Here is a 72,089-nt window from a genome sequence, read left to right on the forward strand (position 1 = left end):
ATTATAATATCGAGTTCTCCAAAATAATTTAAACTAAGAATATCAAATAGACAATGTTCTTGATCTTATGCAGGACTTAGAGCTACTACATTTAATGATATTACTCATTGCTTTTATAGATTTGGTAATACACTTCTAATCATTTAACTGAATTCTGATATTATCGAACTCCATAATTCTGAAGATTTTCGAAGTTGTGCCCAAAAAAAAATAAATAAATGATCCTCATACCATAACTACACGATCCTCTTAGCAAAATTTATCAGATCAATACCACACGTGGATGAACAAAGTTATGCCCAAATGCACAAAGTTATGCCCAAAACCATCAACTAATAATATAAATTAAATCTTTTCTTTAATCTGTGTTCATTTCTCCTTGTACATCTTCAATCATTTCTCCTCATCCATTGAAAACCTGTCGTATTTTTCTTATAGTGTGAATTTCAAGCTTTCTTAAATCTCTGCAATTCATTTGATAGTCCAATTCCAAAACCGATTAGAAGGGCAGTAAAAGGCCACCACTGGCGCTCTCTTGCTCATTCATAATCAATTATTTCTGCAGTTTTGTTCATGGAAGATTACCATATGAGAATCTTAAACCAGATTCAATACTGAGGATCTTACAGTTAAGCATGCCCCAAACTTAAATTGTAAGTATATATGGCTCATACTACTATGATTCTGAACAGGTGAAACAATTTTATATGGTCTATTTCTCTAAAATCCATAGAATTCTTTGAGATTTGAAAGCTTACCACTCAACACTTTATGTTGTGACAGATATTTACAAATGGTGACAAAGTTCATGCAGCAAAACTGTTGAGCAGACTTGGGTTGGAAGATTTTTTTAAAGGTGTGATATGCTTTGGAATACTAAATTCTCATACCACGTGGGAGACACCCATTCTTTGCAAGCCCTCAAAAGAAGCTATAAAGCGTGCTCTCCTCCTCGCAAATGCTGATCCCAAAAGAACAGTATATCTCTATGGACCTAATGATTATTTTTCCTCTAGTTTCTATTGTCATTTTAGTATCTCTAGTCAGCAATATATTGGAATATATTGGATTAGATTTTTTATTGTCAACGTTTTATAGATCAAATTTTATGATTTAAAAGAGAAGAATTCTATTTTATTGTTATCTGTTCTGATAATGGATCATAAAATTTGATTGAAAATGTTGACATAAAAAAACCTATATGATCTAATCCAAAAAATAACATTCATTATAAACTTTTACAGTAAGTTATTAAATTTGTTGTTTTACTGCAGATTTTCTTTGAAAACTTTAAGTTTTTAAATTTGTTGTTTTACTGCAGATTTTCTTTGATGACAGTCCTTAAAACACAGCGGCAGGAAAACATAGGACTTCCACACTTTTGTGCAGGATTGCTTGTCATGAACCTGATAAATTATGAAAAAAATTGATTTGTTCTTTTATTCAGCTATTTAAATTTTTTGTGGTTTTCTAATGTCTACATGTTGGAACTCCAATAAGGACAGATGGAGCAGAGTTTGTACTTGAAAGCATTACAAAGCCTTGCCTGAGATCTGGGAAGAAAATGAGAGCTCTGGAAATGTTGGGCACTAAGGAAGAGTAGTTGCTATAGAAATTGTTGTCAATGCATAAAATATCTCATTGTAGAGAAATTTTGTCCTACTGTTAGAGGAACATATTACTCATTTCTTTCATCTTGAGTATAAAATGTTTGGTGATGGCATACTCAAATGTTTGGGGATGGCAACCCTTCCATGTAGCATCATTTTTACATTTCATCCATATATTATACATTTCATCCTTCATAAAGAAGAAGAGTAGATCAAATGTCTTTTGCCCTGTCCACTTTATGTTCTCCCTAAAGTATCTTACTACATGGTGTCCAAATGATTCGTCCTTTGCTAAAACATAATTGCTAAAAAGTTTTGATATGGTTGAGCTGTGCTTTTACTAAAACGTTTGTAATATTGTTACTCCACTAGAGAAGAAGAGCAGCAGTTACAGACTCCTTGCTCATGACTAATTTAAAAAAAATATAATTAAAAATCATTATTAAATTTCATCCATCTTTTCATTTACTAATTTTAAAAAAAATTAAAAATATAAATAAAAATCATTACTAAATTTCTTATGTACATATAACTGTCCATTAAAATAACATTTGTTTTTTTTATCTTAATTATACTAATAAATATCTCAACATCTCTGACAGAAACAAGTCATCATCTATTGAAATCAATTAAATTGCTAAAGCTACAAGTAACCTGGATCATCACCTAATGTAAGAAAATAGTTGAACCCCATCAACTTTCAAAAGGCAAATATTTAGCCAATCATTTCAGAACAACCTACTTCCAAATCACATCAAAATCCAAGGAAATAAATTCTCCAAAACTGAAAGCTTGTAGCTCAGAACCGAATAATATCTAGAAACAAACTTCGAATTAAGACAAACTACTCCACACCAATAAAAGAAGAGCAAAGAGTACATTTTAAAAGCATTCTATGAAATTCTATTTACTTTTACATTGAATTTGTATATGAAATTCAAAAAGAGAAGTTTGGAAATATTTATAAATTTTATGATTAAGTCTAAATAAACCGATCGAAAAATGTTGTATCAACTTTGTTTCAAATGCTTTAAAAATTGTTTGGCACAATGTTTCTACACCAACAAGAAGTTTGATAAGAAATTTCATAAAAATGGTAAATATGTTTTAAGATTGGGACTCACAATGTAATGAGGAAATGAAATACCAACCATTAAAAATTAATTTAAGATTGTACAATACCAATTTCCATACAAACTAAGCAGTATACATTTAAGTACTTTCCACAACATGGACTTTAGCTTGTGATTAAGCTATTCAAAGTTCAGAATAAGTAAACAGATCTTCATTTCTAACTTCCAAATAAATCTAAATCTAGATTCTACCTCTCATGATGGAAATACTTAAATAATTTTTCTTCAACTTCTTTTACCATTTGGCTACCATATGGTAAAACCAATTACAATCAACTAATTGATCATTGCATTCATCAGTCTGTTGTGATCAATCCCCCTAAAACTCTGCTCACATTATTCTCAAGGAACTTAATAACCATGTAGTCTATAAAGGTGGAACAGGGCTGGATTACGGTTAAGGGTAAGAAAGATAACTATTTCTTTGAGGGTCATTTTTGTCTCTGTTCTATTGAAGTAATTTTTAAAATGAGTTTTATGGGGCTGTTTAGCTAGTGTGGTCTGTTATGGCTTAATGGCTTGTTAAGTCTAAACTGATCTTTTCTCTTGTAAAGGGTTTTAGGTCCCTTCAAAATTTGTTTTTGCTCTAATCAAAAACAACTTTTCATTCATCATAATAATATAAATCATTGATGAATATACATCAGGTAATTTTACAATTTCATAAATATATAAACTTTTCTTCTCTCTTGAAAACCATTATCAATAGATGAATAATATCTTTGTTCTATCAAACACTTGATAAAGTTTTTTGGTCTGTCAAAACCCTAATAAAATTTCTACCATAGAAAATTTGCTGTTATTTTTATTCCAGCCAAGAATAATGTAGTCAAAGAAGACCCAGAAGGTGAAGAACATTACAACCAATTGCAGAGATATTAGATTTGGCTGATCCAAAAAGAGAGTGATGGATTTGATCAGTACCAGGTTAAATTATATTTCATGCTTAGTTGATTCTCTTGTCTTATACAAAAGTAAAGGTTTCTCTAAATCATGGAATTATACAAAAGTAAAGGTTTCTCTAAATCATGGAATTAGAGTTTTTCAGGACATTCATTCCAAACAATGATTACTTCTGTATTAATTGACAACCCTTTTTGCACAACCAGATAGCAGGCTAAGATTCGCAACTCTAGTATATCATTGCCTTCTATATAAAATATTTGCTAAGTCTTTGGGTTTGATTTTCTCTGTTTGGGTTTGTGCTCTTAATGTATGTAAGTAGTGAGATCTCCCACTCTCTAGAGGGCTATGATTTTCTATTATCTAAGAGTATTGGTTTTCAAAATCCTTTTTTACGTCATTATATATAAACCCAACTATTAAATGAATCAATTTTATCGGATTAAAATGTTATTTATGCATATGAGAATCCAAACGTGGAGAATGTCAACAATCATACCCACATTCGATCTTGCCCTGTTTCTTTTCCACCTTATCCAATACTAAGCTTGGTTGACATTCTACACTTTTCCGATTTCATCTACATAAATAACATTTTAATTGAAAAAAAAATAGGATTTTGAAAACCAATACTCTTACCTAATAGAAAATCATAACCATGAGCACACAATCCCAAGAAAAGAAACCAAACAAAAAGATCTAATAAATATTTTATAATGAAAAAGAATGATATACCTGTGTTGCGAATCTTAACCTGACTCTGCTGCCTATGAAAAGAAACGGTCATCAATTAATCTAGAAGTAAGCATTGTTTGAAATCTCTATCTTGAAAACACTAATTTCGTAAAGGAGCAACCATTACTTTTGTATAAGACAAGAGAAGATCTATACATTAACCTCTTACTGATCAAAACCATCACTCTTTCTGGGTCAGCCAAATCTGATAATGTATAGTTCATGATTAGCTGTAATGACATTCGCCTTCTGGGTCTTTTTTCACTGAATTCGGGAAAGCTGTTGATATTCCTGGCTTGAATGAAAAAAAAAAAACTTTCAGAGATAAAATCCCTAATCAAAATCTCTAAATTCTGCATCGTTTCTTTCAGTCTCACTTCAAACATTTCTGCACGTTCAAACATTTCGTTCTCTAGGAAAAGGCTGGTCATTTGTGCACGTTCATTGAGAGCCTGCAACACAAGAGAAAACCAACGGGCCTTTGTAGTCAGAAATAAATACAAACAAAATCAGTTCACCCTGCTTCTGCCTGATTGTAAAATAGAGCCTTACTCGTTGATGTCTTACCCTGTGCAACAGCTGAAAATATATTTCTATATCAAAAGAATAATTTAACAAAAAAATCAAATAATTATATTTTAGGTTTTTTTCAGTCTGATTATCCTAGTAATTTAAATATAATATTTATAATAATAGAGAAAACTATGTCACTAACACAATCACATATCTTTAGTTTTCTCTTCTTTCTTGCTTCCTCTCCAGCATCATAATGAATTTCTCATCCACCAATCTGAAAGTTTAGATCACATATTTCTACTTTCTTTGCTCTTCTTTCTTGCTTCTTCTCTAGTGTCCATAATAAATTTCTGATTTCTGACCGTTAAAGTTGAAAAGAAGGAAACAGAGATCATTATTAAACACCTTATATGGCTTCTGCTAGGTAGCCATTTAGAATTCAGAATCACAACAATATCTTAATAAACTTCATCTATCAAGATGCAGGAAAAATAATTATAAGGTTTTAGCTTAGAAACATCTAGTAGATAATTAGTAGATAATTTCTATCTGTATAAGCATTAGCATGAGTTAGTGTATGGGTTTTATAATACAACCATTTTTGAAAAAAATTAATAAATGTATTAGAAGCAAGAGACATATAATACTTACTTCTATAGGCTTCCATTTTGTAGACACACTTCCACTCTTGTGCTCTCTCAACCTTATTGCTCATGTTCTCCACTACCCTCAAGGAACAAAACAACCTAGGTATCCAAAATCGAAAGGCCTATTCACTCACTTATATACTTTACTCGATCCGTTGATGGCTTTTTCATTGTTATAGCCCTCTCTGGTCCTATCTCACATGCCTACACCTCCTAGGCCACTGACTATGAGATAGAGGAGGAAAAATTGAAGATAATTGACAGAGAAAATCAATGAATGGAGCAAAATAAGTAGTTGAATGGCTAATCTAAAATTACTCAAAGTAGATAGTTGGTAGGTAGACAAAAGAAATTGTTTGAAATAAGCCCTTCAATAGTTAAGAAGAGTAGGTAAGAGAAATATTTTTTAATTTTTTAGGTGATTCAATAATCTTCCACTAGACTTATACCTAGTGCCAAATATGTGATCCAATAATTAAGATGGGTAAGTAACAGAAATATTGTTTTATTTTTAAGGCAAATCAATAGTTTCAACTTTCAAAGATTTGCTTATCTGGTGATCTAATGGTTACATAGGATAGTTAAAAATTTTAAAGAAATATTTTTTATAATTTTCCACTAAATTTAGGCCTTGTGAGAAATAAGTGATCCAATAGTTAAGAAGGGTAGGTAAGAGAAATATTGTTCTATTTTAATGGCCAATAAATACTTTCAATTTTTAAATTTTTGTCTACCTCATATCCAATGGTTGCATAGGGTAGTTAACATTTCCAAGGAGTTCATAATGTAATTTTTCACTAAAGTTATGCCTTGGGCAAAAAAAGTGATTAGATGGTTATGGTAGGTACATAAAAATATTTTTGTTTTTTGGTTTTTTAGAGAATGGGAGAATTTGGATTTCCAAAAGATTATTTGTATAATCTTCCACTACATAAATAATATTTTTAAGAAGAATCAATAGTTTCAACTTTCAAAGATTTTCTTATCTCATGATCGAATGGTTACATAGGATAGTTAAAAAATTTAAGGAGCTATTTTTATAATTTTTCACTAAATTTATGCCTTGTGGGAAATAAGTGATCCAATATTTTAGAAGGGTACATAAGAGAAATATTGTTCTACTTTAAAGGCCAATCAATACTTTCAAGTTTTGAAATATTGTCTACCACATATCCAATGGTTACATAGGGTAGTTAACATTTCCAGGGACTTGATAATGTAATTTTTCACTAAAGTCATGCCCATCAAATCATTAGTATATGTTCCTCCATCCATTGAATTCTTTTATTGGCATATCCCTACAACGTAAAATTTCTACACACACTGTTTAATCCTTACTCATAAGGTTAAACTTCCTAGGCCATTCAAGCCACTGAAGACCATGAGAAAGATGAGGACACACTAGAGAAAATATTGATAGATAAAGAAGATAAATTCTTTAAAATAAGTGATCCAATGGTTATGAGGGGTAGGTAAGAGAATAATTGTTTTACTTTTAAAGTGAGTCAATAGTTTCAATTTTCAAAGACTTGTCTATTTCATAATTTAATGATTGCATAGAGTTGTTAATATTTTCAAGGAGTTTTTTTTATCTCATTTTCCATTAAACTCATGTCCCTAGGAAAATACATGATAGATAGCTATGTTGATTAGGTGAGATAATATTATTTATTTTTTACTTTGTTTAAAGAAAGATTGAGAAATTTGGATTTTCAAATATATATATATTTTTTTATATTAGATATTGAGAGTCCAAAAAATAGACCGAGAGTCCAAAATGAGGAGCCAGAGAGAATCTTATATACAATTATTTCTTTAACCAAAAGAAGTAGACACAACAGAGTAATCACTATTGGAGAACCTCATCCTAGTCCTCCAGCCACGTGGTCCAACCTTGTTCTCCTTACATCCAAACCACCTTCTTTCTTGCTAGGATCTAGGAGCACATCTCTATCCTATTGAAGGGAGGAGGCCTGCTGTCCTGTAGATCCTTTATCAGATTCTTCCTTGCCTTATCAAAGGAGGTCTGGTTCTCGGCAAGCCTAGCCCATTCATACCCATCTTGCATCTCGTAAACAAACATGGTCGCTCTGCCATCTTTCAGGAATCACAGTAGCTTGTTTCTCTTGAGGTTCATCAAAAAACAGACCTGCACAACAATTTTGTAATGTGTGAGTTTTTTAAAAAACTCAGTACATTCCCTTGTAATACCTTGGAACTTCTCCTAATTTCTAAGTTTCCAAATAACCCAGAGGATGTAAGAAGATAAAATTTGCCAAACTAGATTAGTATCCTTCCTCAGTCCATGAATAAAACTAGTAACTATATCAAGAGTGAAAACAGATTCTGTAATAGAAATTCCAAACAAAAACCAAATTTCTCTAGCAAAGGGGCAGTCAAAGAAGATGTGACGCATGGTCTTAGGTTTTTTGTAGACAGAACACCTGTCATATGCAGCGGATTTATTCCTAATAGGTAATTTGTCCAAAATAAATTGCCATATGAAGCATTTGATCTTAGGGGGAATGGGGGACCGCCAGAGCTTCTCAAAAGTTTTCTGCCAAGTGTGGGGGGTGTGATTAACATACCATAGAGTGTTGATATGTTCGATCACCAAGGTATTACTATTGAGCAGGGTATAGATATATTTGGCTTTGATCTTAGGGAGGGTGGAGCCATCCTTCCATAGGAATGTAAGGTACCTATGGGCGTCTACTTGGGTGTTTTTAGGGAGATCAAAGGGAGCGCATGCATTTTTAATCATATTGTATGTCTTCTTATGTGATGCAGGGAGATCATATTTAGTGCTAAGAGCCTCCCAGCTGATAAGGTTATCATGTTCTAGAATATCCATCATGTACTTGATTCCTTTATTATGCTAGTGCTTAGCAGAGCAACCTTGGGTTAAAGCAAGGGGTTTGGAGTTATGAAACACGTTCCACCATATTGACCTTTCACCATGTAGGGTATTGTCACAGTTGATGCTCGAGTTGTTGATGAGACCATGCACATGCTCCTAGGCTTTCTAGATGGATTTAAACACCTAGGTGCCTTGGACAGACACAGGAAAACCGCCTGCAATTAAGTCACTGAACGGGAGGGCTTTCCAAGTTTTGGCATTTTTGGGAACACCATTTTGTATGTTGTTCCTGATGAGGATTTTCCAGGGTTCTTGTCCTTCTAGTGAGTGAAATATCCATTTGGCTGCAAGGGAGATGCCTTGCAGCCTAAGATCCTTGAGGCCCAGCCCACCAAGTTTATTATCCAAGTGGCACCATGACCACTTGACCGCGTGAGCTTTCCTTTTACCCTTCCCATCAGACCATAGGAACCATCTGATGGCCTTTTGGATTTCAAAGACTTGGTAGTTGCTGAACATCCACACCGAGGAGTAGTATATGTTGTATGAAGATAGGATTTTTTGGTAGACTTGAATCCTGCTAGCAAGGGAGAGGACCCTATTGTCCCACTTGTTGAGTTTCCTATCTATTTTTCCCTTGACCTAGCCTCACATGTCCTTAAGAGAGGGAGATATAGAAAATGAGATGCCAAGATAACAGACTAATTTATTAGATCCTCCCTACACATAGCCAAACTAGTGAAGCCAGTCCGGAGGATTATCTTTCCATCCAAATAAAGTGGATTTGGTGCTAGATATCCGGGCTCCGGAAGCTCTATTGAAAATGTCAAGTTTTTGATTAAGGGAATCAATATTGTGCTTTGAGAGCTTCAGGAAGAGCGAGGTATCATCAACAAACTGGATGTCGATCAGTTCAGAGTCGACCAGCATAGTAATGCCTTGGACATGGGAGGAGAGGGTGTCATCTCTAAGGAGATAATACAGGGCATCGGAAGTAGTGACAAACGGAGAAGGGGCAAGGGGCCATCCCTACCTAATTGATCTAGATAGGGGACTAGGCTGGGAGAGGGTCCCATTGACTTCAACTAGGGCAGATGCATCCTTGAGGAGGACTCAAACATAATCATAGAATTCGCTAGGAAAGCCAAAGGCTGAGAGAATCATGAGGATGAAGTCCCATTCCACCCTGTCATATGCTTTCTCAAAGTCAACAAGGAACATGGTGGCATCTTGGTTTCGGGTTCTGGCCCATTCCATGGATTCCCAACTCATTACAAGATTCTCCAAGATGTATTTGCCTCTAATGAAGCCTATTTGGGTGGAGCAGATGAATTTGGGGAGGATCTTCTCAAGGCTAGAGGCTAAGGCTTTGGCCAGGATTTTGTAGGAGACATTGAGGAGGGTAATTGGCCTCCAATTTTTAATTAGGGCTTTTTCCCCTTCTTTTGGAATAAGCTTAATAATACCATTATTTATGAACTCCCGCATGGTGCCAATGGCAAGGGCTTCATTATAGATGTCATATAGGTTGTTGGAGATCCAATCAATGTTAGTTTTGTAGAATTCAGTAGGAAGTCCATTAGGGCCTGGGGCCTTGCTATCCTTGAGAGCCTTAATGGCATCCTTGATTTCTTGCAGGGTTAGCTTAGCTTTGAGGAGGTTGGCTTCGTCCTCAGAGATTCTATTAGAAATAATGGTCCTACATTTGGTACGGGCATCTGTCGAGGCCTCATTATCCTTAGAGGTAAACAAAGTCTTGTAAAAAACTTCAAAGGCTTCTTTGATGTCATTGATATCTAGGAGTTCCTTATCATCTATAGTTATTCTATCTATTTTTTCCCTGGTTTGTTTTTGCTTAAGCAGATTAAAGAATATTTTGGAGCCCTTATCACCAAACTGGAGCCAGTGGTTGCGAGCTCTGATCAAAGCACCTCTGATTTTAACCTGCTCATGTTTCTTGAGGATATCTCTAGCCTCGGAGACCTGCTGCAGGTGAATTTCATGTTCAATGGAGTGAAGCCGAAGAGTAAGTGTTTTTTCTATGAATCAAAAGTCCTTGGCTTTTTTGGCCAATGGTTTGGAGAAGATTCTGCCAGGAGGAAATGTTCCTCTGCCATCTTAGCATGTGGGATTGGGGGAGATGTGGTTGCAATTTGAAGAGTCTAATTAGTTTGATGGCATTTAGGACATCCTCATCTTGCAGCAAGGAGGTGTTAAGTAAGAATTTCTTATTGCGAGGGTGGCTAGGCGTGATGGATTTCCTGATGTTGATAATGGCTAAAATGGGGAAGTGGTTAGACAGGGTAGTTGGTAAGACTGCAACCGCATTCCCAAACTGGTTGGGGGAAAAGGAGAAAAGTCCTTATTGGCATAGAATCTATCTAACTTGGAGTAGATCCTATTAGTGTTTTGCTGAAAGTTGCACCAGGTGTGCCATAGGTTAGGGGTGTCAGGTTTAGTGCCTTCCAAGGGGTCAAATAGTTGTAGATGTTGTTTAAACCTGTCCTAGTGAGGCCTTTCTGAGTTTTTCCATTCAAACGAAAGTCCCCCAGCCTTGTCATTCTGGGATTCAGTCATATTAAAATCCCCCGCCATGACATAGGGGATATTTGGGATGGAAGTTAGCCAATTCCAGAGGGATATTCTTTCCTTATAATCATTAGATGCATAAATGGAGCATATGCCAAAGCAAGAACCCTTAACATCTAAGGTAACCCAAGCTACTCTATTACAGGGGGAGGTCCCTTTATCCTTGAGGTACATTGTCCATTTAGGGGCGATAAGAAGACCAACTCCTCATTTTCCTCTCGGGTGGTTGGTACAAACTTTGATTGCATCTCACCAAATGAAGTCAAGTGTAGAGTTGAGGGAGAACCCAACAGATTTAAGTTCTTGTAACATCAGAAAATCTAAGTTTTTGTGATAATCCAGAAATCTTTTAATAACAAATTTCCTGTCAGGTGACTCAAGGCCTCGAATTTTCCATGATATGTATTTCATCAAAGTGGAGGATTTAAGGGGGGCTAGTAGGGAGACCGTTGTTGATCACAAGATTTCTTCTTGTTTTTGGAGCCCACAGGCCTACCTTTCTTTTTATTTAGGGATGACCCTTTCATAAGGTCCTCATCATCTTCACTAGTTTCGGGAAGCTTAGCTCTACTATCTACATTTCCTCCTATGTCGGACGTAGACAACTGGGAGCCTGGAAAGCCAGGGAGCATAGTGCTAGCTCTAATTTCCTCTAGACCCTTATTGGCATAAATAACTTCTATAATATGATTGTCTCTAGTTCTTTGAGCATAGATGTAGTCGAGGGAAGGATGGTGTTAGTGTCAGAAATAAGCCCTACAAGTGAAGAGGAGACCGATTGAATGGGGGTTGCAGAATTGAGTATCATTGCAGGGCTATTACTAATCCTAGCACCATCATCGCCACGATTGGGGTTTTCCAAATTTTTAACCATATTTCTAACCACAGAGTTAACAGGGGATGGATTAGAGTCCTGGGGTTTATGAGCAGAGGCCAATTGGTTGTTGGAGGAGAGGTTAAGATTTAGGGCATTGAGAGGAGTAACTTTACGTCTTTGTTTCCTCGAGGTAACAAGTTGAAAACAATCAGAGGGCGATTCTATAAGATTTTGAGAAGGGTCGGAAATAGGGATGAGGAGTTCGGGGGCCAAAAGTGCAAGACTGGGCTTGAGAGGGTTAACCTTATTAGGAGTGGGATCAAGATCTGTGGACATCTCGCTAGCAAAGTGAGGAGGGGGAGATTTTAGATCATTAACATTTTTAGGGTTTATAGTAGTTTCACCTGAATTATGTTTTTGCTTCCTACGATTGATAATTGGGCAATTTTTACGAATATGTCCTTCTTTCTTGCAGAGAAAACATGCATTCAATCCTCCAAGCATTTTAATCGGGTAGACAAATGTGTCTCCATTAATATCTAGGTTTAAAGATGGTGGAATATCGATTCTAGGCTTAATTGAGACAAGCATTCTTGCGTCTAGGTTGGGCACCAACCGAGCAGTTTCATCTATCTGAATCATTTTGCCAAATGGTTCCATTAATTGGGGATGGAAATGCCACAAAAAAGGGGGGACATCCTTGAGGATGACCCATCTGTGAGAGGATAATGCGAGGACTTCCTCATTAACTACTTCTGGAGACCAAGCTAGGGCTCAAAAAGAGGTATTCCCAACCGTCCAGTACTGGCATTTAAGTGCTTCCAATTGGGCTTCATGTGAATTAAAGAAAATGAGAAAAAGAACTTTTTGTATTTGTCTACAAAACGTGATTTTAAGCCCTAATTTAAGATCCCATAGATTGTGAAACCAGTCATCTACAAATTTCCTAGGTGGGCATTTTTAAGCATCAACATAGGCAAAAAATATGGCAGTGTCACATAACCTACGCTTTTTCGAAGCAATTTCATTCAACATTTCAATATTTGGAGAAATGCAAAAGGGGTCCAAGGTATTGCAAGGGGACTTACCATCCTTACTGGGTCCTTCATCTACAGGAGCCTTAAGGAAGTGCACCGACGAGCAGACTCCATTTGTAGGTAGGGCGACGATCTCAATGAAAGGCTTTGTTAGGGCTGGTATTGTCCGTGGCGTGGGTTTAGGTTTACTAACATTAACTAGGTTTACTAACATTAACTCCATCTGACTCTGGCTCCATGGGAAACTAGGGTTAGGATCGTGTGGGGTGGGCGGATGGGTGGAGTTAATCGCAAGAAATGTTCGCAAAGAAGAGTAAATGAAACACAGAACAAAACAGAGCAAGTGGGCGAGAAATGCAAACTGAGTGGAGGAGATTAACTCCTCCACGTAGATGCCAAGGTACTCTTGTCAGTGCCTGCATGCCTCAACCCTGCTTTCTCCTTCAGTGCACGGTCGAAAGCACCGAAAAATCACAGAGCTCCCAAATATTTTTATCTCAAGGAGTTTTTTTTAATCTCATTTTCCATTAAACTCATGTCCCTAGGAAAATACATGATAGATAGCTATGTTGATTAGGTGAGATAATATTATTTATTTTTTACTTTATTTAAAGAAAGATTGAGAAATTTGGATTTTCAAAATATTATTTCTATAATTTTCCACTAAACATATGCCTTGTCGAAAATAAATGATCTCATGATTATGTAGAGTAATTAAGAAAAATATTATTTACCTTTTGATTTCATTTTCAAGAAATATACATAAATTATGTTTTCTTCTATTATTTTATAATATTATTATCTTGCTTCAAATAATTGTATTAATGATTATGTGGAAAAGCTAAAAAAAAAATATTTTATTTTAAAGAACAAAAAAACAATGATCAAAACAAACAATTTAAAAAATCTTAAAATATGATATTGGACTTGAAATATCTTATTTAATAGTTTAGAATGTGAAAAAAATGATACAAATAATTAAATAAGTAACATGACTATTTAAATAATTTTAGGTTTACAAGTTACCTTAAGTTTATTCTAACTTATTGATTTAAAAAAAAAATTGGCCTAATTTATTAATTATTATTTTAAAAGTTCAAATAATTATAAAACAACTAGATAGAATTACAATTAGAATGAAAGTTAATGTCAGGGTTCAAATAAATTTAAAACAACTAGATAGCATTACAATTAGAGTGAAAGTTAATGCTAGGGTAAATCAATTATATTATAAATCTAGACTTAATTAAATTTTTTTAAATGAGTGTGGCTAGCGGTGGGTGTGACCTATTTGGTGAGGGTAAAAAGAAGAATAGTAAGGATGATTTGGTGACACAAATAATTCTCAAATGGGTGGCAGCAAGATGGTCTATCAAGGGAAGTGTGTTGATATTGGAGTTGCCTAAAGGTACATTTTATTTGTCATTCTCTCTCAAGGAGGATAGTTTTATTTTCCTCTATTCTTTCCCCTAGTTTTTTGGCAATCAATAGCTTCTTCTTTGCAAGTGGTGTCCTAGGTTTAAGCCAAAATCACACCTCGATGGTGCTATTTCAACTTGGGTTCATCTCCCATGATTGTCTCTAGAGTTTTAGAATGATGAAATCTTTGTTGGGTTGGCTAACTCTTTTGGGCAGTTCATTTCTCCTTATTCTATTACTAAACAAAGGTCGAGATTGGTTTATGTGTGCTTTTGTGTAGGCATTACTCTTGACATGACTCTGTCCATATACATTGACATCAATTCTCCTCTTGGTGCTTGATCTTAACCATTAGTATACAAGGACTCTATGATATCTTGTCAATTTTTATCGTTGGTCGGCCATCTTTTTAATAAGTACCCTGTTGGGAGCTCCAAACCTTCCATCAAGGCAAAGGATAAGAGTCATATGGAATCTTCTTCTGCATTGGAGACCTCTAAACCATCCCAAAAGATCTCTAAGGGAAACCCTCCATAGGCTCATTCGACCCATGATTTGGTTTCGACAAAGTCAGGTGTTGTGGCTATATTACCTATGGATTCAGATGTGGTGTCGACCCCTCCTTATTGTGGCTAGCCTTTCCCCTCCTGAAGGCTTGCTAGAAGTTAGTTTTCTCTCCCCAACCTTGCTGGTGATATTTTGGAACAAGGTTCCCCCTTAATCTTCCAAGTGGCTCCTCCTTCCTCCAAAGTGCAAGATATGGTTCCTTTTGTTCATCTGAGCACCCCCCAAGTGCCTGCTACTATCAAGATGTTTCTTTAATTTGTGTCCCCAATTACAGTCTCTGCTATCGAAGTGGTTGCACTTTTGAAGTCAACTTGTGGGTTTTGGGAAAACTCTCTGGAATATTTTTGGACCCCTACTATGGAGAAATTTTCCTCTTCTAGGATGGTTGGAGTTGGTAGTTGTCCACTGACTTCTAGTAGGAAAATGACTGATGTGGGGAAGGGATACATAGGCTGACAAAAATTTTGCTAAGGAAATATGGTAGGAAAATGTAGATCCTTATGTGGATAATGGTTGGAAATGAAATTCAAAGTATTATTGGTCCTGCATTGCCTCCAAATGAAGATCTTCTCCTAGAATACTAGGTGACTCAATGGTCCTCATAAAAAATTCCTAGTGAAGGACTTGGTGAAGAAATTGCAAATGAATATCTTGCTTCTTCAAGAAACTAAAATGAGTATAGATACCTTTCTTAAGGTTAGTTATTTTCTTTAGGCTTTCTCAAATGCCTATGCTTTGAATGTGAAGGGTGCTTGTGGAGGTCTTTCTATCTTATGGAAACCCTATTTTCTTGCTAGGTATCTAAGGTTTCAAGATAAATGTTTCCAAACTATACATTTTGAGAACAATATAACTAGGGGGAAATGGACCCTCACAAACATTTATGCTACTAACAATGTTGCCGCGAGAAGAGATCTTTGGGACTATCTCATCTCTTGTAGGTTGTGCTTCCAAGATTCTAACTGGATCATGATAGGTGACTTTAACTCCCCATTATTTTCCTTGGAGAAATTTGGAGGTGTCAATAATTTTTTTGAGAGCATGCAAGACCTTCATGAATTTTTGTGTAGCGCAAGTTTGTGTGATTTGGATCTTGAAGATAAAAATTACATGTGGTCCAATCTCTTCTCAGAGATAACCTTCTTCAAGTGTATTTGGATTGATATGTGGTTTTTTCTTCCTGCAATATAATTGAGAACTCTTGTCTCTCTTCCTAGATCCTTTTTGGCTTAGACCATCGCGCTATCTTGGTTCAACTATTATTAGTCTCCTACAAACTGAATCACCTTAAAAATAATTTATACTGATGAAGTAAGCCTTCTTTTGGTAATATTTTTTAGTAAAAAAATGATTTAAAGAATCGGATCAATACGATTTAGATAGAGATGGAGGTAATAGGGGCCTATTCAGATAGACTGGATAAAGAGAAATCCCTTCTAGCTGATCTTAATAACCTAGTTATTAAAGAAGAAATCTACTAGAAATAGAGGTTAAGAGTGTAATGGATCAATGAAGGTAATAGGAACACTAAATTTTTTCATCAATTAGCCAATAGATATAAAATGAATAGTATACACAAATTGTATGGAGCGAAAGGTACCCTATTTTCCAAGTTTGAGGATATTAATAGGGAGGTGGTCTCTCATTTTTGTTCCTTACACAAATCTCAACCTTCCTTGGATCTTGCTATTGTTAATAATTGAAAAAGACTGATTCAGGATATTCAAAATATTATTGATTACAAAAACCTATGCTTCATGGAGAGAAAAGTCTCAGATGAGGAAGTCAAGGAGGTGGTTTTTTCATAACACTTTTGTTAGCTGTATCAATCCTATTTCGTGGAAGCTGATTTGATGTAGTCAAAAGGGATTTGTGCCATGTTTTCAAATCTGTAATGTTGTTCTTATTGTATATTAAATTATCCATTCTATGGAAAATAATTGTAAGGAAGGCATGCCTTTAAAGTTGGATATATATAAGGCCTACAATATTGTTTTGTGGCCTTCCCTTTCCCTGGTCTTAAGGAAAATTGGTTTTCAAGGTAAAATTTTGAAATTAATTAAGGCCTATTTAAAACTCCCTCATATATTGGTTATGGTAAATGGAACTCTTCATGGCTTTTTCTCCTTGTCTAGTGATCTTAGATAGGTTGATCCTCTCTCTCCATATCTATTCATTATTATGGCTATAATATTCACAAGCATGTTCTTCAGGGAAATCATAAAATAATTAAGCCTTCTTTAGGTCCCTCCATTATCGCTTAGTAGAAATTTGTGGATACTTCTCTTCTACTTGGTGAGGATTCAATGGTTGAGGCTAGAGGGTGGTTTTCCATTCTATTGGATTATGCTAGTGCCTCAAGACAAAAAAAATAACCTAGATAAGAGTGCTTTGTTCTTCATGAATTTCCCAGGTGACATTCAATTATATATTTCAAGGATTTTAAATTTCCATCATCCTAGCCTCCCTTCTTCTTACCTATTTTTACCTCTAACTATTGGGAAGGTGCAAGAGTCAATTTCAACTAGACTCCTAGAAATGATTCGGAGAAAGTTAGCTATATGGAAAGGTTATCTTCTAGGTAATGTAGGTAAGCTTCATCTTCTCAAATCTTCCCTCCAAATCGCTTGTATTTATATCCTATCACTTTTCCATATCCTAGTGTCTTGGGAAAAAGTTGGATCAAATTCAAAGATAATTCCTCTAGTCAGGATTCAAGCAGAAAAAAAAAATTGTCACTTCTTGACTAGGAAAAATTATGTTACAATAGATATTTTGTGGTCTCAATATTTGAGACTCCAACTCTTTGGTTATCATGCTCATGGCCAAGCTTTATTGGAGACTTGATTCTAAAAAAATTGATTGGTTGACTATGATAAATTATAAGTATCTTAAGAGAAGGGATAATTATGTTTTCTTGTCCTCTGAGGTCCTTCCAAGGGGATCCCATGTCTAGAACAACCTATTAAGAATTAAAGACATCATTTTCAAAGGTATTCAATTTAAAATTGGTAATGGTTGAAAGGTTAGATTCTAGAAAGATCATTGTGTGTCCTATATCCCTTCGAAATTCTATCCCGTTTATTCTACCATTGGAGATATCCTTTTGGAAAGGTTTTGAGTTTTTGTGTGTGACTACAAAATTCTTGGATCTTCCTCACCAAATAGAATTTGAATCTGTTTGACTTTGATCATCATCTAAAAATTAAAACTTAGGAACTACTCAAGATTATTAATAATTTCAGATTCCTCAGGTTGGATTTTTGAGGACATGTTTAACTGGGCCTCCTCCAAAGAAAGTAAGTATTTGATCTATTCTAGGTTTGACTTGGCTACTCCATTCCCTCCCTCTCAATTTATTTGGTTTATCATTTGGAGAATGATAAAAATTACAAAGACTTGTCTTTTTTTAGTGGATGACTTGCCATGGTAAGATTCTCACTATTGATAATCTTAAAATATATGGTTTTCAATGTGTCAACATATGTATTATGTCTAAGAGTGAAGAAGAAAACATCAACCACATTATCCTTCATTGTAAGTACTTTTGGAAATTGAGACAAAGAATTTCCCCTATTCCTTTTTGAATGGTTCTTGAATAGACACAAAGGATTGTGTTTTAGGTTGGTCTCCCCATTCAGATCATCTTCTTATCAAAGATCTTTGGTGGTAAGACTTTTTCTATTCTAGATTCTTTTTGTGGGAAGAAATTAACAATAAAATATTTAGGGACAAGAAGAATAGTTTGGAGGCTTTGGTAACTATTACTATGATTAACTGGTAACACCATCATTTGAGCGATAGAGAACATATAAACTTCATAGTAAAATATACACAAATCATAAACATTATGTTCAAAATCACACTCTGTAATATTTACATATTAAAGTAATGCAAATCATTCTTCCATAGTGACATTTATCTTTCTTGCATAAATCGTGTTTCTTTCATATTGAAACTTCCACTACACCAACCTTGTATAAATACCTCAACCTTAATCAATATAACTGCCAAACCACAAAACAAACTAAGAACCTACATTTATGGACCATCTACAACACAAGACAGGTTGACATTAATGACAACACCACAAAGAAATTCAAGTTTTTGACAAATTGTTTTGTAACATTTTCTCATTCTCTCCCCCTTTTCCATCATGGAAAAAAGGTATCAAAAAGATACCTTCACACAGATCCCCATAACAATAGTAATGCAATTTACGATAAATGGAAAAAGGTCTCAATTACCCTTTTGTAGGAAAATCCCATACTTTTCTTTGAGTTCTGAGAGTAAAGAATTCTGGGAACTAATAGTATATGGGTAAAGTGATCCATTTTACTTTCAATAATTTCCTTGACTATTGAGAAATTCCTAACAAAAAACATGTCTATGTTTCTGCACAAACGACAAGTCCAACTACAATTAATTAATTTGTCTTCTTACTAGATCATCTGTATCCTTGAATATATTAAAATATTATACAAATCTATTCCTCTCAGACTCAATAGAGTCAATTTTTGCTTTGTGGTTTTTTGTGGTAGTAGGCCACCTAATGCAATATTTGTAGACACTAGAAACTACATCCAAACATTTCCTCATTTCCTTTATACATTCAACCAATTTCTTCTATGCAACAATATATTTTATGCTCATAGATCTCTGCACTTCATCTTCAAGATCTAGTTGTCCCTTTTTAGTAGCTTTCAGGGCTAATTGTTCAAACAAAATATTCAGGATAAAATTTTGAATAGAACTAAGAACAAGATTTTTTTGGAGAAAGCATCATGTAATCAAAGCATCTTAAATCCTTTCTTTGGTATAAGATTTTCATGAGGACCATACATCTCCTATTATCTTTATGCCATTGGGTTCCTCAAGAATTTCTTAAACTTTAACAACTTCAAAGGGATATTCATCAGAAGAACCAAAGGCTTCCTTCAGCTTTGAACTTCTTCTGTATCAATTGTCTCCTTCTGCTTCACATTTTTTTCAGCAATATCAACATCATCAATGCCAATGCTTCCAGTCTTTTCCTTTTTTATCTAACTTCTTCTTCTTTGTAACTAGAGGGGGGATCTCAGTAGATTTTCTACATCTCTTCTTAACGAAGGACGGTCCTTCTAGAGAAATATGTCAAATCACATCAAATCTAGTGAGTTCTTTATAATTAAAAATCTTATCTTCAATGAGATCTACCTAAAATATAAGAAGCTTATTTGCATATATCATACACTCTTCGGCACTAATTTCATATCCAAATCCCGTTACCCGAAACTTTGGGGGCAACATTACTTCCAAGAAACAATGTTCTATATCAACCAACAATGTAATGCTATCCCCGTACATCTCAATACATCTTTCTGGAATCCTAAATCTTGAAATTAAGTTGTTTTGGAGTTCATAGAAATACTAGAATTGCATGCCCTATCTTTGCAATTCCAGTTATCAAAATATATTTTGATTTTATTTCATATGGGTAAATTCTCATTGCAAACAAAATTCTCATCCATTGGTAATGAATTTAAAAATTAGAATACCAAGCATACAATCAATGACCTAAAACAAAAAGCATAACCATCATCCTTTTTCATTATGATATTGTTCAATACTTGTTTCCTTTCTTAGGCATATGATAAGAAACATATATTGTAATAGTAGATGTAGAACCTTCTCTATTCTTAAAGTAAATCTTATAGGTAATACCCATAGCAACATATCTTACCAAAGGGTCTGTAATGGTGTCAATCCATAGATCTCTTCAATCCAAAGTAAAACTTGTCAATCCTTAACTTCTTTGTTTCTTATTGTTTTCATCATAGGTATGATTCCATTTGAACAAAGACTAGTAACAACCTTTAGGGCTTCCTTTGTAGTCTGATATGGTCTATCTATACTAAATATTGGCATCGTAAATTTTTCTCAACACAACCTTGACCAGTTCTTCATTAACTATCATCGAAAATTCACTCCAAATGTTCAAACACTTTTTCCCTAACTCAATGACCAACTAAAAAAAATCTCTTTAAATAAAACGTTCAAAATTCTCTCTTTTTTACATTATCATACTCTTCAATTTGTACATCGAAAAACTTGAGGATATCTTCAAGACATATTAGTTCATTAAGTAGTGATGAAAATACACTAACCAAAACATCTATTCTTAGCTCTTTCATAGATTTCTTGAATTCAGGTTGGGATTCATCTTCATGACTAACAAGCCTGCTAGAATTCGTGAGATAAAATTTTAAAGATACCTTAGCTCTGTTGACAGTAGTTTCGCTCAAATACTTCTTTTTCTCTTCAAATTCAATAACAAAATGAACATCAAAATCTTATTTACTCTACTAAATAACCAAGGGTTTTTCTGCTATAAACATCATATCACCAAAAATTTGTTAAACATCTTTGTCTAGAGAACAATCACTTTTCCAAGATTTCCAATCTATCGCATAGTAATATTTTCTAACACAATCTTCACCAAGAGTTCGAGTTCAACATTTTTATCTAATATATAAAGATTTTGTGACAACAACATAAGCATATTTAGTGGGGAAAAAGGATCTTCATTGTAGCTCACCCTAATCCTAAGCTTTCAGACTATTTTCCAGAGGGGATCTCTGCACTTAAGCTAGATATGGCAATATTTTCCATCAAGTCCACTTCTTTCTCTAAATATTTTTCACTTCATTCCTTACATCTTCTATATTAATCTTCTTTACAGGTTCATTCCTTTTTATTGAATTATCTTTCTTCATATTCCTACTTCTACATGTTTTAGCAATATTCCCAAACTTGTTGCAATTAAAGCACTTTATATTTCTCTATTCTAAATTTCATGTTGTCATTCTAGATCTGCATTGATTAGCCTTGTGTCAAAAAATATTGCATATTTGATAATAACCGTAAAATAATCTTACTTTTCCAACCATGATTTGACTTTTGCAATCACTAGCCTTATGACAAAGTCTCTTGCAAGTAAAAAGCTAAACATTTTCATTCATTTCATTTCTACATTCTAGAGCCTTATGTTCAAACTTATTATAGGAAAAATAAAATCCATTGAATGAAGGGTACCTTTAAGCATTAGGTTGTCTTACAAGAGGTTTTCTTGCAAAACTTCTTTTATTCCTGGGCTTCCTTGGTTTATTTCTTCGATGTGTTATTCAGAATCGGTTTTCTTTGTCTTGCCTTTATATTCAGTCCTTTGATTTGAACATTCACCAACTTCAAAACCTAATCCACTTTTTTCTTTCAAATATTTCTGCATAGCCATCAGTTCATCAAGTTTCTTAGTAGTTTCCTTGAATTTATCTTCTTATCTTAGAGTTAGAACTTCCTATTCTAGTCTTGCACATTCCTTGGTGTTATGTTTGATTAAGTCATTCAGACATTCCTTAGTTTTCTTACTTTCCTCAACTTGTAACTTTAGATTGAAAATTGTTTCATTTTCTTTTTTCAATTCCTTACTGATCTCTTTATACTTTTCACTAAAATTATTGATTTATTCCCTTAGTTTTCTAAAGCATTTTGCTTATTTTATATTTTTTCAAATCCTTGTTTTCTATTTCCACATTCTCAAGATCTTCAACAACTTTTTTCTATTATCCATCCATAAAAATTTCTTTGGCACTTAATTTAGGAGTCATTTGTTCAACCAACAAAGTCTCCCGTAAGTGTTTAAGCTAAAACAAGGGACCAAGATTTGATACAAATTGTTGAGTAGCCTAAATGCTGAGAGGGGTGGTGAATCAATATTTCCTTTTTAAACTTTAGAATTAACTCAGTTATTACTTTATAGATTTACTCCAATAAGCATGTAGCAAAAAGAATTTAATGATTAAATAAGCAACAAAAGTAGAGTTACAATCCACAACAACATGCACAATAGAACACCAAAGTTTTTGCATGGAAATGCATTAGGGAAAAACCATGGAGAGGGTGACTCTCAATATAACATAACTAGTTATAAAATATTACGAAATGCTCACTGCCTGAGGCTCACTACCCGAAATATGAAGGCTCACTACTGGAGGGCTTACTGCCCAAAAGAGAACAAGTAGACAAAATGAACTGTTATAGTTGCATCTTACATATTCATTAAGTATAGTTCCAAATAGGCTCAATAGATAGACTTCACACACTTCATTAGCTCTTCAGTCATTCACATCTACTTCAATCACATATCACATCATATAACTTGTGGTCACTATATCACACACCTATGTCTATATATCATCATCAAAAGAGTATATCACATACATATACTGATTTATATCTTAAGTTGGCAATACATGCCTAACAAAATAAAATAATTATTTACATGCTACCACAATATAATTCATACATTATATCCACATAGGTCAGCCAAGCTATAACAAAAGTTAATGCCAACTAGAATACACATGTTGGCCATAATGCTTAATAATGTCCCAAACCACAAGACCAAAAACAATCAACTAATGAAATGTGGATGCCTAGACAAACTATTATGTTCCAAAGGAATAGAGCAACTAATAAGCCAAACTATTGAACCATGTAACTCACCATCAAAAGATCCATAACACATACAAATTTATACAAACTTGAATATAGGTACATTTGATATTCATGAGTATACTATCCCAATCACAAACCCATATCTGTAATTATGAAGCAACGCAAAGAAATACATGATGAACAAAGTCATAGAATTACTAGATCAACAATAGTATAATTAAATAAAAGTATGTTGAAATAAATGACAACTAGTATCCTATACACAAAATTCTCCTTCATCAAAAATATAATAATCAATGACAAAAATCCTACAGTTTGATATTTGTTTGTAGAAGTCAAGAAGTCCAACTTAGCTCCATATGTATGGCTTCCATAGAAAATAATCCCGTGTCCTTTTAAACCATTTGTAGTGTTTTGTCAGAGATTAATCCTAGAAAATACATGTGTCGCTTCTCCCATTTCCACATAATTAGAGTTTCCATCTCATAATGGAATGCCCTAAAATGGAAATGCAACCCCAAAAGAGGAATAAAAATAATTTCATGCAACCGAATAATGAAGGAAAAATGAAGGTCAATAAAAATAACTAGCAAGGGATAAAAAGTTGCCACATCATTTACCATCCAACGCACTCTCATCCTCCCATATGAAAATGTTGAGCTTGAAATGATATCTGCTCTACAATTTTGTGGAGGTACTCTCTACTTTTTAGAAAAGTAAATTGTGGATGTCTCACTTAAAGACCACATCATATGGCTGGTCAAATCACGAGAAAATTCATAAATCCAAGTTTATATTGTTTATATTGATGATGATGCAGTCAATACCCTCAAATTTATCATCGGACAATTTATATTCCTCTATATTTCCACCTCTATAAATGTGATTAGTTTTGGGCTCTTTATACTTGTATGAAAGTTGTAATGCTCATTCCAATAAGGCTCGAAATTTCCAATTTTATATGGAGTGTAATAAAAAATAATTTAAAACTAGAGAGAACTCACCTTGAATTTTAAATTTCATATTCCTAATTGCTTAAATAAATTAAGATCATGAATGATTACTAAGAATTGAACCTCATTGTTTTTTCTATTTGGAAATGGTTTTGAATAGATTGAAACTGTTAAAGCATTTTAATCTCTAATAGTGCAATGTATGGTGGAAAGGATTTGATTGCCTCTTGAAGACCCATAAAAATATAACTTTAACCAGCCCTACTAAGGTGAAGAGCATACTACTTACTTCTTGGTCAATTGGGAATTAAAACTCTTATGCCCTACCAACGGGGGAACCTTTAGTCCCTACCAATTGAACCTCATGTTGGCATCCCAATCTATAAAATATACATTCTTTACATTGAATCGAGAGAGTGTTCTGTTAATTACCTTAATAGTTTTCACTTAAAATTTATTTTGTATAGTGATAAAGCTCATTTCCTTGTCTTGAAAAAGCCTTCTAGTCCTTTCCTTCCATAATTCCCATAAAAGGATGGAAGGAAAGTAAATCAAAGAACTTCCAAAGGATGTAGATCTTTTCATGAGAAGCCATAATTGAAACAAACTAAGTATATCATTTGGAAGAGCACCAAACCATCCCAACTTGGAAAAATGCCAATGTCAGCATTCCCAAGAAAAATAAACCCTAGAAGTAGATGATGCATTGATTCTTCTTGAGCTTTACACTTAGAAGGGTCATGAACACCCATCCTTCTAACCTTATATGATTTGAGGTTATTTTTTGTAGAGCTAACAATGAAAAGGTGCCCACCTTTGAGAGATACAAAGATGTAAGGAAATATCAATCTCATCCCACTCCACATCCCTAAAGCTAGATGGAGATAACCATCCTTGATATTATACTATCTTATTTTAGAAAATTTTTAAATTAAAACATCCACCCCATGTCTCAAAATAATAAATTTATTAATGGGAGTTGCAATTAGAAAGGTCATTTTCTCTAGAGGTAGGCACAATGATAATAATTATTTCCACCTTCAACCTCATGTCCATCTTTGAATGAAAAATAATATAATCCTTCACAAAATCTCTATAGAGGTTCTTGAGAGTTCCAACACCTATTCAATTTCTATGAAGTTACCAAAATTTAGATAACTAAACCACATGTCTTCTCATAACAAGGCTTTTCTTCCACGATGTATATTCTACAAAAGATAATATAAATTTACTAATTCGTAGGTTTGTATATAATTCCATGTCTGAGACATTCAGAGAATTGGAGGTCAAAATAATGTTGGAAGGATTGTCCGAATCAAGATATTTACTTTGTAATATATTTTTCCATTTCATAAATGAGTCTCTTTGTACATGTGCCAAACAGGATTCACCTCATGAGCTTTATTCTATAAAATTTGATTTATAATCTGTAAACAACCTTCATCTATTGATTTATAATTTTTGTTTCAGTTTATCAATTCAATATTCGCCTTACCATTTATCCCATCGCATAAGAATTTCCATATCTACTTGCAAAGGCTTTTCCTAAAACCAATAGGAAAATTCATAGAAGACAAAAAAAAAAATAGATGGAAATGGTTAAGGGGATGAACTTAATAATTGTGATTCTTCTTATCCAAGAGAGCTACTTTCCAATTTGTAATTTAGAGCTCATCTTTAATTTGAAGGGATCCTAAAGTTTCTCATATATAACACCTTTGGCCAATCAAAGTCCCACATAGTTGTATTGTAGTTTTATTTTCTTAAATTTCATGATTATAATTATTTATTATTCCTTTTAGGGAAGGCTATGGAAAAAAAAACTTCATATTTAGCCTTATTCACTTCCTACCTCAAGGTTCAAAACCAGAGTCCCAAAATAGTGATCAATTGGAAGACCTTTCTCTTTGTAGCATAAAATAGCATAGTGTTATTTGCAAACTACTAATGGGAGATGACCTAGAGCTCACTAATTACTTTAACACCTTTGATGTTCGCAAAGTTGACCTTATATTAAATGCCCCACCCAAGATTTCTATGATAATGAAGAGCATTGTTTTCTTTTTTTTTTGGCAAAAGGGAAAAAGATTTGAAATTATATATTAATATTAATATGGAAATTACATATAGAGTAGGATAATAGAAAAACAATAGAGAAAAGAGTCCAAAAATGTCTTGAGAGAAAAAAAACATAGAGAAACATAGCCCCATTAAACACAATAGAGGAAAATGAACCACTCCCCACCAATCGATAGGACAAAACTGATTTGAAGAGCCAACGACAAATAAAGACAAAAATAGAATACTAGATATATTAATGGAGTGAAGGATTAGGAAAATTTTCATCCACCTCCTCCTTATCTAGATCATAAGACAACATTTACTTACACCACAAATACAATTTGAAGAAAAATATTCAAGCGTTGACCACTTCTATTAATTAAACCATATTCCAAATATCTTATCACCACTGTCATTCACACCAAATGAATTCAATGCAATTGAATAGAAGATCCTTGTACTTCTCACATAAGTTATAGTCTACATAACGGTTTTAAAGATGTAACTTAATTACTAAATATCAATAATCTCAATTATACAAAATTAGTTTGAAGCGAAATTTTTTGAGGTGGTTAATATCACATTCTCTCAATTAAACCTAAAGAATGTATCTTTCATAGATTGGTATGTCAAGATGAATTTGAATTGGTAGGGAGTAAAGGTTCTCCCGTAGGTAGTCAATGGGGATATTACTTACCAATTGGCTAGGAAGCAAGTAGTATGATCTTCATCTTTGTAGGATTGGTTAAAGTTAAACTTTGATGGGTCTTAAAGAGGCAATCCAATCCAAACCAATTCAAAATGGAGCAAAAAAAAAAATGGATGAATTCTAAACAATCATTTATAATATGAATTTATGCAAGGAATTAAGAATAAGAAAATTTAAAATTGTAGGTGAGTCATCTCTAGTTGTTAATTCTCTTTTCGTAGGATCCACACAAAATTGGAAATTGTGAGCATTGTTATAAAGTGCACTACGACTTTAATGCAATTTTGAAGAGCATAAAAATTATTGCATATATAGAGATGGCAATATAGAGGTTGATAAATTTGACAATGACATGGTTGAGGGTATTGAGTGCATTATCATAGGTGCAAATTTGAATCTATAAATTTTCTGTTGATTTAACAAGCCATATTGAGTGATCTTTTTGTCAAATATCCACAATTTACATCTCTAAAAAGGAGAGAATACCTCCAAAAATTTGTAGAGTTGATGTTATTTCAGGCTCAACATTTGCATATGAGAGAATGCCAGTGAGTTGGGCTGCATTTTCATTTTAGGTCATTCCAGTATGAGATGGAAACTCTAATTGGGCTAAAATATGGGAGAAGTGACAGATATATTTTTGAGATGGGATTATTTTCTTTGAAAGTAATATGTATTTAGCTGGGGTGAGACTTCTTGACTTTTGTAAATAAATATCAAATAAATACTAACATATCCTTCTGGTGTCACTTATACAACTAGGTGAGCTAAAGGTCCAAACTTTGCTTCTATTATGGGATTTTTTCAATGTAGACTTTCTATTGAATGATATTGATGTTGAGGTTTTTTGCCAGCTTGGAGTTGACATTCCTTGGATGGGGGAGCTTGCTAAGTTGTTACATCGAGGAGTGGTGGTGGCTTAGAAACCTTATATTTTTATTTTGGATGTGCCTAGGTTTGAGTGAAATCAATTGTAGATGATCATGGAAACAGACAACCTCCAACAAGTGGTGGGACTTGACACTAAGAGTAATTTATACTAGATGGGGAGATTTTCTCATGTAGTGTCCATGAATGGATTTTAATCATAAGAGGTGGAATATTTTACCAAGGTCACCTTTTTATATTTTTTGTTTTCCTCCCTTGCCTTTTGTGGGTCGGATGTTCATGCAGAGGCAAGTTTATGCTCAATTGAACCTTGGATATAGCCCTTGCAGCCCTATTTCATCATCAAATTTTAGGGCTCTTCTTTTTCTTTTGGCCTAGCATTAGCATGGTTATTGTTTTTTGAAGGTTTTACGATGGTTTTTTCTTTTCTCTATCTTCTCAAGTATGTTTTCTCTCTATAGGATCTAGGTGGAATTTGTTAGGGAATTAAGAAAACATTTTTATAAATTTTTTCAATTTGAACTATTGTTAAGTTCATATCATAGTAAAGTAGGTAAATTTTATTTATTAGAAAAAGCTTTAAAATGTATCGAGAAAATTATACTACTTATGCTTTGATCCAACAAATATTTTGATAAGAAATAAAATAATATTAACTTTATCTTTATAATTTATGTCACAATGTAGTCCCTTGGAAATAACATGTATGTCTATATAGTTTATATAACAATTTTCTCCAACAAATTATTTAAAATTAAACCTAATAATATTAATTAATCATAATTTAATTACACTTAAATACTTATTTTCGTTATTTAATCATTTGGTGGCTTTTTTTACATTCTAACTATTAATTAATTTATTTTTCATTCTTATAGGACAATTCAATTCTAATATAATATTTAAAGAATATTTTATTTTTATTTATTTTGTATTCTTTTTTAAAATAAAATAATATATCTCTTAATTACTCTACATAATCATCACTTAGTTTATTTGCAACAACATAATTTTATTATAAAATTATAGAAGTAGATGTTTGGAAATATAAATTATTGATTTTCCTCTCAAATAAAATTGAAAATCCTAATTACCTTATGTAACCATTTGGTCTTATGATGTGAACTCTTTGAAAATTAAAATTATAAATTGGCCTTAAAAATAGAACAATATTTATCTTACCTACCCTTTTTAAGTACTGGAAAATTATAGAAACATCTTCTTGAAAATTATAACTATTCTATGTAACCATTGGATACAAGATAAGCAAATCTTTGAAAGTTGAAACTATTAATTTTCCTTAAAATTAAATAAAATAATATTTCTCTTATCAGTCCTTCTTAATTATTGGATCTCTTATTTGAGATAGGACACACATTTAGTGGAGAATTATAGTAACAACTCGAAAATCTTAAATAAACTATGTAACAATTGAATCATGAGATAAATTTTTTACAATTGAATCATGAGATAAATTTAAAAAAAAAAATTAAAACTATTGATTTCCCTAAAAATTAAAAAATATCTCCCTTACCTACCCTTCTTAACTATTCAAACCATTCATTTTTTCTACCTACCCACTATCTCCTTTGAATAATTTTCATTTATCAATTCACCTATTATTGTGCTCCATCTATTGATTTTGTCCAATGTGTCCTCTATCCATAGCCTTCACTGTTTGGATGAACTAGGAGGTACATGCTTGTTGGTTATGACTAGAGTGTGTTGATTTTTTAAGACTATAACAATGAAAATCCTTGAATAGATCAAGTAAAGTATATCGGTGAGTGAATAAGCCTTAGGAGAGTGAATAAGCCTTTCCATTTTGGATTTGTTTTGTTTGCCCTCTTTTCCACATTACAATGATTTTTTTTTAATCTTTTTTATTTGTTTTGTTTCTATAGTGCATAGTCTGGTTTGTTCCTGACTGAGAGCACAAGTAGTAGAGGTGAGCACATGTAGTAGAGGTGTGTTTACAAGAAGAAATCTAATAGAGGTAAGTATTATATTTCTTTTGTTAATGTGTATGTAGGAATTGGATTTCATATTCTAGATGGTGCATGTCTGAAGAATCAATTAATGTGTATGTAGGAATTGGATTTCATATTCTAGATGGTGCATGTCTGAAGAATCAAACTTCCTTAAATAGATTCATTAATGGGGATTCATTGGCACAACTTACAGCCTGGTTTTCTTATCTGTCTACTCCTGATAGAAGATGTTTATTGTAGATTCAATGGTATAACTTCCAACCTGGTTATCTGTGTCTACTCCTGATAGAGGATGTTTATTGTGTAGGAAGAAGTGCACAAAACTGGTGGTATTCAAGCACCTTGGCTACGGGAAGGAATCCAAGAGAGCAGTACTAAATCTGGGGTTATTCCACATCAATTTCAGTTGAAGAAAATTGTAGGTGCCATATTTGATACGGACCAAGCCCTTTCCTTTGGAAGAAATCCCAAACTAGTGAGAGCCTAGAAGCATGGAAGAGATACTAATGCTATTCACTCTAGACATGTTCTATCGTTAACAAAAAAATTTAAGACGTCATTTATGAACTTTCCACCCTATAGCAGTGTTTACCTCCTCTGCATAGGCTTCCTAAACTTTCTATTATATAGCAATGATCCCCTCCTTCAAGTCGATTTATGTGAAATAACCCTGAATAACCCTAGATTTAGTACTTATTACTGCTTTCTGTGGATTCCTTTCCGTCGCGAGGTGGGTCGAATACCAGCGGCTAATAATTTCCACTGCATCGTGATGGAGGAGGTTTATTGAGGAACATAAAGCAGCGCTTAATAACATTTCAAGCATATTGAGTGTTTCCTGAATGGGGGATTCAATGAAACGCTTAGAGCATGGCTTTTCTACTCATCGTCCTCTTTGTTCCATGCGGGCTTCCTCCTAAACATGTTTGGGGAGGCTCAAACATCTATTTTACAATCAGGAAGAAGTAAGACGTCAACAGGTTAGAGAAAATCGGTGTGCTCAAATGAAGGTTAGATCTTGTTTCTATTTATTTCCGACCGCAAAGGCTCGTTAATACGTTATGATTCGGGGTTAAACCTCTTTATTTCTGTTGTGTTGCAGACTTTCAATTAACGTGCAGAAATGACCAACCTTCTTGCAGAGAAGGAAATGCTTAGAAGTGAAGACTAAAGAATGAAAGAAGCCATTGAGAAATCAGGGATTTTAATTGAGGATTTCATCTACGAAAGTTACTATTTTCTCAGGCCAGCAATATCCTCCCTGACCAACAGCTTTTCTGAATGCAGTGAAAGAGCGCCCATAAGGCGAAGGCGTTACAACCATTTGAAAGAGAAAGAGTGATGGTTTTGATCAGTAGCAGGTTAAAATATATTTCATTCTTCGCTGATTCTCATATCTTGTACAAAAGTAAAGGTTTCTCCTTTACGGAATTAGGGTTTTATCAGGACACTTATTACAAACAATGGTTACTTCTAAATTTATTGATGACCGTTTCTTTTCACAGCCTGGATGGAAGAGGTGGAAGCGATGGAATCGTCTCCAGGTGCTGTAATTTCATATTCTGGAGACCATTGAATCTCTTATTCTGTGATCTCAGTTTTCCAGCTAGGATGGTGCTGGCTTCGAATCAAGAGAGAAGAAGCCCAAAAGACATCGGAATTATTTCTTTTGCATTCTGGTGGAGAAGGTTTATTGTGAATGTTTTTCACAGTGAGAACAATAATATTACTTTTAGTGCCGAGAATAGCCTACATAAATGCGTAGGCTTATTTTACTATGATGAATGAAAAAATACCATTGAAATCTGAAAAAGAATTAGTTTTATTCTAAATACAATTTCAGACTTTTATTCTAAATACTCTTGCAGTTGCAGCATTATTGGATATTTCATCAGTGGGGGATCGATTAGCACAATAAATTCCAGTCTGGTTGAAAAAATATTGTTAGTCTAAGTGAGAAATTATTTCCACCCGTGATATAGTAGGCTTGTTGTAGGGGAAGAAGACGTAAAAAGCTTGGAATTATTTCCTCATTTCCTCAGCATCGTGATGGAGGAGGAAACATGAATCATTGTTTGTAAGAGTGTCTACTGAAGCAGGTTTTTAAGAGAGGATAACAATTATATTACTTCTTGTATTAAGATTAGCCTTTGTATGTATGTAATAACTATAACATGGAATTTTGGTAAGATATTGTTAGTCTAAGTGAGAAATTATTTCCACCCGTGATATAGTAGGCTTGTTGTAGGGGAAGAAGACGTATAAAACTTGGAATTATTTCCTCATTTCCTCAGCATCGTAATGGAGGAGGAAACATGAATCATTCTTTGTAAGAGTGTCTACTGAAGGAGGTTTTTAAGAGAGGATAACTATGATATTACTTCTAGTATTAAGATTAGCCTTTGTATGTCTGTAATAACTATAACATGGAATTTTGGTACTGAATTAATTATATTCTAGAAAGAGTTTCAATCTATTGTTTGGATAATAAAATGTGTTATTAGTTCCTGCTAGGGAACTATAGCGAAGGCTTTGCTTTTATCTCGTGATCAAACTTTTTTCTTTCAGCCAATCAGAAATCAATATTATCTATTAATAATTTATATTGTAAGGATGTAGATTTAAACATGCTCACAGATTAACTGTGCTTAAACATGGACGCCTGTTATTGGTCTCTATTCACCGATGCAGAATGTCAGAGAGGAGACTGTGATTTCCCATACGAGAGACCGCTTTGTCAGCAGTTGTCAGCAATTGCAGTGTCTGTCAGCAGTTGCAGGTGTCTAAAAATAATAATGGCCCCCATATTAATGGCTACGCCTCTGTATTTTCTAAGAAGATGTCCCACTCCAATGCCTAATATTAATACTTATTGCATGGAAATACATTCCAAGCACTGAAACATGAAATAAGATAAATGGCGATTCAGAAGGCAGCCAATTCTCCAGGTTCTATTACTACAAGAAGCTCAGGAGGGACGATACTAACAACTCATTGCAACTGGGGCAAGATCAATCTACGCTACTTCAGTATGACAAAATCTTTCAATTATACAAAAGAGACAAAAGCATAACCGTTTTTCCACTCTGGCAGGAACTTGGCTGCTCTGCAGCACTTGTTTTGTTATAGTCAGTGACTTATATTTTTGTGTTCATTGAATAAATACCATTATCATTGTTTCAGAAATTGTATTAGGATATTGACAATAGAACAAGAATATTATTTATTGATAAAGGTTTTTAAGATATGTGAAAAAATATATAATGTTTTTTAGTATTTAAAATTAACTAATATATATTGATCAATAATTTTTTTTATATATGATTTTCTTTTATATATTGAAGAAAGAAAACAAAAATGAAATGAATATCAGCTGGAACAATTGCTGGTATATCTGAAAAGAATGACTCAGAAGAACAAGAAGTTCTTCAAGAACAGTTAAAACAACTATCCAACAATGGCACTAATAAATGAAATTACATTACAAACCAACAATGCTGCAAGTAAGGTGTATAGGAACAAAAACTTGGAGAGTGTTTGCAGAATTGATGACTTTGAAAGCTCTTCCAAGACCCTTGTAACTGAATGATCCAATGTGAATTTGCTGAATGAGAGGGCAAGTAGGATATCAACATAAAAAGTGGCCAAGTCAAAAGTGCAGCCCTGATGATCAGTGGTTGAGAGCTTGAAAGAACCTTATACAAAAGAAACCAAATAAAACAATCCATAGTGTAGAAATCTTGAGCAATCCACTCTCAATGAGTGATCTTCAAAGTTTCAGTGTCCTCCATCTTTATAAATAAATGAATGCAGTTGTAGAGTCAGATTATGAATCTTCTCAGTAAATCAAATGCAACACATGATTTGGAGTTCTAATTGAGGAGTTGGAGACTCCGCTTGTTCCACTTAGCTCAAGAAATGGTGCAACACCACTTCTTATTAAGACGAAGTGAGATGGAGATAGGTGGAAGGATTTTCTTGTAAATGGTTAGAAGGGGGAAAATGAATGCTACAAGAATTAGGCCACTTCCAATCATTCAAAAATTTAGCATGACATTCCAGATACAATAAAGAGTAAATCTCCAGAGTAACAAGTTGTTGAATGTCAGTTATTGCTTGCTTGTTTAATGTTGAAAGATGACATTGAACTTTAACGAGAGGCCAAGATTTCCATTGAAAGGTGGAGGAGTCCCATAAGTCACGAATAACTTAAATTCCCCTTTTAATGAGTAGCCTTCCCTTAAGTCTACTGATAGTTCCAAGTCGTTTGCCATTTTCTTCAACCAATTGATTCCACCAAATAGAGGAGTAAGGAAAACTTAATCCATGACTAAGGGATTGATCAAACCAAATGAGCTTTTTTGAAGTAATCTGCCAAGCCTTCCAAATAGAATTAAAGGGAGCAGATCCATGGGTTTTGAAATATTCGGCTAGAAGAATTTTTCCTTCCAATCGATAGAACTCCAAGAGGAAAAAACAGAGGCTGTTTGAATGTGAAATTTAACCATTTCTTTCCAAGTAGCATCTCCCACCAAAACCCTAGTAATGCACTTATTTGTTAATAATTTCCCTTGAGAATAAGGGTCTATGATTCCAAGTCCTCCCTTAGCCTTTGGTTGAATGCAATAATGCCAAGAGGTAGTCCGTATGCACTTTTTATTCCCCCATTTTGCGCACAAAAATTTCCTGATAAGCTGAGTCAGTTGATTGTAGTAGGTTTTGGAAGGTAGCCAACATAAGGAAATATAAACATGACTGGCAAACAAGCTTCTATTGGCAACATAGATGTGACCGTCCATGGAGAGAAATCTATTGGTCGATCTCATAAATTTGACCTTTATTGTATTCAAAATCCAATTCCACATGTCCTTGAGTGAAACTCCAATCCCAAAAGGAATGCCCAAATACTTGGTGATTGAGCCATGCTTAATTTCTTTCCATTCCTATGGAATCCAAGGTGGTCAAAGGGTGGAACAAATGAGATCATACGCTTTGTCAAAATCCAACAAAAATGATAAGAGCATTTTGGCCAATTTGTTGAGCCCACTCAATAGTTTCCCAAGCTAGAACAAGATTGTCAAGAATAAACCTTCCTCTGAAAACACTACTTTTCTCGGGCCTCACTATCATTTGGGTAATAGGATGAATTCTACGACCTAAAGCTTTGGCTATAATTTTATAGGAGGTATTCAATAAGGTAATGGGATGGCAACCAGCCACAATATCCTCAACCTTACCTTTAGGAATAAGCTTAATGAGTCCTTGATTAATCACTGGAGCCAAGGTACCAATTTCAAGTCCTTCTAAATAAACATAGTAGAAATATTCTCGAATGTAAGGCCATAAAGATTGATAGAATTCAACAAGAAGGCCATCCATTCTTGGAATTTTTTTTCAAGCATGCTAAAATGGGCCTCACTGATTTCTTCCATGGAAAGGGGTCTATCAAGAAAGATGTTGTAATCCTCATCAATTTTTGAAGGAATGTGATTTGCCACATTGTCCAATACAATGGAGATTAAGGGGTTGAGTGTCGATTCATCAGTGAAAAGTTGTTTATAGTGATCAAAAAAGGTTTGCATGAAGCCAAAGTGATTAGTTTTTGGGGAACCATCAGCTAATATAATGACTGAAATCCACTCTTTTTTATGCTTATGATTTAAGTAATTAACCATGTCATTCTATCAAACACTTGCATCATTCATTTCCCTCCTCCCAGGATTGGAATAATGTTTACTATGATGCAAATATTGCAGTCATATATATATATATATATATCATTCCCTGGGAAGATAGTTCGTTGAGGCATTCTGTCAAATGGTTCGCACCTTATCTACGCCTTCCACATTTTGCATACATATCTACATTTCACGACATGTCTATGCTTCCATTATTAGCAGTTATAATTACCAGTGTAGTGTGTGATCAACATCTGATTAACTCCCTCTAATATTTAATGTCTCGATGAATGTCCATACTGTTGTTTCAAGGTTCTCATTTTGTACAGGTTGGGATGATGCTGCCAAAGGTTGCAGAGGATTTCATTACCCTTTCCAACTACAATCACTTGAAAGTTTCTAAAGTCCATTCAACAAATACATTATGTGTTTTCTGCCATTATTGCAACTATGAGATGAAATCTCTTTCAGTGGATCCCATAATTTGCTTTCATATCTCCAGTGCAGTTGTAACTTCAACATCTGGTGAAACCACTTTATCTTCAATGCATTGATGAATGTTCATAACTTGTTGTTTGAACCATTTTTTTTTAGCTCTTATGGAGGAGGTTAAGAATGCTCTAGAACGAAGCATTTCTAACCTTCTTGACAAAGGAGGCCTACAAGGTTAGGAAATAATATTAGGAATGCTCCATTGTGGAGCATTCTTAACCTTTTTTTTTTTAAATTTCCACTTGAGGTTATGAAAATGTGTTAAAAATGCTCAAAAATGGAGCATTTTTAAACATTTCTTAAAAATACAATGACCTTGACCTCAAAAACCATCAACCATGGAAGCGAAATAGAGGAGGAATGGAAGAAACATTTTTAGATGACTTATATCTTCTTAAATGACCTCAAATATTAAAATAATTTAAAATATTAAATTATAATTTTAAAAAATAATTCAAATATTTTAAATTTAATGCTCAAGCTTGAGAAAAATGACCATATCTTCCAAACAGTAGGGACTTAGGTCTTGAAATTTAAAACACTCATTGATGGTAGGGAAACAAGTCAACAACTTTATTTACTCCTCATAATGAATCTTAAAATGAGATATTTTAATCATTTCTAGGCGACGGACTCCAAAATTTGAAGGATTAATATATAGTAAAATATGAACTGGGTTCAAGTGAAAGTTAGCTACATGATACAAAATGATGCTTAGAACCTAGATATAAAATTATTTCCTTCAATTCTTGGTAATTTGAAAAACACATTCATTTTGCATATTCTGACTGGCAATGACCTTGAGTCACATGTTCACTGCTTACGCATAAACACCTAATCGATCTAATTCAACATTGAGACTGATTTGAAGTTCAAATGTTAGGCATACCAAAAATGGGGCAACAAAGTTGAATTCAAAATTGAGAGGTGATGGAATAATTCACTCGGGGCACCCTTATCCATTGTATTAGGGCTAAACAAAGAACCACATGGAAAGGTGAAAATCGGGGTTGTAGATTTGATACTTGTGTGAGTAGAATGAAACATAATCAGAGCATAGAAGACTAGAATGCTAAAGTGAGGCTTCAGTAATTATGGAATTGTATACGGATAAAATTTACAACACTGCAAGGAGATAGAGAGGGAGAGAGGAAGAGGGCGATATAGAGGGAAGTATTGACTTGGTAAATTCTAGTTATGCTATGTACCCTAAACCCTATACCATCAATCTTGTATCTTGAACCCAAAACAAGTGTCTCCAACCCTAAACCTTATACCCTAAATTGTATATCCTACACCTCATTTCCTAAAACATATACCATTATACCCTTAAAAATTTATATACCCTATAACATATACCATATAAAGAAAAGGAAGAGGTAACAACCTAGAGAGGGGGGGAAGGGGGAATAGGAGAGACAAAAGAAAAGATAGAGAGAAAGGGGGGGAATAAAAAGGGATGGAGGGAGAGGTAGACATGGAGAGAGTAAGAGACCTAGGGAACAAGAAGACAGTGAGATGGGAGGGGAGAGAGAAGAGGATGAGAGAGTTGATAATTTCTCTCACCTCTATCTCTCCCCCCAAGCATCTCACCTCTATATCTCTCCCCTCTCTAGTTATTTTTTTCTCTCCACATCTCTCCCTCCATCCTTACCCCTCTTTCTCCCTTTATGAACTTCTCTATCTCATTTTCTTCTCTCTCCGTCACCTCTATCCTCTCCCTCTCTAGATCTCTTAGTCACTCCATGTCTACTTCTCCCTCCTTAAACCTTCTCTTTCACTTTGTTATTCTCCCTATTCTCTTCTATCTACATCCCCTCTTTAGGTCATCACCTCCCCCTATCCTCTATATGGTATAGTGTTTAGGTTATAAAAATTGTTTAGGGTATAAGGGTTTTAGGGAATAGGGTTCAGGATATAGGGTTTGGGGTATAGGGTTGAATACACTAGTATAGGGTTTTGGGTACAATATTGATGGTACAAGGTTTAGGGTATATAGGGTTGATGGAATTTCTTGTGTTGATATTTCCCTCTATCTCCCCTTCTCCCTCTCCCTCTCTCCTATGTCCCTCACCTCTCTCCCCTCTTAGGTTTCTCTATATCCCTATATTCTTCTCTCCATCTCTATATCCCCCTCTGTCCTTATCCATATCTATCTCCCTCACCCACTGTCTCATTCCCTCTCCCTCTATTATTATCTCCATCTATCTCTCTCTTCCTCTCTCTCTCTCTTCTCTATCTCACCTCTCTCTCCCCATTCATGATTTATCCATCCCTCCCTTTCTTCCTCTATCCCTCTCTATCTCCCCCTCCCTCCTTACCCCCTTATCTATCTCCCTGTCCCACTCTCTCTTATTATCTCTCTCTCTCATATTCTCTCTTTCCATTGTATAGGTCATCAGCTCTCCCTCCCACCTCTCTCTCTCTCCCCTCTCTATGTTTCTCCGTTTACACCTCTCTACCTCCATCTATATATAATTACCAACCTCTCTCTATCCTCCTCTATCTATCTCACTCCTCTATCTCCCCATCTAGGTATATCTCTTCATTATCTATGCCATCACCTCTCCCTCCCAGTATCTCTCTCTTCTCTCTAGGTTTCTCCCTCATTCTCTCTCCACCTCTCTACCTCACTATACATAACTCATTACCCACCTCTCTCTATCTGCCTCTATCTAAGCCTCTCTCTCCCTGTCTAGGCCCCTGACCTCTCTATTTGTCCTCTCTCTAATTCATTGGCTCCCTCTCCACCTCTTTCTCCCTCCCCCCTTACCCCTCTCCCTTTATGAACTATATCATCCTCTTGTATCTCTCCCCACACCAATCTCTCTTCCCATCCCTAGGTATCTCTCTCTCTCTTCATATCTACCTCTCCCTACATCCCTTTTTACTCATCTCTCTCTCTTTATTCTTTTGTCACTCCTCTTCTCCATTCCCCCCCTCTCTAAGTCGTTACCTCTTCCTCTGCTTTATATGGTATAAGGTTTAGGGTTCGTAAATTGTTTAGGGTATAAGAGTATAGGAACAAGATTGATGGTATACGATTTAGCATATAGGGTTTACAATACATATAATTGATGCAATTTCCCATTTTGATACTTCCCTATATTTCTCCCTCTCCCTCTCTCTTCTCTCTCACCTCTCTCTCCCCTTCCTCTCCCCTCTCTAGGTCCCTCCCTCCCTTTCTTCTTCTCTCCCTCTCTATCTCCCTATAGCATTATAAATTATCCATATACAATTTTATATTCACTTAGGCCTCACTTTAGCATTCTAGCTTTCTATTCTCTAATTTTGGACCCTTCAATGGTCCAAAAATGTACATTGAAATTTCATTCATGCGTTGGCCAACTTGAAAAAATCAAACACATTTCATGAGGTGAGGTATAAAATAAAGTCTTGCCCCCTCATTTGAGACAATTCCATCACCTCTTAATTTTGAATTCAACTCCAACAAGCAAATTCAAGTGAGAATGCAATCAACCATCATCAAGGAAGTGAAGGAGAGGTCAAGTATTCATATTACAAGCATTCAAGATGGAATCCATGATCAAGTTACTGTGAATACATTCCTACAATCCTATGTGATGATATCAACCTCTTCATGAAGACTTCAAAGCAAGAGTAATGAAGGTATAACATTCCAATTCAACATTTCAATTCCAGATCTATCCTATAACCTTTAAAGTTGTTCTTTCCATTTCAATTTCAATTCAATTATAGGGTTAATTCCAAACTTGGGGTTTGACCTAGAGAAACCCTATTAACAACACAATTTTCCATCTACTGTGTGGAAGTGACAAATTCATAACACAATTACAGATTAGGGAAGAGAAAACAAAGATACACAAATCTAGCTTTTGAAAAGGCAGAAATTGGAGGACAAGATCATTGCAAGCAATATTTTTTGACACTTTTCTAATGAAACTTTAGGGAAACATCCATAATAGTTTCTTGATTCCAACAATATATTAGTTGTTTGCATCTGACATTCTAAGGACAAGGGTGCCCCGAGAAAAAATGCTTGGCATTATTTTGTCCAAATTTTAGACACAAGTTCCTCTTTCTAGATCTATACTTATATCTACATATCTGACTTGAGACTATCTATGCCTGATGATTATTGTCAATTTCACATCTTTTGCCCTATTTCTTGCATTCAATTTACATCTTTCCATAGCTCATTTTTGACTCATAATTAAAGGAGTACCTAATTCACCATGTGCTAATTCCTTTTCAATTAGATTTGTGACTAAGCCAAGTGGATTCATTTTTGTTCCAAACATAATTGTTGGAGATAGGTATAGTTCCTACATTGCATGCATAAACTTGTGAACCCTATTTCTCATCATTATATTTTTGGTGAACCCGACATAGTGCATTACAATATTTTTTATTTACATTATCAAAACTTATTTGAATTGCATATTATTTTCATATTTAGAAGCATTTATTGTTCAAATTATATACCCCATCTTGTGAGCCAAACTCCTATTTTGGCATTTCTATGAACCAATTAGGACTTTTCGACAATAGGGGACCCAATATGTTAGTTTTGAGTGTTTTAATATGTTTTAGGAGGGGTTTAACTTGACCCAAGGCACTAGGAAGTGAAAGATGACATTTTGACAACTTTTGTAAAAGTTGTAATGAGCAAATTTTATGCACTGTTTGCATTTTTTTTATTTCAAAATCCTCCAACGGCTCTAACCTCTTGGTTTTCTATTGAGAGAAGTTTTAGATCAGTATTTGAACCTTGTGGATCCAATTCCCAAGGAGTAGTTGTATGGAGGAGAGTTTGATGTCAATAAACTAATGAAATTCAAAGTTTTTCCTGCAACTCTGGAGTTTTGTCTATGGTACGGTTCTGTATGGATTGGTACCCATTCCCAATGATGTGAATAGGTTGAAGGAGAGAGTTAACTTTGTTTTGGATTTTATTTTAAGTCTTTATTGTGTGTGTTGGTCCTAATATTCAAGTTTTTTTGTAGGTACCCAGAAAACCAGGGTTTACCTTGGGATTTTCCTCTTTCATGGCCATATATTGCACTTTACAAATCTGAGGCTCATGGGATTTGGTTAAAGGAAGGTATGGTCAATTTATTTTAGATTTCCAAGAGTTTTTTTCAGGAGGAGCAAGGGAGAGAAATGTTTCAAGTGACCCTAGGTAGACATCTCTATGTGGTTACCTAGACCTTGAACAAACAAAATCACCTTGTGAGCAAATGGCGATGCTTCTAGGCATGTAACTCTGGAATCCCTATTGAGTTATGGTTCCCAAAATTCCCATGGGATTTTAATCCACCAGTTCATTCATCTAAACATAATTGCTTCACAAAAGAGACCTAAGTAACCCTTCTAGGACAGTCAAATTCCTATCGGCAAAGACATTTATTTTCTAGAACTTGACCCTTTCTTTTGGAAACTTGCAAAAATTCCAAAAGGGTATTTGGATCCATAATTTTTTTACAACTATGTTTGGGAAAATATAAACTTAAGGTCTATTTACCCGCTAAATAGGGCTACAAGCGACTAGGCCTAATTGATTGAGTTTCTTAAGGAATGAGTAAGTAACCTTGCCACTGGTGCTTTGTTTGAACTTGGGGAGTTTTGTATGACCCAAATCCAGTGTAAAACTGATTTGTAACCCTTGGAGGTACCATGTGTGTGTTGTAGCAAGATACCCCTAATTGAGCCAGTAAGGGTCTTGGAGATGATGAGAAGATTGTACTAAATTTGTAGAGCCTTTCCTTGATAGGACCCCATCCATGTGTTAGGGGGGTAGTTTCATACCTTTTGAGGTTTTTGGCAGGTAACGAGGAGGGCTCTACATCAAGTGTTATCAGAGCTAGTAGCGGCTTTGGTAAGAAGACAAAGAATTGAGAGATGTCAGAAGGACAAGAGGAAGAGGTCCCTAGAGGACCAATCACCAACATGGAATTGGCAAAGATTGTGAGAGAGCATGCCATTGCATGCGAGGCAATGCAGAGGGAGCTTGAGAGGTAGAGTAGATGGGAAGGAAGATGGAGGCACTCGTAGTGGTGATTAAGGGGATGAGGATGAGATCCCTATGCCAGAGGAAGAGGCGATTCCTGCTAACCAGATAAACTTCCTTAATAGCCTCAAATCCATGGAAAGGAGAACCATGGAGCAAAAGATTGATTTGCCAACTTTCACTAGGAAGATGGAGCCAGATGTTGTGATAGATTGGATAGACTCCCTGTCTAGTTTCTTTGAGTGTGAAGACATTCCAGGACACCAGAAGGTGAAGATTGCTAAGTCCAAGTTGAAGGGAGCAGCCCTGACTTGGTGGAACTTTGTCCAAGAAGAAAGAGAGAAGGACAACAAGCCCAAGATTGTTTCTTGTAAGAGGATGGTTGCCTTGAGCAAAGAGGCCTATGTACCCAAAGACTATGAAATACAACTCTATAAGAGGAGACAAAATCTCAAGAAAAAGGAGATGGATGTGAACTCATACACCGAAGAGTTCCAAAGGCTATGCATGATGTCTAAAACAAAAGAGGAAGAGAGTGATAAAGTTGCCCGGTACCTACATGGATTAACGTACAATATTCAAGAAGAATTAAACCTTCTTAGCCTGGATACCATTGATAGATGCCATCAACATTCAAGGAGACAAGATCGGAATAATAAAGGAAGAGGAAGACAACAATGGGGTGGAAGAAATTTTTTTAGAAATAAGGGAAATGGTTTGGGAACCCAAAGTGAAACCAGTCAAAAAGGCACTAAAGGAGAAAGTAGTTCCAATAAGAATGGAGGATACCATCAGAGAGGTAACTTCAGAGGAAGAAGACCACCATTTAGAGGAAGATCTCAAGGTAGAGGTCCAATCAAATGTTATAACTGCAATCAAGAAGGACGCATGGCCAATAGATGCCCGGAGAAACCTTCTAGTTCCATTGGAGAAAGGAGAAGTAACTTGATCTTAGAGGCTGACTACCAAAGTGTGGAAAGTGCAAAGCGGGTGGAAAAGTATGCAAGGTCCTAGTAGACTCTAGTTCAACTGAGAACTTTGTGTCCCTAGAGATGGTGGGAAAACTAAAGTTGAGAACACTACCTCACCCTTGCCCATACAAGGTCTCATGGCTCACACAAGGACAACAACCTATTGTGGAAGACTAGGCTTGGGTAGAATTCCAGATTGGAACCTATAGAGACAGGTTGATATTTGACATTTCAAAGATGGATGCTTGCCACCTCCTCTTTGGTAGACCATGGCATTTTGACTTGAAGGTGCAACACGATGGTGATAGGAATACATATTCCATCACCAAAGATGGTAAGGTGATTTAGTTACTACCTTTAATGGAGGATGATGAGGAGACCAAACAAAAGGAGGCCAAGGTGTTGGTGGTAAGAGGGAAGCAGATCATAAAGAACATGACAAATGAAGGCATTGTCTATTATGCACTTATCCTTATTTCGACAATAACAAAGGTGGAGAGGTCTGAAGACAAGGAAGAGGATAGATTGAGGTTGATTGACCCTATAGTGCAGAAGCTACTATTCAAATACAAGGGTGTCATCTCTGATGGCATGCCAAGGTCACTACCTCCCATGAGAGACATAAACCATTGTATAGAACTTATACCTGGATCCACCTTGCCTAATAAAGCAGCATACAATCTCACACCGGATCAGAATGTTGAGATGGAAAAATAGGTTTAAGAATTGTTGAAGTCTGGATTGATTGGAAAACATTTGAGCCCATGTGCAGTCCCTGTAGTCTTGGCACCCAAAAAGGAAGGCACTAGGAGGCTTTGCACTGACTCAAGACCTATCAACAAGATTACTATCAAGTATAGGTTTCTAATGCCTAGAATTGAGGATTTGTTAGATTTTTTGGGCGGTGCTAGATATTTTACAAAGGTTGATTTGAAGAGTGGCTATCTTCAGATTAGGATTAGACTGGGAGATGAGGGGAAGAGTGCTTTTAAAACAAATGAGGGGCTGTATGAGTGGAAAGTACTGCCCTTTGGCTTATCTAATGCATCTAGTACCTTTATGAGGTTAACGAATAAAGTCTGGAGGGATTTCATAGGGAAATTTGTTATAGTCTACCTAGATGACATTCTAGTTTTTAGTCAAACCAAAGGAGAACATCTAAAACATATAGACCTGGTCCTATGAAGATTGTATGAAGAGAAATTCATGATCAACTTTAAAAATTGTTTCTTTATGCAAGAAGAGATCATTTACTTGGGTTTTGTAATCTCGTATGGTGAATTAAAAATGGATCAAGAAAAGGTGAGTGCCATATTATCTTGGCCTACACCTAGGACAATGAATGATATCAGAAGTTTCCATGGCTTAGGTACCTTCTATAGAATGTTTATAAGAGACTTTAGCCATATTTGTGCTCCAATGCTTGATACCATAAAGGGGGGATAAAAGTGTAGGTTTAGTTGGAAAGAAGAAGCAGATAACTCATTTGAAACATTGAAGAGGAAAGTTGCAGAGCAGCCGGTCCTTGCCCTACCTGATTTCAACAAAATCTTCCAAGTGGAGTGTGATGCTAGTAATATGGCTATTGGAGCAGTACTCAGTCAAGAGAGAAGACCTATTGCTTTCTTCAATGAGAATTTGAATGAGGAAAAGAGAAGATATTCATCATATGACCTAGAGATGTATGCTCTAGTCCAAACCCTTAAAAAGTGGAGACACTACTTGTAACCAAAAGAATTCATAGCTTTCATAGAAAATCAGGCCCTTAGCTTCATAAACAGTTAAGAAAAATTTAATCACTGACACATGAAGTGGGTAGAGACCCTAGAAGCTTTCACTTTCATCCTTAAGCACAAGAAAGGTGTCAAGAATAGGGTGGCAGATGCTTTGAGAAGAAGAGTCCTAACTGCAAATCAGATTCAATTGGAGAGTGTTGGAATAGACTCTTTGAAATCCATGTATGAGGGTGATGAAGATTTTGGAGAGGCCTTTAAGGTATGTGCTTCATTTGATGAACAGTTTCATATTGAGTACTTTGATTTTTTGGTTTAAAATGTATTTTTATTTAAAGGTGCACAACTATGCATACCCAAATTCTCTATGAGATTGAATATAATTAGGGAAAAACATTGTGGACCAATGGCAGGCCATTTTGGTCTTGACAAGACACTAGATTTGGTGAAGAGACACTATTTTTGGCCCAAATTACAGGCAGATGTTAGTAGATTTGTGGAAACATGTGTAATTTGCCAAAAGGCAAAAGGAAAGTCCACCAATGTAGGTTTATACCAGCCTTTACCCATACCTTCAAGACCATGGGAAAGCATAAGCATGGATTTTGTTTTAGGATTGCCTAGGACAAGGAAAGGATATGATAGTGTTTTTGTAGTGGTGGATAGGTTTAGTAAGATGGCACATTTCTTGCCATGCAAAACCACTTGTGATGCTTCTTATGTAGTAGACATGTTCTTTAAGGAAATTATTTGAATACTTTGTTTACCTTTGACTATAGTCTCTGATAGGGATGTGAAGTTTATTGGTCACTTCTGGAGGACCCTTTGGAAGAATCTTGGTATAAATTTATCCTTCTCCTCATCCTACCATCCCCAAACGGATGGCCAAACTGAAGTTGTAAACAGGTCAGTAGGGAATCTACTAAGATGTTTAAGAAGACAACATGGAGAAAGGTGGGATAGTATATTGTCTTAGGCAGAATTCTCCTACAATGACATAGTGAATAGGAGTACTAGTAATTCACCTTTCCAAATTGTATATGGTATCCACCCAAGGGGTGTGATTGAGTTGAGAGAGCTACCTCAAGGAGAAGGCATTAGTGCAGATGGAGAAACCTTTGCTACTGCCATAAAAGAAATCCATGACCAAGTTAAGACTCATCTTCAACAATGTGCAGAGAAATATAAAGCTCATGCTAACAAAAAGAAGAGAGATGTTCAGTTTGATGTAGGAGACTTGGTGTGGGTTCACTTGAAGAATGAAAGACTTCCAAAAGGAAGATACACAAAGCTGATGCAAAAAAAGATTGACCCCTACCAAATCTTGAAGAAATGTGGTTCAAATGCCTATGAACTTCAACTACCATTTGATCTTGGTTTGTCACCTGATTTTAATGTTTGTGACTTAACTCTTTATAAGTGTATTGTTGATGCAGGCAAAGACACAATGCAGGATATTGTTGATGATGATATTCCCAAACATGAAGCACCAAAGTTGCATAAGGTTATAGATACTAAGGTTTCCAAGAAACAAGGAATAAATTTTGCATGGAGTATTTGGTGGCTTGGAAAGGACAACCTGATACTAAAGTAGTCTGGATGACAGAGCAACAGATCAAAGATCATCGTGCAGACCTGCAGATTCTCATCTCAAGTGGACTTGAGATTTCTTCTTCCGAGGAGTATGGTGCAGGAGAACCTCATCAAACCCTTAAAGATGACATGTTAAATTCTATTAAGGGAGGATAAGGCATTAACAATGTCTTTAGGATGTTTTATATAGGTTTTCAATCATGCATTATATATTTGTAATAATGAATCCCATCTTGTGAGAGAAACTCCTCTTTTGGCATTTCTATGAGCCAATCAAGACTTTTGGACAATAGGGGATCCAATATGTTGGTTTTGAGTTTTTTAATATGTTTTAGGAGGGTTTGAACTTGAACCAAGGAATTAGGAGGTGAAAGATGACATTTTGACAACTTTTGCAAAAGTTGTAAAAAGTTGTCATGAGCAAATTTTATACACTTTTTGCATTTTTGTTATTTCAAACTCCTCCAATGGCTCTAACCTATTGATTTTTAGTTGAGATCAGTTGTAGATAAGTATTTGAACCTTGTGGATCCAATTCCCAAGGATTAGTTGTATGGAGGAGAGTTTGATGCCAACAAACAAATGAAATTCTGAGTTTTTCCTGCAATTCTAGAGTTTTTGTTCGTGGTACGGTTCTGTACGGATTGGTACCCATTCCAAATAATGTGAATAGGTTGAAGGGGAGAGTTAAATTTATTTTTTATTTGATTTTAAGTCTTGATTGTGTGTGTTGTTCCTGATATTCAAGTTTTGTTGTAGGTACTCGGAAAACCAGGGTTTGCCTTGGGTTTTTCCACCTTCATGGCCATATCTTGCACTTTACCAATATGTGGCTCATGGGATTTGGTGAAAGGAAGGTATGGTCAATTTATGTGGCTGCCTACACCTCTATGTGGCTACCTACACCTTGAACAAACAAAATCACCTTGTGAGAAAATGGCAAAGCCGAATCCACCAGAACAAACAAAATCATCCATGTTAATGTAGAAAATGACTAGAATCCACATTTAAAATTAAATAGCTTATTATATTTCATATTATAATATCGAGTTCTCCAAAATAATTTAAACTAAGAATATCAAATAGACAATGTTCTTGATCTTATGGAGGGCTTAGAGCTACTACATTTAATGATATTACTCATTGCTTTTATAGATTTGGTAATTATTTCTGCAGTTTTGTTCATGGAAGATTACCTTATGAGAATCTTAAACCAGATTCAATACTGAGGATCTTACTGTTAAGCATGCCCCAAACTTAAATTGTAAGTATATATGGCTCATACTACTATGATTCTGAACAGGTGAAACAATTTTGTATGGTCTATTTCTCTAAAATCCATAGAATTCTTTGAGATTTGAAAGCTTACCACTCAACACTTTATGTTGTGACAGATATTTACAAATGGTGACAAAGTTCATGCAGCAAAACTGTTGAGCAGACTTGGGTTGGAAGATTGTTTTGAAGGTGTGATATGCTTTGGAATACTAAATTCTCATACCACGTGGGAGACACCCATTTCTGTTATCCCCAAGACACCCATTCTTTGCAAGCCCTCAAAAGAAGCTATAAAGCGTGCTCTCCTCCTCGCAAATGCTGATCCCAAAAGAACAGTATACCTCTATGGGCCTAGTGATTATTTTTCCTCTAGTTTCTATTGTCATTTTAGTATCTTTAGTCAGTAATATATTGGAATATGTTGGATTAGATTTTTTATTGTCAATGTTTTAGATCAAATTTTATGATTTAAAAGAGAAGAATTTTATTTTATTGTTATCTGTTCTGATAATGGATCATAAAATTTGATTGAAAATGTTGACGATAAAAAACTTATATGATCTAATCCAAAAATTATATTCATTATAAACTGTGAAAACTTTAAGTTATTAAATTTGTTGTTTTACTGCAGATTTTCTTTGAAAACTTTAAATTTTTATATTTGTTGTTTTACTGCAGATTTTCTTTGATGACAGTCCTTAAAACACAGCGGCAGGAAAACATAGGGCTTCCACACTTTTGTGCAGGATTGCTTGTCATGAACCTGATAAATTATGAAAAAAATTGATTTGTTCTTTTATTCAGCTATTTAAATTTTTTGTGGTTTTCTAATGTCTACATGTTGGAACTCCAATAAGGACAGATGGAGCAGAGTTTGTACTTGAAAGCATTACAAAGCCTTGCCTGAGATCTGGGAAGAAAATGAGAGCTCTGGAAATGTTGGTTACTAAGGAAGAGTAGTTGCTATAGAAATTGTTGTCAATGCACAAAATATCTCATTGTAGAGAAATTTTTTCCTACTGTTAGAGGAACATATTACTCATTTCTTTCATCTTGAGTATAAAATGTTTAGTGATGGCATACTCAAATGTTTTGGGATGGCAACCCTTCCATGTAGCATCATTTTTACATTTCATCCATATATTATACATTTCATCCTTCATAAAGAAGAAGAGTAGATCAAATGTCTTTTTCCCTTTCCACTACATGGTGTCCAAATGATTCGTCCTTTGCTAAAACAGAATTGCTTAAAAGTTTTGATATGGTTGGCTGTGCTTTAACTAAAACGTTTGTAGTATTGTTACTTCACTAGAGAAGAAGAGCATCAATTACAAACTCCTTGCTCATCCATCTTTTCAATTTGCTAATTTAAAAAAAATATAATTAAAAATCATTATTAAATTTCATCCATCTTTCATATGTACATATAACTGTCCATTAAAATAACATTTGCTTTTTTTATCTTAATTATACTAATAAATATCTCAACATCTCTGACAGAAACAAGTCATCATTTATTGAAATCAATTAAATTGCTAAAGCTACAAGTAACCCGAATCATCACCTACTGTAAGAAAATAGTAGAATCCCATCAACTTTCAAAAGACAAATATTTAGCCAATCATTTCAGAACAACCTACTTCCAAATCACATCAAAATCCAAGGAAATAAATTCTCCAAAACTGAAAGCTTGTAGCTCAGAACCGAATAATATCTAGAAACAAACTTTGAATTAAGACAAACTACTCCACACCAATCAAAGAAGAGCAAAGAGTACATTTCAAAAGCATTCTATGAAATTCTATTTACTTTTACATTGAATTTGTATATGAACTTCAAAAAGAGAAGTTTGGAAATATTTATAAATTTTATGATTAAGTCTAAATAAACCGATCGAAAAATGCTTTATCAACTTTGTTTCAAATGCTTTAAAAATTGTTTGGCACAATGTTTCTACACCAACAAGAAGTTTGATAAGAAATTTCATAAAAATGGTAAATATGTTTTAAGATTGGGACTTACAATGTAATGAGGAAATGAAATACCAACCATTAAAAATCAATTTAAGATTGTACAATACTAATTTCCATACAAACTAAGCAGTATACATTTAAGTACTTTCCACAACATGGACTTTAGCTTGTGATTAAGCTATTCAAAGTTCAGAATAAGTAAAAAGATCTTAATTTCTAACTTCCAAATAAATCTCAATCTAGATTCTACCTCCCATGATGGAAATACTTCAATAATTTTTCTTCAACTTCTTTTACCATTTGGCTACCATATGGTAAAACCAATTACAATCAACTAATTGATCATTGCATTCATCAGTCTGTTATGATCAATTCCCCTAAAACTCTGATCACATTATTCTCAAGGAACTTAATAACCATGTAGTCTATAAAGGTGGAACAGGGCTGGATTACGGTTAAGGGTAAGAAAGATAATCTTAATCTTGATGGTTTTAGGTTGGGAAAGTTTTGGCTGGAGTTTCTTTGGTCTTTCTCTGGTGATGTTTTAGGTTGTGGGAGCCTTCTTTTAAAACCCATGTTTTTGTCTTTGGGAGTTTTTAATCCTTAGTTGTCTGGTTATTTCATGTTCCCTCTTTTTGAGAACTATTTGTTTGAGGGTCATTTTTGTCTCTGCCCCATTCAAGTAATTTTTAAAATGAATTTTATGGGGCTGTTTAGCTAGTGTGGTCTGTTATGGCTTAATGTCTTGTTAAGTCTAAACTGATCGTTTCTCAAGATAGGTTGAATTCTGCTGATTTATGTTGAAGACATTGTTAAGCCTATATTTTTTATCTTTGCTGCTATAAACTATGAAGGTTTTTTGGTATGGATGAAGAAACTGTATAAGGTTTAATGCATTGCTTTGAACCTAGATTCCCTTACATCAAATGGAGGGAATGATTTCAAATGCATCTTTTCAAAATGAATATAGAGACTCAGCTCTGTCTTTACTGATTAAAAAAAAAGTGCTTTAAACATGTTACAATCAAAATCAAGTTGCTAATAAACTAGTAAGGTTTCTACTTGCAATAACTAATTGATCATTGCATTCATCAGTCTGTTATGATCAATTCCCCTAAAACTCCGCTCACATTCTTCTCATGGTATTCAATAACCATGTAGTCTATAAAGTTGATGACACGCAATATACATGTATAAAATAAAGCTAATGAGACCTATTATAGCCCACCAAGAAAAAAGGCGTAATTATTTTTATCTCTACATCTAATTGATCCAAATTATATTGGATAAGAAGTGAAATATTAAAGAATTTGAATTTCGTGCATGTTTTTCAAACCTTGAAATGAACACATTTTATCATACTACTATGAAAAATCAAAAATCTATTGTTCAAAAAAATTATACTATTACTTATTTAGTGAAAATAATAACTTTTCATTCATCTTGGCATAATAAGGGAGCGCGGGTGGAAGAAGGCTGGATTACAGTTAAGGGTAAGAAAGCTAAGTTTTCTAAACCCTCTTTTGACATTACTCTCTGCTCTCACAGGAATAGTGGTAAGTGTAGATCTTGATGGTTTTAGGTTGGGAAATCATTGACTGGAGTTCCTTTGGTCTTTTTGACAACTATTTGTTTGAGGGTCATTTTTGTCTGTGCGGTCTGTCAAATTATCATAGAAAATTTGCTGTTATTTTTATTCAAGCCAGGAATAATGTAGTCAAAGAAAGACCCAGAAGGCGAAGAACATTACAACCAATTGCAGAGATATTAGATTTGGCTGATCCAAAAAGAGAGTGATGGATTTGATCAGTACCAGGTTAAATTATATTTCATGCTTAGTTGATTCTCTTGTCTTATACAAAAGTAAAGGTTTTTCTAAATCATCATGGAATTAGAGTTTTTCAGGACATTCATTCCAAACAATGATTACTTCTGTATTAATTGACAACCCTCTTTGCACAACCAGATAGCAGGCTAAGATTCGCAACTCTAGTATATCATTGCCTTCTATATAAAATATTTGCTAAGTCTTTGGGTTTGATTTTCTCTGTTTGGGTTTGTGCTCTTAATGCATGTAAGTAATGAGATCTCCCACTCTCTAGAAGGCTATGATTCTCTATTATCTAAGATTATTGGTTTTCAAAATCCTTTTTTACGTCAATATATATAAACCACTACTAAATAAATCAATTTTATCGGATTAAAATGTTTTTTATGCATATGAGAATCCAAACGTGGAGAATGTCAACAGTCCTACCCACATTCGATCTTGCCATGTTTCTTTTCCACCTTATCCAATACTGAGCTTGGTTGACATTCTACACTTTTCCGATTTCATCTACATAAATAACATTTTAATGAAAAAAAAATAATAGGATTTTGAAAACCAATACTCTTACCTAATAGAAAATCATAACCTTGTAGAGAGGGAGATCTCAGAGCTTATATACATTGAGCACACAATCCCAAGAAAAGAACCAAACAGAAAGATCTAATAAATATTTTATAATGAAAAAGAATGATATACCTGTGTTGCGAATCTTAACCTGACTATGCTGCCTGTGAAAAGAAACGGTCATCAATTAATCTAAAAGTAAGCATTGCTTGAAATCTGTGTCTTGAAAACACTAATTTCGTAAAGGAGCAACCATTACTTTTGTATAAGACAAGAGAAGATCTATACATTAACCTCTTACTGATCAAAACCATCACTCTTTCTGGGTCAGCCAAATCTGATAATGTATAGTTCATGATTAGTTGTAATGACATTCGCCTTCTGGGTCTTCTTTCACTGAATTCGGGAAAGCTGTTGATATTCCTGGCTTGAATGGAAAAAAAAACAACTTTCAGAGATAAAATCCCTAATCAAAATCTCTAAATTCTGAATCGTTTCTTTCCGTCTCACTTCAAACATTTCTGCACGTTCAAACATTTCATTCTCTAGGAAAAGGTTGGTCATTTGTGCACGTTCATTGAGAGCCTGCAACACGAGAACCCCAACAATAAATACAAATAAATACAAACAGGATCTGTTCACCCTGCTTCTGCCTGATTGTAAAATAGAGCCTTACTCGTTGATGTCTTACCCTGTGCAACAGCTAAAAATATATTTCTATATCAAAAGAATAATTTAACAAAAAAATCAAATAATTATATTTTAGGTTTTTTTCAGTCTGATTATCCTAGTAATTTAAATATAATATTTATAACAGTAGAGAAAACTATGTCACTAACAAAATCACATATCTTTAGTTTGCTCTTCTTTCTTGCTTCCTCTCCAGCATCATAATGAATTTCTCATCCACCAATCTGAAAGTTGAAAAACAAGATCACATATTTCTACTTTCTTTGCTCTTCTTTCTTGCTTCTTCTCTAGTACCATAATAAATTTCTGATTTCTGACCGTTAAAGTTGAAAAGAAGGAAACAGAGATCATTATTAAGCACCTTATATGGCTTCTGCTAGGTAGCCATTTAGAATTCAGAATCACAACAATATCTTAATAAACTTCATCTATCAAGATGCAGGGAAAATAATTATAAGGTTTTAGTTCAGAAACATTTACTAATAATTTCTATCTGTATACTCATTAGCATGAGTTAGTGTATGGGTTTTATAATACAACCATTTTTGAAAAAAAAAATTATATGTATTAGAAGCAAGAGACATATAATACTTACTTCTATAGGCTTCCATTTTGTAGACACACTTCCACTCTTGTGCTCTCTCAACCTTATTGCTCATGCTCTCCACTACTCTCAAGGAACAAAACAATCTAGGCATCCAAAATTGAAAGGCTTATTCACTCACTTATATACTTTACTCGATCGACTTTTTCAGTGTTATAGCCCTCTCTAGTCCTATCTCACATGCCTACACCTCCTAGGCCACTGATTATTAGATAGAGGAGGAAAAATTGAAGATAATTGACGGAGAAAATCAATGAATATGAGATAGAGGAGGAAAAATTGAAGATAATTGACGGAGAAAATCAATGAATCGAGCAAAATAAGTAGTTGAATGGCTAATCTAAAATTACTCAAAGTAGATAGTGGGTAGGTAGACAAAAGAAATTGTTTGAAATAAGCCCTCCAATAGTTAAGAAGAGTAGGTAAGAGAAATATTTTTTTATTTTTTAGGTGAATCAATAGTTTCAACTTTCAAAGATTTGCTTATTGGCGATCTAATGGTTACATAGGATAGTTAAAAATTTTACAGAAATATTTTTTATAATTTTCCATTAAATTTAGGCCTTGTGACAAATAAGTGATCCAATAGTTAAGAAGGGTAGGTAAGAGAAATATTGTTCTATTTTAAAGACCAATAAATACTTTCAATTTTTAAATTTTTGTCTACCTCATATCCAATGGTTGCATAGGGTAGTTAACATTTCCAAGGTGTTGATAATGTAATTTTCACTAAAGTTATGCCCTCAGTGAAAAAAGTGATTAGATGGTTATGGTAGGTACATAAAAATATTTTTTGTTTTTTGTTTTTTTAGAGAATGGGAGAATTTGGATTTCCAAAAGTATATTTGTATAATCTTCCACTACATAAATAATATTTTTAAGGAGAATCAATAGTTTCAACTTTCAAAGATTTTCTTATCTCATGATCGAATGGTTACATAGGATAGTTAAAAAATTTAAGGAGCTATTTTTATAATTTTTCACTAAATTTATGTCTTGTGGGAAATTTGTGATCCAATATTTTAGAAGGGTACATAAGAGAAATATTGTTCTACTTTAAAGGCCAATCAATAATTTCAATTTTTGAAATAATTTCTACCTCATATCTAATGGTTACATAGGATAGTTAACATTTCCAAGGACTTGATAATGTAATTTTTCACTAAAGTCATGCCCATTAGACTCTTTAATCCTAACTCATAGGGTTAAACTTCCTAGGCCATTCAAGCCACTGAAGACCATGAGATAGAAGAGGACACATTAGAGAAAATATTGATAGATAAAGAAGATAAATTCTTTAAAATAAGTGATCCAATGGTTATGAGGGGTAGGTAAGAGAATAATTGTTTTACTTTTAAGGTGAGTCAATAGTTTCAATTTTCAAAGAGTTGTCTATTTCATAATTTCATGGTTGCATAGAGTTGTTAATATTTTCAAGGAATTTTTTTAATCTCATTTTCCATTAAACTGATGTCCCTAGGAAAATACATGATAGATAGCTATGTTGATTAGGTGAGATAATATTATTTATTTTTTACTTTGTTTAAAGAAAGATTGAGAAATTTGGATTTTCAAAATATTATTTCTATAATTTTCCACTAAACAGATGCCTTGTCGAAAATAAATGATCTCATGATTATGTAGAGTAATTAAGAAAAATATTATTTACCTTTTGATTTTATTTTCAGGAAATATACATAAATTATGTTTTAATCTATTATTTTATAATATTATTATCTTGCTTCAAATAATTGTATCAACGATTATGTGGAAAAGCTAAAAAAATTATTTTATTTTAAAGACCAAAAAAACAATGATCAAAACAAACAATTTAAAAAATCTTAAAATATGATATTGGACTTGAAATATCTCATTTAATAGTTTAGAATGTGAAAAAGATGACACAAATAATTCTCAAATGGGTGGCAATGAGATGGTCTATCAAGGGAAGTGTGTTGATATTGGTGTTGCCTAAAGGTACATTTTCTTTCTCATTCTCTCTCAAGGAGGATAGTTTTATTTTCCTCTATTCTTTCCCCTAGTTTTTTGGCAATCAATAGTTTCTTCTTTGCAAGTGGTGTCCTAGGTTTAAGCCAAAATCACACCTCGATGGTGCTATTTCAACTTGGGTTCATCTTCCATGACTGTCTCTTGCATTTTAGAATGATGACATCATTGTTGGGTTGGCTAACTCTTTTGGGCAGTTCATTTCTCCTAATTCTATTACTAAACAAAGGTCGAGGATAGTCTATGTGTGCTTTTGTGTAGGCATTACTTTTGACATGACTCTGTCCATATGCATTAACATCAATTCTCCTCTTGGTGCTTGATCTTAACCATTGGTATACGAGGACTCTATGATATCTTGTCAATTTTTATCGTTGGTGGGCCACCTTTTTAATAAGTACCCTGTTGGGAGCTCCAAACCTTCCATCAAGGCTAAGGATAAGAGTCCTATGGAATCTTATTCTGCATTAGAGACCTCTAAACTAGCCCAAAAGATCTCTAAGGGAAACCCTCCATAGGCTCATTCAACCCATGGTTTGGTTTCGACAAAGTAAGGGGTTGTGGCTATATTACCTATGGATTCAGATGTGGTGTCGACCCCTCCTTTTTGTGGCTAGCCTTTCGCCTTCAGAAGTCTTTCTAGAAGTGAGTTTTCTCTCCCAAACCTTGTTGGCAATATTTTGGAACAAGGTTCCCCCTTAATCTTCCAAGTGGCTCCTCCTTCCTCCAAAGTGCTAGATATGGTTCCTTTTGTTCATCTGAGCACCCCCCAAGTGCCTACTACTATCAAGATGTTTCTTGAATTTGTGTCCCCAATTACGGTCTCGCCTATCCAAGGGGTGGCACTTTTAAAGTCAACTTGTGTGTTTTGGGACAACTCTATGGAATCTTTTTGAACCCCTAATATGGAGAAATTTTCCTCTTCTAGGATGGGTGGAGTTGGTAGTCATCCACTGACTTCTAGTAGGAAAACAACTGATGTGGGGGAGGGATACATAGGCTAACAAAAAGTTTGCTAAGGAAATAAGGTAGGAAAACATTGATCCTTATGTACATAATGGTTGCCAATGCAATTCAAATTATTATTGTTCCTGCATTGCCTCCAAATAAAGATCTTCTCCTAGAATACTAGGTGACTCAATGGTCCTCATAAAAAATTCCTGGTGAAGGCCCTGGTGAAGAAATTGCAAATGAATATCTTGCTTCTTCAAGAAAATAAAATGATTTTAGATACCTTTCTTAAGGTTAGTTATTTTATTTAGGCTTTCTCAAATGCCTATGCTTTGAATGCAAAGGGTGCTTTTGGAGGCCTTTCTATCTTATGGAAACCCTATTTTCTTGCTAGGTCTCTAAGATTTCAAGATAAATGTTTCCAAACTATACATTTTGAGAATAATATAACTAGGGGGAAATGGACCCTCACAAACATTTATGCTAATAACAATGTTGTCACAAGAAGAGATCTTTGGGACTATCTCATCTCTTGTAGGTTGTGCTTCCAAGATTCTAACTGGATCATGATAGGTGACTTTAACTCCCCATTATTTTCCTTGGAGAAATTTGGAGGTGTCACTAATTTTTTTGAGAGCATGCAGGACCTTCATGAATTTTTGTGTAGTGCAAGTTTGTGTGATTTGGATCTTGAAGATGAAAATTATATGTGGTCCAATCTCTTCTTAGAGATAACCTTCTTCAAGTGCATTTGGATTGATGTGTGGTTTTTTCTTCCTGCAATATAATTGAGAACTATTGTCTCTCCTCCTATATCCTTTTTGGCTCAGACCATCGCCCTATCTTGGTTCAACTATTATTTTCAAAGTTTTCTACAAACTGAATCACCTTAAAAATAATTTACATTGATGGAGTAAGCCTTCTTTTGGTAATATTTTTGAGTAAAAAAATAATTTAATGAATTATATCAATGCGATTTCGATAGAGAAGGAGGTCCTAGGGGCCTATTCAGATAGACTAGATAAAGAGAAATCCCTGCTAGCTAATCTTAATAACCTGGTTATTAAAGAAGAAATCTACTGGAAACAGAGGTTAAGAGTGCAATGGATCAATGAAGGTAATAGGAACACTAAATTTTTTCATCAGTTAGCCAATAGACATATAAAATGAATAGTATCCACAAATTGTATGGAGCGAATGGTACCCTATTTTCCAAGTTTTAGGATAGTAATAGGGAGGTGGTCTCACATTTTTGTTCCTTACACAAATCTCAACCTTCCTTGGACCTTGTTATTGTTAATAATTGAAAAAGACTGATTCAGGATATTCAAAATATTATTGATCACACAAACCTATGCTTCATGGAGAGAAAAGTCTCAGATGAGGAAGTCAAGGAGGTAATCTTTTCATAACATTTTTGTCAATGGTATCAATACTACTTCATGGAAGCTCATCTGTTGTAGGTGTGTATGGTGAAAATGGATAACAATGATAACAATATTGAAAGGCTAAATGAATCCAACCACTAAACCCTAGCCTAACAATCAACAAAGATCCACCATAACATATGAAGATTACCTAAGACAATGCGAATCACATGAAATCACAAAGATTATACCATCACATGTCCAATAGGGTTTTGATCTCCATTCTTCCTATCTCCATTGATCTTGCTTGATATATTTGCTCTCAAATTTTTATATGCACAAGAGCTCAACAAAGAACGGAATGTGGTTGCAAGTAGGATCGTAGTGTAGCCAAGTACTCCAAAATCAGTCATTAGTCATTAGGGTTTGACAATGAAGGAGGCATCTTCTTAAATAGAAGACACAATATGAAATGGAGGGTTAAGATTGAGAGGTGTAAAAAGAGAGGTCGGCTAGGATTAGAGGGTAGGTATAAGAAATACCAAAATAATGAAAGAGGTAGGTAGTGTAGGAATTAAGAGATGAATGACATGTGTCATAGGTAGAAAAAGCTAATGAATTAATTAAATAAATAAAGATTTATTTAATAAATAGAAGAAGTAAGATAATTAAATAAATAAGATATTTATTTAATTTAGGAAAAGGATAATTTAAATAAATAAATGTATTTATTTAAATGAGAAATAAGGCTAGAAGAGGATAAATGAATTAATTAAATAAATAAAGATTTATTTAATTAATAGAAGAATTAGGCTTAGATAATTAAATAAATAAAATATTTATTTAATTAGACATGACAATTTTGGGTGTCTACATTTTGCCCCTCTTTGAGACAATGCGGCTTGTCATGTTGTTTCAAAGAAGATAAGATGAACTGATATAGAGTTGCCCCAGAATGGGAATGATATGCCCCCTTGAGAGATTGGATGAAAAAGTCTGGAAAGATTGCAGACAATCTCTCAATAAGAAAGAAAGGCTAGAATGGATAGACCGGATAAAGTGACAAAGTCACAGGATGAAGAAGACTGACTCGGGAAATGAAGGCGAGGGCTAGGATAGGCTATAAGATAGACCATGGGCAAAAGACATCCTCATTGTCATCCACACCCTTACAAGATCACAGTGCAGAGCGAGAAAAGAGCAGCAGCAGTCAGTAGCGATGGCCTTCGTTCACATATTTGACCACGTTCGCCGATTTCAGAGGCCAGCAGAGGCAGGAGAGCCGGTAAGTACCATGAAACCTCCTCGTACTTTCACGCATTTCAATTTTTGTCATTAATGCTCAATAGGTAGCAATAAATGCGCTTAGGAATAGGGTACAGAAAAATGCAAAAATGCGCAACCGCGTCTGTGTTAGTGCCAGGCACGTCTGTGTCCAACAGGCGCGTCTGTGTCAGTTCCAGGCGCGTCTATGCCGGGGACCGCGTTTGCATTGATTGCGGGCTCGTTTAGGTATTGTAGAGGCGTTTGTGTCATGAAGTCGCGTTTAGGTTCCATAGGCACGTTTGTGCATAATGTAAGCACGTTTGTGTTCAGCAAGCGCGTCTGTGTTGCAGAAGCGCGTTTGTGCAGTCTAGAAGCACGTTTATGAGTTTAAAGCACGTTTATGTGTCAAAATGCATGGTTTTAGTCTTCTAGGTCAAATCGGTAGTTCTGTGATGAACATACGCTGTCGATTGGATAAGCTGCTGAGAGGATACACTCAAATAGGTCCTCTAGGAAGACTAGGATAGATCAAGGCACTTTGTGATGAACAGCGAGTACCAGGATAGGCAGCACTTTGTGATGAACAGGGAGTGCAAATGTGAGTAACACTTTGTGATGAACAGGGAATGTCACACACGTAGTACTTTGTGATGAACAGGGAGCACTACTAGGATAGATAGCAACACTTTGTGATGAACAGTGAGTGTCACTAGGATAGAGAACCATATGCATTTAGATAGCAAGTAGCATTGTGTGATAAACAGTGAATGCCACGATAACTGACATGATTGATTGTTTGACTGCAGGAGTATCTGCCTATGTTGGAGTCACAGGAGAGATTCCCGTCTACACAGAGACTGCGGGTAGAGTTGTCGTTTGAGGAGAGAGCAGCTATTGAGGAGATGGGCCTCAGACATGTACTGTATGTGCCTGAGTTTCGGGCAAACATGGGTTTGCTGACTGCACTGGCGGAGAGATGGCACTCCGAGACTTGCACGTTTCACTTACCGATGGGGGAGATGATAGTGACCCTCGAGGATGTCTATAGGATTTTGCACATACCGATCGATGGAGAGCTGATTCCATATGATCGAGATGGAGACAGGGAGGCGTTGAGATGGGTATTCCAGGATCCCAGGTTGGAGATGAGAGCAGGGCACGTGGCATGGGATACCATGACCGCGACAGGTTTAGCTTTGCTAGCTGTGATCGGAGGAGCCATCAGTGGGTTCTTGTGTCCTGACAGAGCTACACGGGGGTTGGCAGTGGGTTGGGGAGGAGCACTGGAGATACTGGTGACTGAGCACACCAGATATGCATGGGGGCCATGTGTCTTGGCACATTTATACTATGAGCTGCATCAGTTCGTTTATCACGGATCAGTGGGACTGGGCTGTGGAGTGACACTCCTACAGGTGTGGGCATATGAGCACCTTCCTATCACACGGCCGATTCACTTCAGAGGTAGAGGGCATGGACGGAGCTTTGTACACCTCTATGATATGATTACGTCACAGCCTCGGATTGGCCGGCTGGAGCATTGGAGGCGTGTTATAGATGATATTGACACAGTCATCTGGAGGCCGTACCTGGGGTGCGAGGAGTGGGAGGACGATGCCTTGGAGCTGCCATATACATTCAGGAGCAGATATCTGATTGGGTGGATGCCCTACATTTTGGAGAGACAGCTGGTTGACAGGGTAGGCAAACAGTTCGGCCGGATCCAGAGGATGCCGTGAGGCTCGGGCATGTATGCCCGTACAGTCAGGGATCAGGCACAGTTCGGGCCATTATTATCATATGATCAGGTCATGACACAGATGACAGAGATGATGCCATTACCCTGGGATATGTGGCCAGAGGTTGAGGATGCAGGAATGGATGCAGAGTACTCCGCGTATTGGGCAGAGCATTCATTTCCACGGTTGACAGATCCGGGAGAGCTGCTGGAGGGAGAGGTTGGAGGGGATGATGATGATGATGGTGGAGGGGACGCAGGGGCAGGCTACGCATATGTGCTGTGAGCCGGAGAGGAGATTGGCTACTGGAGAGACCTGTACTATGGTGCAGTGCCAGCGGATCAGCGGGCGAGGAGCTTCCATAGACCATCGCGGACAGCGACGGCTACGGGAGGGAGTCAGAGGAGGCAGGCATCTAGTGGTGGGGTCATGGGTCCTCCACCACCACCAGATAGGCAGGGTGATCCTGGAGCGGGTCCTTCTACAACTCAGCGTCCGTCGAGGCCAGGCGGCTCCGAGGGAGGGAGTTCATCATATCCATAGAGGGCTCCCCTTTGTATCAGTATATGTACCATTTTTGTATTGTAGACACCTGCAGGTGATTTTGTAGCCATATGATTCTTTTGACATCATTGTATCATGACACATTTGATTATATATGAGATGATTCACCATTTTTGCGGCAGCTATATGCATGTGTACCTTTTGTGATGTATGCTTCGATGATGTATGTTTTATGTGATAGATGCAATGCAATATTTTTTTTATTCTTTTATGTTGTAGATGTGATGCATGATGCAAATGTGAATGTATGTAATGCAAATGAATATGATAATGCAAATGATTATTTACCTGATGAAAATGTAAGATGTGCTAACATATGTTGTATGCAGGATGTGATGCAATTGTGATATCTGAAATGCTTATATGTGGTGATGCAGGTGTAACTATATGAAATGCAAATGTTTTTGGTGTGTCATTATACTCAATCATGTGATAGCGGGCTACGCGGACTCGAGAAGGACGATGGAAGTCAATCAAGAAAGGGGGATGGAAGACAGAAGATATGAACGTGAAAGAGCTTCTTGTGTGTTATCATCATTGAGCTTTATTATGGCAAAATAGGTTATGACAATCGAGGCATTTGTTCGACCCAGAAAGTCATTGTACCCGTTTGCATGGAGGTAAGACAGTCACAAACAAGGAATGCCCCAGTTCATACTAGACTCACAGTGTCCTCATATCCTTGGACAAGTCATAGCATTACTAAAAGACAATCCACAGACAGCAAATGCAAATAGGTGACGATACTCCATCCTCGCCTTTCTAGTCAAAGACATCCTGGAGATAGAATCTCTAGTCAGAGACATCCTGGAAAAGCTAAAAGACATGTCACCAAAAAAAGATGAAATCAAAAGAAAACCAAGACTCGACACCAACATCTACTGTAGTCCTCAAGTTTAGTGTCTCTTGTCACTTGTATAAGTCTTATTTGATTATAGTCACAATGTTCACTTTCACAAAAAGGATAGATAGCACTGAACCATATGTTGTCTGAGTCTGTTGAAAGATTTGATTTTGTTGAAGCTCATTGTTGCTGTTGTGTCTCATTTGAAACTGACTGAATCCATGAAACTGATACTTTATTGTGGAGAAGATGAAACTTTATTGTGGACTGGCGATGCAGATGTCGGATTGTGCGCGGATAGACTTGAAGGAAGCTGGAAGAAACTGTACTCCTCGAAACATGTGATGTTCTCAGTTCCACACCCATCACTAGATGTAGGATTTGCCGTAGTCACAGATAGGATCTAATTTATTATGGATGGAAAGGGAGTGAAAAGGGATGTTTATTATGAATGGCTAACCAATCCTAGGTAGATCAATAACAAGCCATGATGGGAATGGGTAAGTTTATTATGAACGAGTAGGTTGTGAGTGTGTGCAAAGTGAAAGATGAAAGAGAATCCTGAAGGAGGGAGGAGCAAAGTCTCTACACATGGCGCTGGGAACCCAGTTTTCACCATGGTACTTGCCCAGGGCGCCACCGAAGTGGTTTTCACCGTTGGATGAAATTATTTCTCTTTACTTTTTTTCGATTTTTCAATTTTTTTTTTTGTGTCACAAGGCGCCTGTTTGCCAGGTTTTCACCAAGTAACGATTTTTTTTTGTTTTATAATTTTTTTTTGTATTTTTGAATTTTTTTGATTTTTTTGTATTTTTGAATTAGGATATTCCAAAGAGCTATGTGTAAAACCTGCGAAGGTGCATGCTGTTGATAGGATCCTCCAAAGGTTCACCTTCTGTAGTTGAGAGCTGATATGCCCCAGATCCATATGCTGCTGTGATGATGTAAGGACCAAGCCAGTTTGGTTCAAACTTTCCCTTCTTCTCTCTGTCTTGTTGATTTTTAGGATTTTCTTTGAGAACCAAATCACCTACCTCAAATGTGCGAGGCTTAACCTTGTGATTGTAGCTGCATTGTTCCTTGACTGAATGATGTGTAGCCTGAGTGACTGTCTTCCTTGATGAAGGAACTGCAATAGAATTACTAGTGTGTGGACTACACAGGCCCGTATGCGTGTCACCTGAAGAAGTTTGGGCATCCCTGATAACAAAGTCCTTCGAGGAAGCTCCATTAAAGGTCCATGATGTATCGCTAGAAGGGAATGGATGTGTGGAACAAGTGGATGATTGATGAAGGCTTATGATTGTGAAAAGAAATGAAAGTAGGATAGCATGATGGAGACTTAGGATCAACAAGTGTGCTTTTTGACTTGAAATTTTAGAACTTTTGCCCCCAGTTATTTTGATATTAGGGGAGATCAACTCTTGTTCTTTTTGCTTCATAGGAGTTTTATCCTTGACCTTGATTTTTGCAGAGTCCAATAGCTTTTGATTTTGATCTGGACTAAAGGACTTTTCTTTAATTTTGACTTTTAGATTTTTCTTTTCAAAGCTTGATTTTTGATCCCCAGTTAGTAAGGGCATTTGTAATTCTTGTTGATCCAAGTCTAGGGGAGGAGTGGAAATGGAATGAGAGGATGATATGGAAGACTATGTGAGTTCTCAAGAGGGTTGGCGATACACTCAATAGATTCTTTGTTAGAACCACTCTTAGGACTATTGATATCAAGAGTTGCTTGCACCGCTAGAGGAGATTTGCATTCAGACTTAGTAGCCACAACACTAGGTGGTTCACACCCAATTCCTTGGCATTGAAAATTGTTTGTAGGTTGTTCTTGTTGACAGAATACCTTAGGAGATAATGGGAGTTGGTCAACATGAAATATATACTCACCACATCCTAGGTCTTTAATCTTGAACTTTTCTTTTAGCTCTGCTTGTTTGGATGTAGAAGCTTTTAAGGATTCAGGATCCACATATGCCGATGGAGGAATAGCTTCTCGATTAGCTGGAATTGTTATTTCGGATCTAGGTTGCAGATTGTTGCAATATATGAATGGATTTGGATCCGCTTTGACGGTCACTTCAACTCCATTGTGTGGAAACTTGATACATCGATGATATGTAGATGGGACTACGCTCATTTCATGAATCCATGGGCGTCCCAAGAGTATGTTGTATGTGAGATCGATGTCTAGGACTTGACAAACCACATCCTTTGTAACTGGCCCAACTCTGAGAGGTAAGGTGACTGTGCCCTTGGATGAACGCTCTTCATCGTCATATGCCTTGATGGTGATTTTGTTTGTAGAATTCACAGCTTTATCAGAATATCCCAATTGTTTAATGGTGTTCAATGTACAAATGTTTAGACCAGCTCCTCCATCTATCAGGACTCGCTTTATTCGATGTTTGTGTATGAAGGCTTCAATATGTAATGGTGCATTATGTGGCTGACTTACGGAGGCGTCATCAGCGTCTGTGAATGTAAGGGAATGTGGAATGGAAAGGTATCCCACCATGGCTTGAAACTGGTCCATGTTCAGATCAGTAGGAACGGTGGTGTCTCTCAAGATTTTGTCTAGAATAGCTTTATGTGCGGGAGATATGCGTAATAGCTCAAGGATTGAAATGAGAACGAGTGTCTTCCCTAACTGTTCTACAAGGTCATACTCAGGTTTGGTTGATGAAGAAGCGGTGTTTTTAGTTGGAGCACCTTGCAAAGTAATTTTACCTCGGCGGGTTGTAACATGACACTCAAAGGCAGGTTTAGAAGAAGATCCAACACCTCTTAGGACAATCTTGGGTTGCTGAGGAGGATTCTCAGGGTTTTTGTTCTTGATGGTAATAGTAGAGATATGATTGTCCATCGAGATATGATTGATAGTTGAATCATAGTTGTAAGGTGCTCTAGTATAGTTGGCTTGATCATCTGTGACTTTAGCTTTTCCATTGTCGTGCTTTGGGAATGGTTCCTTAAACATCTCATGTTCTTGATTGGATGAGTGTCCCTCAATCTCAATGTCACCTCTATCAATGAGATCTTGTACGATGTTCTTCAGTCGATGACAATTTCTCGTCTTATGACCCTTGCTCTTATGAAATTCACAATACTCATCATCATTCCACCAATTCGGCTTAACCTTTGGTTCATATGGAGGAAAATCTGGAACTGTGATTACCTTGTTTGCCACAAGCTTCTTGAAAACTGACTCAAGTGGTTCTCCCAATGGGGTGTACTTCCTTCGTGATCTGGAAGTTGTTTGAGTATTCACTTGATTGTTTGTAGAACTTGATCCTGAAAAGATGAATTTGGGTCGCACCGTGTTGGCATCAACAACACCATCATTGACTGTGTTCTTGTTTTTATTCCAAAATCTTGGCTTCTCTTTTCCTTTAAAGTCATCTTTGTTTTCCTTGAATATCTTGATGACTCCCTGTTCAATTAGAACCTTTTCTGTTGCTAAGCCCTTTTCAATAACATCCTTGAATGTAGACAAACAAGCTTTCCTGAGATCATAGCCAATAGCCTTATTAACGTTTTGAGTGAACATTTCTACCATTTGTTTCTGCGGGATTTCGCAAGAGCATCTACTAGCTAAGTTTCTCCATCTTTGTAAAAATGTTGCAAAAGATTCTCCTTCCTTTTGTTTAGTATTGCACAAGGTAGTAACTGAGACATCTGTTTCTATGTTGTAGGAGAAATGCTGAATGAATGCCTCTGCCAAGTCACCCCATGACTTAATACTGGGAGGTAATTGAGAAAACCATTCCATAGCTTGATCGCCTAAGCTTTGTGGAAACAACCTCATCAAGTATGTTTCTTCTGCCGCTACCTCAATGCAGGCTGTGAAGAATTGTCTTATGTGTGCCTTGGGGTCTCCTCTCCCTCTATATTTGTCAAATTTTGGCGTCACAAAGTGTGCAGGAAATGGGGGCATTGGAATGCTCTTATCAAAGGGATAAGGACATATATCTCTCATAGTGTATGTTGGTTTTGATGTACTCATGTCCTCCATCTTCTTTTGTAGATCTCTAATTTGTTGTTCCAAATTATTCTTGGGAGGAGATTGATTTCTTGTAGCATACCCCATGTTTGAAACACCCATTTGAGGAGGAGCTTGTTGCATGTATGGATGATACTGATCGTAGACATGTCCATATGGAGGTCTATATTGTTGCGGCATATATGGAGCACTTGGCATAACTTCATGTTGAGGGACCCCATATCTGTTTTGTGCATATATACCATACTCAATAGGCATTTCATTTTCCATTGTGTTGCCCCCAATTTTGACATGAGGTCTCCTTGTGTCAAAATTTTGGGGATGCCTTTGAGTATCTACTTGTTTTGATTGATCCATACCTTGAGCATGTGATTGAGCATATCTATCTGCATAAGGCTTCCATGATGGTCTTCGAAGGTAAGTATCATATGTTTGAGCTTGTGTATGTGGGATCTCTGGTTTTTGAAGCAAAACTGATGGTGACTCAGGCATCATATTCGGTCCTCTATTTCCTCCACTATTTGGTCTCCTTTGATCCATGTTGGATTGAGTTTGTTGTGAGGGTCGACTTTCCATAAGTTGAGACATGTCAAAGTCATGAGGTATTTTAACTCCACTTTGTGCCATCATGTGTAAAAAGTACTGTCAATCTCTCCTCATTATCTCTTCAACCAATCTATTGAAATGAGGATTCATTATGGAGTCTTCTATGTCTGCTGATAGTATTGAAGAGTTGTCCACATTGTCATTGTGTGTAGTATTGTTGTTTATAGTGTTTGCGCTTTCCACATTTGGATTGTTTCTATAAACATCCATGTTTGGTAATGTAGTGTGCTCAGGATTGAAGAATAAATCATTGTCATACTCATAAGAACTCATGTTTGCGGATTCGTGAGCTTCTTTAGCTATTCTCCTAGATTTTTGAAGGCGTGTTTCAACCATGAACTAGGTATTTGACCAAGATGTGAGAGACTAGATGAAAAAAGGAAAAAGTATGGAAGACCAAGAGTTGTATGGAGTGTAAATGAATCTGAGGTGTACTTGCAATGTCCAAAGTGTAAGACCAAGTATGTAAGTAGTAGAGTAGGTGTGACTTCCAAAGAGATGATCGTTTCTCTTGATGAGGTAAGCTGACCTTGACCCTAAGTAAGACCAAATGAGACCCAAAGGTAAAAAACCTTGATGAGGGACCACTTAGCAAAGTGTAGTTGTATGTAGTGTGTTGACAAAGTATGATGAGGACAAGCAAGTGACCTTTTTGACTCAAGTTTTTAGACAAGTATGAATGTAAAATGAGATGTAAAGCAATGATGGACTATATGAGACCTTAGGACAGGTTGAATGCTAGATGAAACCTGAAGAGACAACCTAGGAAGCTCAAGTATTCCGAAACTGATTTTCTTTGTTTGCTGGACTGTTAAAGTTTTCAATTCCTGACACAGACGCCTCTGTATGCTTTACAGACGCGATTCCTAGACACAGACGCTTCTCTGTTGGACACAGACACTGATAAAAACACAGACGCTATTCTACCCTTCACAGACGCGCTTAGACAACACAGACGTGGTTAAAATAGACACAGACGCATTTCTGTAAACTTCGTGCAATTTTTCCAATCTGTGAAGTTGTTTTGTTGTGACCAAATCTGACTGTTTGACTGTTTTTCATGACAAGAGGACACAATGTTGATGACTCAATGTTTGCAAACTGTCTAGACTCCAAAAGTGTGTTGTTTGATGTAAAAAGTTTTGCATACACTTGAAGACACAAAAGACACAATGTTTTGTTGTTTAGTCTTGAATGTTTGAGTGTTTAGCATAAGACAAGCACAAATCTTAGGGTTGGCCAAGACAATAGTTGTTGATCCCACATAGGGTTTTACCCCTGAGGCTACGCTATTCAGAGCGGATACTTAGATGCTTGACCTCACTGGCTCCACCCTCGACACTCACTTCTCGGGTCAGCCAAGCATCAGTCCCCATGAAAACTCCCCATGGCGAACTTTGTATCTCTACTAAGAACCGTATGTGTGTGGGCCACTACCAGAGGTCCGACCTCCTGCCTCAACAACTAGAAGGATTTGGGCTTCTAAAACAAAAAGGTGCTAGTAAGGGCATCCGCTCATGTGGCCATACATGCGGCACTTTTAGCTCTGTAAATACAGAAGGCTCCTAGCCGGTAGGGGTTACGCCCTACAAATGATCAAATAAATTTGATCAAACGGGTTTATGGGGAGACATAGTGTCGGTATGAACTAATCAGCACACGTTATTCATAGTTTTCACCATGAATACATTTGATTATAGTGGTTTGGATGAGGTGGGTTTTCCTCGCTACCACTTGGGTCGTTCTCTTCTCACTAGTAGTCCTAATGACCACACGGGAAGACAGGCACTCTAAAGATTAAACAAAAAGAGCCTATTGCTCAAAACACAAAAGACAATGATTCAATTTTAGTGCACCAATGGAAGTGTTTGCTAATCTATGAGAACAAGGCACACAACAAAATTACAAAACCCTAGCAAAGGCCCTGCAACAAAATTGTTAGTAGTTTGGGTTGTTTCAAATGATAACCCCTTCCTGCAAGAACACAAGTTAGGTAAATTTTAGAAAACCCAAAAGACTTTGTAAAAAAGGGGCCTTCAACAAAAACGTTTTTGCCTCCAAAGCAAGCTGCACAAACTTAGTTAGCTAGATCTGCAAGGGTTAGCCGAAAATAAACCAGATCTGAAACCCTAAGTATAAAATCCGAAAACCCGAATCAAAGAAAAATTTGAAAATTGCAAAATAGAAAGCACAGACGCAGTTATACCAGACACAAACGCGTCTGTATGACACAGGCGCGGTTCTATGATGCACAGACGCGCTCATAGAACGCAGACATTTTTTTCGAACACAGACGTGGGAAGATTCGACACAGACGCGTTTTCAATTCACAGACGCGGCTCCAAAAACCTGCAAAATAAATTCTGACAAAAACACAGACGCGATTCACGATATTGCAGACGCTTCTGAAACACAAAAATGCAATCCGAACGCTCACAGACGCGGAAAAACCTAAAATGTCGTCGAAAATTGTCCGATCTGCATCTTCAAATATGCAAAATCTGCAACAAAAATGTTAAATGCAAAGGGACAAGAGTCCGACTGGGCGTGCCAAAATGTGTATGGTGAAAATGGATAACAATGATAACAATATTGAAAGGCTAAATGAATCCAACCACTAAACCCTAGCCTAACAATCAACAAAGATCCACCATAACATATGAAGATTACCTAAGACAATGCGAATCACATGAAATCACAAAGATTATACCATCACATGTCTAATAGGGTTTTGATCTCCATTCTTCCTATCTCCATTGATCTTGCTTGATATATTTGCTCTCAGATTTTTATATGCACAAGAGCTCAACAAAGAACGGAATGTGGTTGCAAGTAGGATCGTAGTGTAGCCAAGTACTCCAAAATCAGTCATTAGTCATTAGGGTTTGACAATGAAGGAGGCATCTTCTTAAATAGAAGACACAATATGAAATGGAGGGTTAAGATTGAGAGGTGTAAAAAGAGAGGTCGGCTAGGATTGGAGGGTAGGTATAAGAAATACCAAAATAATGAAAGAGGTAGGTAGTGTAGGAATTAAGAGATGAATGACATGTGTCATAGGTAGAAAAAGCTAATGAATTAATCAAATAAATAAAGATTTATTTAATAAATAGAAGAAGTAAGATAATTAAATAAATAAGATATTTATTTAATTTAGGAAAAGGATAATTTAAATAAATAAATGTATTTATTTAAATGAGAAATAAGGCTAGAAGAGGATAAATGAATGAATTAAATAAATAAAGATTTATTTAATTAATAGAAGAATTAGGCTTAGATAATTAAATAAATAAAATATTTATTTAATTAGACATGACAATTTTGGGTGTCTACAGTAGGAAAAGCTCATACTTTTCTTTGAGTTCTGAGAGTAAAGAATTCTAGTATCTGATAGTATATGGGTAAAGTGATCCATTTTACTTTCAATAATTTCCTTGACTATCGAGAAATTCCTAACAAAAACCATCTCTATGTTTCTGCACAAACAACAACTCCAACTACGATCAATTAATTTATCTTCTTACTAGATCATCTGTATCCTTGAATATATTAAAATATTATACAAATCTATTCCACTCAGACTAAATAGAGTCAATTTTTGCTTTGTGGTTTTTTGTGGCAGTAGGCCACCTAAGGCAATATTTGTGGACACTAGAAACTACATCCACACATTTCCTCATTTCTTTTATACATTTAGCCAATTTCTTCTATGCAACAATATATTTTATGCTCATAGATCTTTGCACTTCATCTTCAAGATCTAGTTGTCCCTTTTTAGTAGCTTTCAGGGCTAATTGTTCACTAAATTGTTCAAAAAAAATATTTGGGATAAAATTTTGAATTTAGAATTAAGAACAAGATTTTTTTGGGGAAAGCATCATGTAATCAAAGCTTCTTAAATCCTTTCTTTGGTATAATATTTTCATGAGAACCATACATCTCCTATTCTCTTTATGCCATCGCGTTCCTCAAGAATTTCTTACACTTTAACAACTTCAAAGGGATATTCATCAGAAGAAGCAAAGGCTTCCTTCGGCTTTGAACTTCTTTTGTATCAATTGTCTCGTTCTGCTACACATTTCCTTCAACAATATCAACATCCTCAATGCCAATGATTCCAGTCTTTTCCTTTGTATCTAGCTTCTTCTTCTTTGTAAATAGAGTGGGGATCTCAATAGATTTTCTACATCTCTTCTTACCAAAGGATGGTCCTTTTGGAGAAATATGTCCATTCACATCAAATCCAATGAGTTCTTTATAATTACCAAACTTATCTTCAATCAGATCTACCTAAAATTTAAGAAGCTTATCTACATATATAATACACTCTTTGGCTCTAATTTCATATCCAAATCCTATTACCTGAAACTTTGGGGGCAACATTATTTCCAAGAAATAATGTTCTATATCAACCAACAATGTAAGGCTATCCCTATACATCTCAATACATATTTCTGGAATCCTAAATCTTGAAATTAAGTTGTTTTGGAGTTCATAGAAATACTAGATTTGCATGCCCTGTCTTTGCAATTCAAATTATCCAAATATATTTTGATTTTATTTCATATGGGTAAATTCTCATTGCAAACAAAATTCTTATGCATTGGTAATGAATTTAAAAATTAGAATACCAAGCATACAATCAATGACCTAAAACAAAAAGCATAACCATCATCCTTTTTTATTGTGATATTGTTCAATACTTGTTTCCTTTCTTAGCCATATGATAAGAAACATATATTGTAATAGTAGATGTAGAACCTTCTCTATTCTTAACGTAAATCTTATAGGTAATATCCATAGCAACACATCTTACCAAAGGGTCTGTAATGGTGTCAATCCATAGATCTCTTCAATCCAAAGTCAAACTTATCAATCCTTCAACTTCTTTGTTTCTTATTGTTTTCATCATAGGTATGATTCCATTTGAACAAAGACTAGTAACAACCATTAGGGATTTCTTTGTGGTGTGATATGGTCTATCTATACTAAATATAGTCATCGTGAATTTTTCTCAACACAATCTTGACCATTTCTTCATTAACTATCATCGAAAATCCACTCCAAATGTTCAAACGCTTTTTCCCTAACTCAATGACCAACTAAAAAAAATCTCTCAAAATAAAACCTTCAAAATTCTTTTTTTTTTACATTATCATACTCTTCAATTTGTACATCAAAAAACTTGCGGATATCTTCAAGACATATTAGTTCATCCAGTAGTGATGAAAATGCACTAACCAAAACATCTATTCTCGGCTCTTTCATAGATTTCTTGAATTCAGGTTGGGATTCATCTTCATGACTAACAATCTTGCTAGAATTCATGAGATAAAAATTTATAGATACCTTAGCTCTGTTGACAATAATTTTGCTCAAATACTTCTTTTTCTCTTCAAATTCAATAAT

At 35.4% G+C, this 72,089-nt stretch overlaps 2 pseudogenes; both read left to right on the forward strand.

Annotated features, from left to right (window-relative positions):
- Positions 1–1,632, forward strand: part of LOC131066657 (uncharacterized) — a 5,568-nt pseudogene extending 3,936 nt beyond the window's left edge.
- An 8,387-nt stretch (positions 1,633–10,019) lies between these two features.
- On the forward strand, positions 10,020–48,672 carry LOC131066658 (uncharacterized; annotated as a pseudogene).
- Positions 48,673–72,089: the final 23,417 nt, after the last annotated feature.

Source organism: Cryptomeria japonica, chromosome 3, assembly GCF_030272615.1.
Source record: "Cryptomeria japonica chromosome 3, Sugi_1.0, whole genome shotgun sequence".
In the NCBI taxonomy this organism is placed as follows: Eukaryota; Viridiplantae; Streptophyta; class Pinopsida; order Cupressales; family Cupressaceae; genus Cryptomeria; species Cryptomeria japonica.